We start from the raw sequence: 68395 nt of genomic DNA on the forward strand, positions 1-68395 counted from the left end.
GCACCCTTTAGCGTCAATATGACACGCACAGAGCTTTGTTCGGTTATGAGTAGGTTTAGGTCTGGTGTAGGGTTAGACCGCTAGGAGGCGCCTTCTGGCCCATTTCTATCTGCGTCTCATATTGACGCTAAAGGGTGCCATGTGCGTTCGATGTCGACGAAATGTCAAAAGCGTCAATATATGACGCCCTAGGATGAGAACGGGCTGAGATATCTGTCGTCTAACTTGGAGCGTCTGGGGGTCTCTTGCTACGAGTCACCGCCTTGATTAACTCTTCATACACTCTGTCGTCTTGAGAGGAGCACTCAGAGGCGACACTCTCAAACTGCATGTCAGCAGAAGAAAGAGAACCAACGTCCTTAGCCAGATCTGAAGAAGCACCAGAGAGTGCTCCAGAAGCGGGCACGAGGACGTCACGATCTGGCTAGAGGACAAAGTAAAGGAAAGGACCCGCTTCCTGTCCCTCAGCCAGATCGACATGTAAGCCCCATTATCTTAACCAGGACGCACAGGCTCACCCGTCCTGAAAGAAAGCTAGCCTAGAGCGGAACACTATGATGGGAAACACTGTGAAACATGTGGATCATCCTCAGAGATGGGCCTGAGGCATGCATCTCGTAATGGATTCTCTCTGCATATTTTTTTATTTTGAAAAAAGGGAGAAGGCTGAATCCTTCCTTACAATTCTAACTCATGCTCACATTCCGATGACGTCATCGTCAGAGGTTATTTTAGCCAAATTCTTTGCGTGTTTGTCATACATGCTTCACAACCGGTTGAACAAAGAACACTTAAATGTTTGATTAGACTGCTGATTTCCTGTATCAACTAGTTCAGGCATTCCCCACAACCCCAACTTTCTTGCACGTGAGCTGCAGCTTTAGGACTTTAGATTGAGTGAGTGAATTTTCTGCATTCCTGCAAGGAAATAAGGAATAGGATGTCATGGTCAATTACCCTTTTGAGTTAAGATTAAAATAGGACAACATTCAGTTTGTCCTTCAGTTAACGTGAAGGAATGAAAGAACACTAAAATATCATGAGCACTAACACTGAATATTAGCGCTAAACAATTAGGTGATGATATAAAGGGAATCGATTGAACTTTTTCTATAATTGTTTCTATATATCCGTGCAGCTTTTAGTGGGCTTTTAAGTTATTGACACGTTAGAGTAATAAAGATACAGATGGGTCATGCTTGATATTCAAAAGAGTTATTAAAAGTGCAATATGTCATAAAAGAGAACTCAAATTCAGTACCTGCAGGCTGACAGGCAACTTTCTGTGCACGCACTCCGAGTCGAGAAGGGTCTGTCTGCAACCTGCAGTTCTACAAACCACGCCCCTGCAAACACCTACTATCCTACTATAAGTTACACTTTGTCATTGACTGAAGCAATCTTTTCAATCTTTTATATTTCTTTTGAGTCTTATGAAGTATGAAATAACAGTCATTAGTAAAAAATATATATATATACCTATATGCAATCAAGTACAGACCTATGGTAATTGTAGCTAAAAACCTAGCCTCAGCCCTAAACCTTTCCCTAACCCTACACATTCAATCAAATTAAAATATACTGTTGAGTTTCATAATTAAAGTACTTTAAAACCTTAATAAAACAAGAAGGGTGACTTGTGGCATCTGGTGATCTCTATGCTTTATTACTAGGTGGCGATAGTGAAGCGTAAAAAAGTGAGTAAAGTGAAGTAGAAAAAGAGCCGTCATTCCAGAGGGATGGGGCTCTGATGAGGCTGTTTCATTCATTCATAATTTTTAGGAGGCGACGAGGCGTGGTGTGTAACATTAGTACTGCAGATTGCAATCGGACACTTGTCCAAGATGGAGGGAAATAACGTTGAATACTTATATGTATAATGTGTATACTTTTGGCTTAACTCAGGTGCATGGCTAAACAGTCAAACACACACAAAAAATGACGAATAAGACCAGATAGATTTCAGCCTAAAAGAGATACTTCACTGAAAGACCAGTGCCCGGTTGCATAAAGCACCTTAAGTGTAATTTTCCCTTAAGTTCGCCCTTATGTTTCCCTTAAACCTAAGGGTGTTGCAGAAAAAAACCCTTAAGTGTTACTTAAGGGTTTCTTTAAGTGAAACGTCATAAACACTTAGAATTTCCCTTAAATGCTGTTTTTTCACTTAAATAATCCCTTAAAAAGCGTTAAGTGTTGCATAAAACCCCTTAACGGTCATTTCCCTAAGTATAACTTAAGGTTTGGAAATCGTAACCTTAAGAGTAACGCGGACAAAAATAAGCAGTAGCAGTTTTAACATTAAGTGACATGGCATCTGACGCACAGAAGCCAATGGCACATGTCACTATGCGTATTGGCACATCCGGTGGCACATCCGGTCTTCATTGGCATGTGCCATTGGATAGTGGCATGTGTCACTGACATTATTGGCATGTGCCAGTGGTGGATAGTGGCATGTGTCACTGCACTGACATCGCAACACACTGACACTGACATGTCACCTGACTGACACCGAGTCGCGGAACATGCCACCGTGTTGCGACACCTCCAGTAGTGACTAAAAGATTAATTAAACACCTATAGCCTACTGACGTAATTGTGGCACAAAATCCTAAATAAATAGCCTAATTTTGTGATTTTTAAAATATCAATTAAACGAATTAAAGTGCATTAATATTTTTTCAAACGTGTTATTTGTGTCACGTCTTTATTTGATTGGTACAGTATGTGTCACTGTATGTTTTGTAATACCAGTGCTACTTTACGATGTTTATCTCGCAAAGTCACAAACTGCCCATTCTAGGAAAGACACGAAAAAAATCTATCATGGGTTACTACGAATACAGTCGCGTCCGTTACTGTAAACCTTTATTTTTGCGTGATGCTGCAGAGACGCACGCCAGTAGGTGTCAGTATAAGTGAGTGTAACACTGGCCAGCGCATCTGTGGCTTTAGGCTAATATTTCAAAAATAATTGTATCGAATTATGTATGTAGGCTACACATTAACTTAGCGATATTATAAATCATATTTTTTGACAGCATAAAGCAAATTGTTATGCAAGTGGCATATGACGCAATCCATTGGCACATCTCACGTTTTAGTGACACATGCCAATATCCACTGGTGGTAGCCTACATGCCAGTTGGCCTGTGTCACTAAAACTGACATGTCTCTTTATCTTGTGGCACCTCCAGTAGTGACACCTGCAGCTGTCTGCCAGAGTATAATGTAGATTATGTAACATATGCACATAGTTAATTTGTACAACACAAATTATTTTATTTATTGAATAATTCCATAATGTTAAGGTAGGTCCTGTTTGTTGAATTTTCAAAATGCACTGAGCTGTTTTTTGCACTTGTATAGCCTAAATAGAGAATATAGCTAGTTTTTTACACTTTTTGGAAGGACTTGAAATATTAAAGCCACAGATAAGAATCTTGCGCTGGCCAGTGTTACACTCACTTATACTGACACCTACTGGCGTGCGTCTGTGCAGCATCACGCAAAAACAAAGGTTTACAGTAACGGACGCGACTGTATTCGTAGTAACCCATGATAGATTTTTTTTCGTGTCTTTCCTAGAATGGGCAGTTTGTGACTTTGCGAGATAAACATCATAAAGTAGCTCTGGTATTACAAAACATTCAGTGGCACATACCAATCAAATAAAGACGTGACACAAATAACACGTTTGAAAAAATCTTAATGCACTTTAATTCGTTTAATTGATATTTTAAAAATCACAAAATTAGACTAATTATTTAGGATTTTGTGCCACAATTACGTCAGTAGGCTATAGGTGTTTAATTAATCTTTTAGTCACTACTGGAGGTGTCGCAACACGGTGACATGTTCCGCGACTCGGTGTCAGTCAGGTGACATGTCAGTGTCAGTGTGTTGCGATGTCAGTGCAGTGACACATGCCACTATCCACCACTGGCACATGCCAATAATGTCAGTGACACATGCCACTATCCAATGGCACATGCCAATGAAGAACGGATGTGCCACCGGATGTGCCAATACGCATAGTGACATGTGCCATTGGCTTCTGTGCGTCAGATGCCATGTCACTTAATGTTAATACCGCCTCTCAAAATAAGACGACATGGCTGAATTTATGGAACCAGCTGAAGATCATTATGTGCCAAGAAGAATTTTTAGGGATAGGGAGAACCTTTTGGACCATCTTAGCGATGAAAAATTGTTGCAAGACTACCGATTTGATCGACGCGCAATATTTGCGCAATAAATCGCTAACAAACTAGAGAGCGACCTTGACCATGTCACACATCGCAACCACTCTTAACCTGCGGTGTTACAACTGCTAATAGCACTGTGGTTTTTTTTGCAACTGGGAGTTTTCAGTAGTGGGATGTTTTACACGTGCATAAATCAGCTACCATTCAATAAATGTAGGCTACAATTAGTGTGTATCGGATTTTCAGGTGATATTCTCAATTCATTCAGTTAACGGACGCTCTGAGGTAAAGTGTTCAGACTGCAGACAGCAACGATCATGTTTAATTGTACAGTACAGTCATAACATAACGTACAGACATTATCTTAATTCCATAATGTCCTTAAACATAACAATATGCTGGCCATAAACTGAGAAAGTGCGCGTCCGGTGTGTGATACAGTTGTAGACGCGACGCGGCGTGTTAAGTGTTTTGCGTATCTATGGCAACAACAGACTTTTATAACGTGAATCCAGGATCGCTGTCGTGAAACACTTAAATGTTTCCCTTACCTAAGAGAACCGTTTAAGAGATTATATGCAACACCCTTAAGTTATTCTCTTAGGTAAGGGGAAATCGCCCCTTAAGTATCATACTTAAGGGAAAAACTTAAGGTGCTTTATGCAACCGGGCACTGTTTCACATGTATTTTTGTCTATTTAAAAAAAAAAAAAAAATTGTATTTAAAAAAAAAAAAACCTTTTCCACACAGTTGTGACCACCCTGAATTTAGTTGGGTCACAGGATGGAATATTGGATTGTTTGTACATATGTCTTTCTTTCTTTTATTACCTATGTCTATTTCAGTTTACTTGTATATATAAGTTTTATTTTGTAGTGAGTTTACATTGGGCAGCTCAGCTGCATCTTCTGAATTCTGGTTGACAGTTGAGAGAGAGGAGTTGCCGTGACGACTGTGGTGCATCCTCAGAGCTCAGACAACAAAGAGGAGCTATAAGCAACCACTAACTATTGTCTCTCTCTCTCTCTTACTTTTAAGGTTAGTTATTAAATTCATAAATTTTCATATCAAATGTTTATTTACATGTTTTAATGTCTGTACATATGGTTAAGGTTTCTTGATTTATTTATTTACTTATTTATTGTGATTTGATTTAAGTATCTATATGTTATACGTAGCCTATTTCAATGTAACGTTATTTGTGAATCCTGTGATTCAAGGTGTCTTGATGACTCTGAAGTACATGTTGATTAAAAGACAACAAAGAGGACCTTTAAGCAACCACTAACTATTGTCTCTCTCTCTCTCATTTACTTTTAAGTAAAGTTTTTAAACTGCTTACAGTCCTCCCGACTGCCCGGGACCTGTAACACAGTATTCGCCATTTTATTTTGATACATTTAAATTGAGGTATTTCATATTTTGATTTTCAATTCATTTTCATGTATTTATGCCCATGTCTGGACTTTAAAGTCCCTGTAAAGGCAATTCAAAAAAAAAGTTCTAAACACATTATAAATGTTAGAAATGTATTGCTAAATCATATTACAAAGACTGTGCACTGTGAAGTACTGAATTGTGGAGTTAGACCGTTAAACAGTTTTTCACCGTTGCTGTGTTCCGGATTTTTTGGGCGGGGCTAAAACGGGGGCTCGATGACGCACTGAGGCCCCCTGAGCTATTGGACACGCCCCTACTTGATGACGCACTGGAGCCCCATTCACATCAGTTTGCAACTCAATCGCGAGTTACTGTCAGTACGATTATTTACTACATCCTACAGTTTGCTAGCTAGCTATGCCTTCGTCACGGAAATGCGTATTACCTGGATGCGATCACGTACAAAACAGATCGGTGTCCTTATTTAAATTTCCGAAAAACTATCATATCAACAAGAGGTGGATTAATTTTGTGAAGAGCCACATGATGGAGAGCTGAGGATCACCGCCAAAACCCGCCTCTGTAGTGATCATTTTACACGGGATAGTTTTATAAACTTTCGTCGCAGACAACTGGGATTCATTCACTGATAATCCGCTGTTACTGGTGAATGTGGCCGAACCGACTATCTCCCGCCTCGGCCTTCATCCTCCCGTCGCGCCGACAACTGGTGCCATCGTCGGCAGTGCGTGCCCACCAATGAGTGTAAGTTGCCTTGTGTGCTTATGTCAAAATTATAGTAGGTAGTCCAGGCTCGAACATGTATGGCTTTGTAAAACAAATTAAGCTGCTAGGAGTATCCTTTCCGGCTGTAGCGGTGACAGTTGAGTGTTGTTGTGAGTCGAGTCGACGGCAGCGAGCTTTCCCGCGAGTGGGCGTGGTTTCAGCGCAGCCAGCGGACACGCCCCCAGCGTTTGAGAGCAGAGACTACTGCTCATTTTTTCAAGATTTTGATCGCTTATTTGATGTACTTGCCGGCTTTTTTTATCATTAAAATTTGACTGGGTGGCTAATAACACATTTTTCTGTGGTGTGACAAACTCAGAACACATACTTAATTTTGACTTTACAGGGACTTTAAGATGATGGAACTGGAAGTGCTAAAAATGCTAAATCATTTCCCAGCTTTAGGACTCTTTCCTTCTATTTATTGTAAGTTGAGACAATGTTCAGAACTACTGTGAGGAAGCTCAAATATAAAAGAGTTTTGACTTTTCTGTCTACATACAAACATTATACTATATTATCCATCAGCCTTTGAAAAAAAAGAAATAATTTGTTATCCACGTAAGCACCCACATAAGAACAGAGCAAAGAACACACTAATGTGTCTAATGTACAAGTATAGAGGAGAGATAAAGAACAAATGAGACAGCACATTTAATTGACCTGACATGAGTTTAATCACTGTTGAGAGTGAAGAGTCCTCCATCATTAGGCTGATGATGAAACATTTTTTCACATTATCATACGTCATAGTTCATCAAGAGTGGAATCAACAGGAGCTTGGCACATACAGAAATACTCACATGAGTCAGAACAGTCACATGACCTGTGACCAATAGATGCACACATACATATGTCACAGTTCACACAGTCTTACTGCCGACTTTAAAGCATTAAGATTAATGTAACATTATTTTGTGTGTGTGTGTGTGTGTGTGTATGTGTTTGCACATGATCATATATAAGCATATGCAGATATGTGTGCAGTGCACGTGTTATGCCGAGTTCAGACTGCACGATTTTCAAAGTAGTCGGGTAACTGTTCTTTTCACACTGCATGACTATCCAGGGTAACATTCAGTTGCTGGTGTGTTCACACTGCACGATGCATCGCCGACAGGAGGTTTCACACTGCATGAATTTCATGAGGAAGAATCGCCGACAACTTCTGTCTGGTCCGCAAACTACGTTTCGCAACCAAACACACGCGAGAAGTGATAAGGAAGTAACGCAAAATCCTGCGTGCGTAAGACCGCAGTTCTCGCGCGAGTTTTAAATTGTTATTAAAAATGATAGCCTGCAAGAAGCTTGCGATCCAAATTACCTGTGCACTGATTTGCAGCGAAAAGGGGAAAAAGAAAAACATTATGCATGAGGAAATGGCTGGGAAGACAAGGGGAGCAAGGACTGTGTGTTCTGCAAAGAGAGTTTGGGGTAAATAAATAATTTTGCAATGTGCTGCTGTTGCTGCTGGTCAAGCAAATGTTTGTGCTTTGTTTCTGTTTGATATAATTGTAAATATATCTATTAAAATACTGATATTGTGGTCTATAACTCCTCCCCGAACTCCCCGCTGCTCTGTATCTTGCTCTCATTGGCTGTTGGTCATCGCCGATGTAGTTTTCAGTCAGAACACTTTCACACAGCAGGATTTTGAATCGCCGACAGGTCCAGATATTTAGCATGCCAAATATCTCACGGGCGTCGGCGACTCGTCGGTGATTCTCTCAGATCGCGTCTTTGCTCATTCACACTGTGTGATTGTCACTCGCGTGAACGAGCACCGATTTGCCTGTGATTTCGGGCATTTGTCGGCGATTTCTCAAAACCTGTCGGCGAGCCAAAATCGGGGCTAAAATCATGCAGTCTGAACTCGGCATTAGTGTAACTGGACAGAATGGGACGGCTTCAGGTCAGTCCATTTAAATTTCTTTTTTTTAACATAAAGGTTCAAGTTCTTTAAACTTAATATCAAATAAAATATAATAATAATAATTTGAGGGAAAAAAACAATTATCTACAGAAACATCATGTGCAAGAATGTACATTTTGGTTCTAAGGCAATAATCGTTCCTCCACAACACTAGTGCTGTCAATGCTGTGAGTTTATGTTCTGTGTTGATAAGCAACATCATTTTAACGTTGCCTCTCCGTTGCACCAACACATTCACTGAATGGCAGGAGCATTGCCTCATGGGACCTGTCGTTTTTTGAGACACTGAATAGCACCTTAAGAATTCCCTTCAACAGCGATTTTTCTTTTTTCCCAAGCAGGGAAAACTCATCATTGGGGGTATAGCAACTGAGAACGTTCCCTTGCGATGAGTCTAGTTTTCATTGAGATTACGTGAGTTTTTCAGCTTCATTGGTACTGCTCATGGGTTCATTTCCACGACTGGAGAGCGCACAGTTCCATACAGTCTCTTGTGTTAAGTGCATATAAAGCGCACAGGGTGAAGGTGGTTGTAGTCAGTTGTCACAGCTGTAACAGACATATTATGCAAGGCTTTATGACATCGTTTCCTGTTCACATTATGTTCACTGTTCACTTCTTCAGGAGGCGTTACTGGAAGAGTGAGAAAACCACTGGTTTCTTCAACAGGCAAATAATAGAATTATATATCCTATCAGGTTTCTCTCTCACACACACAAAAACAATTCAAACTCAAACAACTTCACATGGTTTCTGCAACTCGTGAGAAGGCCCAAATGAAATCTGCAGACTATTTTTTAACATTTTAAGAAAAAGATCTATAAAATTCTTCAGAATAGATATGGTATTTAATAAATGAACACACAAGGTGTGGGGGATCTTTGTAAATGACAACTGCACGCAGATTCCTTGTGGGCCTGCTCACGAATGAAGCACAACTGGGTCTCATTCACTACAAATTGTTTGGATTATTTTGAATTTGCACGCACAAGAGAACTTCTCATGAAAAATTAATGCCTAATTCACAACGTGCACACTCATGCGTACACAACCTCATTGTAATGTTAATGAATTTGGAATATTTTAAATGAGCGGCAGCCCAAGGTTAGTCGTTTGCATAAAACACGCCAAAACTCCATATAAAGGCGTTCCGATCAAAACCAGTTCAAACACAATAAACACCTTTAAGACATGCATATCTGTGTTGTTATACAGGGAAACCTTGCAGCCCAAACTATAATGCAGTTTTTCACTGTATGATGAAATAGATGAGATATCTATGTATAAAATTTAATCTTAACACAATTACAGTATAAGGCCACCCAGAGTATGCGATTTTTGTGTATGTGTGGTTTAAGTTGTTCCTAATTTTCCCCCCATAAATTTAGAAAAAATTGTAGTATAAATAAAGTTACTGGTGTTGTTTGTTAAAACGCTTGTTCGCAGATTTCATACACAAACTCGTGTGTGTGCAAGCTTAGTGAATGAGACCCACCGTCTTAAAACGTCTTTGTAGTCATAAACGCTTGTGTTGAATTGCTATGTCCGTCACAGCAGACATAAGCAATGGGCTACATATACTGTATTTAAGTAAGCTTATTGTTGAATAGGGCTACATATTTACTTTTGCACTTGGAAAGAAAATGGGTTTCGCCATAAAGCTAACAGAATAATTGTAAAATTACAAACACATAATTGTAAAAACATTTGAATGAGTTCAGGCTGGTATTTGAAGGCCTCACTCTCTCTCAAACACATACATCCCCACACACACGCACACACACACACACACACACACACACACACACACACACACACACACATACACACACACATTTTAGCTGAGGTACAGTGTGGTGTGGCATCAGCAGCCAAACTGTCCATGCTGTCCAGAGCGACATGCACACACACACTCAAGTTCAATAGCAGTTACTTAATTGTCTTATTGTCATTGTCTCTTCGTTTCAGTTATTTTTACATGACTATCACTGTCTTATCTGAACAACAGAGAGCCAACAAAACGTTTTTGTGTGTGAGTGTGTGTGTTTGTCCAGGGGTCCAGTCAAAGAGCGCAGGACAGCACTCCAGTGGGCAGAGCTTTCCCACACATAAGAGCAGCTGATCAGTGTCAAAGGTCAATATGACAGCACTTCCACAGTGGCTGAACATAAAGAGGCAAATCCAATGCAGGAAACCCATCTCCACAGGGTCTTTGATTGAAATAAATCAATCTCAATAGTTTTCTGGAGTCCGTTTCTCCTTGTTGTAGCATTTCATCCCTGTGCTCAGTCTCTCTGGAGTCTCTCTCACCTCTAGGGGAGACGTTACTTGCGTGTGTGTAGCGCCTCCTGGAACTTTGTACTAGTGTAGTGGATGTGGAAGCCTTTCTTACTGATCGTGTCATCAGAGTGGAAATGGATCAACACGGCATCGCCGGCAGAGTAAAGCTCCTCACGAGGCTAAACACAGGAGAGAGGGGTCAGTAGAAGAAATACAACAAGCTGTATAACATAAGAATAAGCTCATAGCACACACGGCTCGTACCCCAGATCCACAAAAGCGTCCGAGTTTGTGCGCTCCGGTGTCGTAACCATCGTAAAGTTCGATGTAGTCATACCCGCAATCGGCCTCCTCCTCTACCTCGAAGGTGGTGAAAGTGAGCTCGATGCCATAACCCGACTCTGCCGTTATGAGCCACTCGCAGTCGGTGTGGCCGGGGTAGTTATTATCCCCAAACTGAGCATGAGAATACAGGTTCTTCTGACGCACCTCTGCTTTCAGCCTCCCACCACACTCTACACACAAACACACATATATACTGTTAATAATGATCATCATTGATTCACCCCATCAGAAATGGTTCTGTTCACTTCCACTAATGTTTTTATACTAATGTCATAGTGTTGTAGGCTGTAATAGCTAACAAGTGTCTTTTCTCTTTTCTGTTGACTGTAATAAGCAACAGTAAGAGCTTAGCGGCTAGTCAAATGATAAAAGGCAACACTTCAGGGACTCTAATCAACATGTAATGCAAGATTGATACACTAGAGGGCTCTGTTAAACTGTAAGCATGAAATGAGAATTGCTTCTATGAACACTGATCCTGATCCAAGTGCTATACATGCAAATAATCAATGGTAGGTACCAGTGGAGTGAGTGGCCTGAAAGCCTTTCCGCTGCACTGAGGCGTCAGAGATGAATCGCAGGTACATCTTGTTGCCTGTGGAGATGAGCGGTTCTGGAATCTTACTGCCGCACAGACGGCTCAGGATGGGCGTCTTGTCCGAGTCACCGTCAAAGGCCTCCAGGTGATCATACGCGCATTCCTGGTGCTGCTCAATCTCAAACTCATTAAAAGACTAGAAACAGAAGGAGACAACACAGAAAAAATGAAGTCAGACACAATAATTCTAGCCGAACAACAGTGATAAAAGGTTTCTCTTCTTTAACCTCCTCAGCTAAAAGTTGAACACGTCTGGCATAAACATTTTTGGCTGTGACAACCCAATTGTTTACAGAGGGGTGCAGGGATGACATCAAAACCTCACCCCCTTGTTCCCTTAAGATTTTCCTATGAAAGAGTTGAAGGGTTTTTCAATTTATGAGTAAAATAAAGCCTAGGGTAAACATAACTTGACGATACTTTGTTTTGTTCTACAACGTAAATTACACACACCCATACCAAAAACATGAATTTTTAAGCAGTTATGTTTATTTATTAAATAAGTAACTAGAGAAGACAGTTTGGGGTGTGAGTGTGTGCAGTTTACGCTGTAGAACAAAACGTCAATTTTGTTTGACATCATTTTACTCATAAATTGAAAACCCCCATTATAAAACCCATTATAGGAATGGAAATCTCAACTTTCAGATAAAAGACACAATTGCCCTTTTTTTTATTCTAAATTATTCATGCACATTAGCAGGACCATCCTAAAAAATATATTTTTAGTGTGATTTGAGCTAAAGATGCTAAATTTGAATAAAATGAATAAATGTTAAACAATACTTTAATTGCAGTCAGACTGTAACTGTTACTGAAATGATACAATACTGTACAAAAGTATTGCAAAATTAATACTTAAATTCAGCAAAGATGCAATAAATTGGTCAAAATTGACAGTAAAGATGACATTTACATTGTTACAAATATTTATATTTCAAATAAATGCTTTTCATTAAAGAATCCTGAAAAATACTTCACTAAGCAGCACAACTTTTTTTTACATTGATAAATGTTTTTTGAGATTATTAGAATATTTCTGAAGGATCATGTGACACTGAAGACTGGAGTAATGGCTGCTGGAAATTCAGCTTTGACAAAACATGAATAAATTTTGTTTTAAAATATATCAAAATAGAAAACTGTTATTTTAAGTTGTTCAAATATTTCACACTATTAATGTTTACTGTAATTGTAATCAAATAAATGCCGCCTTGGTGAGCATAAGATACTTCTTTCAGCAAAATATTTAATAAACACATATACAATATATGAATGATTGGTGTTTCAATTCTACATCTGCAGAGCTTTCTGTAAGTGGAGGTTCTTGTTTTACATGGAAAATTGCTGCTTGAGGGTGTTGCCTAGATGGCCACTGAGTGGCCTGCCTTGACAAAACTTAAAACTGGGTTATGTATGTTGAACCATCCACAAATCCCTGAACCATTGCATGAGATTGAATTACATGTTTTAAAGTCATTGTACCTTTTGAGCTCACAACATTAGCATTACGTAAAAAGCCAGCTGTTGCCGCTACACACAGAGACAGCAATGAAAGCAAAGCCGTGGTGATACAGTTACTCTACAAATTTATTATGAGAACTTCAAACGTTAATGTCGAAATGATATATTAATTCTAATGGACCCTAAAACGATCAATCCCCAAAAACACTTGTACCTCATCCAAACAAACAATAAAATTCTCCTTTTTCTGACTTCACTTGTGTTCTGAGAGATCAGGGCCATTTAGAATCACTTTAGGTCTAAAACGAAAGACTTAGAAGTCCGATCCAGACAGCAGTGGGAGACACTGAGGTCATCCTTTAAACCCCTGCCATAGCAGTCTGCTAACATATTTGCTTTCACACACTAGTATGTTAAAATCCTAACTGAACTGAAATATGAGCAAGAGGACACAACTGCTCAAGCCTTATTATTATGAATTATTAGATATATTGGGTTACTTTTATCTTGTGCTTGTTTGTGAGAGTGTGTATACGTCTACGTATTGGGGCAGAGACGTATTTGCATGGCCACGTGTTTGTTTAAGAGGAGATTATACATGTGTGCATTTTAATGTGAGCATGTGTGTGTGGGAATGTGTGTGATGTGAGATTGTCTTTAAACGTGAGAGGACCACAATAGGATTACATGTATGTTTGTGTCTCTGCTCAGGTCAATGAAATCTGTGTGCTTGTTTTCTGAGTGTAAAGGTTGAGGAGATGTTTGTTTATAATGTAAAGGTGTGTTTAACAGAAGCAAACGTATAGTATTATAGTATTACAGATGTATTATAAAATCTCACAATTTTGACCCGGTGGCCGGGTGTGGCGCTGATGTCCCACGTGCACTCCTTTCTGCTGGGGTACTTGTCAGGCCAGTTGGGACTGCTGATGGTTCCACTCGTGCTGTGGATCTTGTGCTCACACTCAGCTGATAAACAGGTATGGGGTGAAGAGGGTAAAGATCATTAGAAACGGTGATGCAACACAATAAATGATGTTTTATTAACAAAGTTCGGGAGGAGCACGTTCAAATAATCAAGTAATCAATCAACTCATCAAACAATTACCATGTCTACCCTATCAGCATGAGAGGAAGCATATATATATTCACTCTGTCAACTCATCTAACTTCCTTGACAGTTTTCAGCATCCCTCCACCACCCCGACTCCTCACTCTTGGCTTGTTCTTTCACAGCCAGGAATACGGGGGGAGTACTCTGGGTTCGGGCCGAATACCGAGCCCGGAGCCCTCTCCTCGGACAGCACGCCAAATACGCATTTATTCTATCTGACTTATTTGTAAGTGTGAACTCGTGAATAACATGTGAGTAATAAAGTTTACATAACAATGACCCATGAGTACTCCCAGGCAGAATATTGAGGGAACAGTTTTGGAATTCTGTGGAATGGATTTTAATAAACCTATCTTTGAAGCTTTCTGCTACATCATTTTAGTGTCAAAACCCATAATCTTTTAGCAGCACTGATTTACACTTTTAACATTTCCGGGGTTCTCAGAAGCGGAAGTCGTCATAGTTGGGTAAACTATAGTGGTGAATGGAAACTACAACAAATATATTTTGCATTCTCATTTGCTCCAAAAGCAAATTAAATATCCATGATAGTATTTCTATGACTTTCCAAAAGAGGAAAAAATCTATAATTTTAGAAGAAAGAAAGATGCCAAATTTGCTGTCAAATTTGCTCCCAAACACCCACAAAGCAGCGTTAACAAGTTTTTTATTTTATGTAATGCAAATATAACACAAAGTATAGTTATAAATGTATGTACATAATATTTTTAAATATAAAAAACTGCTAAATTTATAATGTTAGTAGTAGTTAACAAGGGTCGACTGTAAGTCAAAATGCTGTTATGTCACATAACAGTAAACAAAAAGCAATACAATTCTCATTTATGTGACTTCACTTGCTTTCTGACAGATGTCTGACATCACTTTTCTCCAAATGAAGAGTAGCAACTCAAACTTTGAACTTTGCCCTGGTTGTGAGGTGTGCACATCCCAGAAAAACTATTACAGAATGCTTAACCTTTAGTATGTTTACCTGGGCTCATAGGTTCACCTGAGACTTCCCTTTCTAATGAGCAAGAGTAAATATCTCTTACAGGAGACTAGCCTTCTTTAACCTATCCTCGACCATCCTCACTAGAAAATATTCAAAATATTCCTTTGAAATTTTTGGCAAACCGTGTCTGTGAGTGTGCTTATGTGTGTGCACAAGGTAAAGTGATTACAGCTAGATCCACGCCGTCAGTTAACCTGCTGTGACCCTGAGAAACCAGGTCAGAAAAACATTTTCACCAAAACCCTGCTGAGTGTGTATATGTGTGTTGGAGTGGGTGTTATCCAATACTGTATGAAAGAATGAGAACAATCCGACCTGCTGTGTCTTTCTCTGTATTCAAATAAGAGTGGGGACCGAAAGTTTGAGACCACTATTGAAAATTCTTTTATTTTACATGACACATTATGTAGATTGTGAAAAGTTGAATTGATGAATGTGCATGAGTATATTTGAGCCTTTTGTCTTTTTTGGCTCATATTTAGTTTAATGTATACTGTTCTTTTAATTTATTTATTCATTCTTTTCTGTTTTTTGTTTAACCTTTTTTATCACCATTTTTCGTAACTATTTTTTATTTTTATGTAAAGCACTTTGTGTATGAAATATTACTATATAAATGAACTTGCCTTGCCTTATGTCTCCCTTCTGCTTCAGTGACAGAACCACTTGAGCTGCATGAACTTTACAAATTTGTGTAAAACCTGATGATCATCTTATCAAGCATGATTTGAGAATGTTCCAAAATCTTGTGCTTCAATAGAAGCTGACAATTTGACCTTTTGTACAAAGGTGTTCACATAGTCAGTCACACAAATATGTTTATTTGAAGATGTTCTGAACTCTACTTGATTCTTCTTCACTTTATATCATAACTGTTTTTTTTTTTTTTCTAATCTAATGTGGCATTAGACTTTTGGACCCCACTGTATCATTTTCAGTATATCATATACAGTACCACTATCACACTACACACACACACACACACACACACACACACACACACACACGAGCACTAAGTCTGGATAAGCCTCTATTATTCCCTCTGATAATCAGGTCAGTGTGCATTAGTTAACAAAGGTATTTTCAGTATTTTGCCTCTGGTGTTCACACTCACACATGCACATGCACACACACACACACACACACACACACACACACACACACACACACACACACACACACACACACACACACACACTGTTGGTTTGTGCATCTGTTTGAATGTGTATACATAAGGTGACTTGAAAGGAGTTTGAGTGTGTTTCTAGGTCAAACTTTATAAGTGTGTTATATCATTCCATAGGCTATCTACGTTTTGCTCTCTCTCTACACATGACAAAATAATAAATTTTACAGTACCATAATTAAAGGCACAATATACCAGACAGCCCTCTTGACTTTGTTATGATAATATTCTTGTGTAAATGGTAATACACAAGTAATACTTGTATAAGCAACTAGTAAAGCTGGTCTAATGTTGCTACTTATAAGAGATGCACATCTTACGCACATACATGCACATGCACAAAGGAAAATGAAAACAGAAGCAGGATTAAGACTTTGAAGCTTTGTGAAACTCCAGATGTTTAAAATCAGAGTCAGTGATCTAGCCTTGAAGAGACAGTAAAGACTGAGTGAGTGTGTGTGTGTGTGTGTGTGTGTGTGTGTGTGTGTGTGTGTGTGTGTGTGTGTGTGTGTGTGTGTGTGTGTGTGTGTGTGTGTGTGTGTGTGTGTGTGCGTGCGTGCGTGAGTGCGTGCGTGTGTGTGTATTCCAGGATGCCGCTGGTTTAACTTCTTGACCCTGACTCTGGAGCTTAAAGGGTAATATCTCTATCCTCCTCTCCTCAGGTCTAACTGTTTTGCTTTTCAAAGAGAAACACACACACTGCTTTAAACTTTCCAAAGCCCACAAAAATGTTAAAAGGCCTGCAGGGCAGAGCTGCACTGGAGGTTGACAGTGCTTGTATGAAAGGCGAGGTTTAGTGGGAGACACTGTTTGACTATAACAGACCGTCTAAATGCTTCAACATGTGTGGAGATCTGGAGGACAACTGTTTCAACGTTTACTTTAATGCTTTAAGTTCAGTCACCTCATTTATTGTATTTAGAATGCAGCTCTAACTATTAATAGCACATTTGTTATTTTATTTACACTGCTTTATTATTAGATTATTTAATTATTAAATGGTTTTAAAAGTTTTGTCTGTCATCATTTTATCTGACCTCACTCTCACTGTATAAACAGGGTAGTTTTGCTTCTATGCCTTTAAGACATGGCCTCTTCGCATGTGAAATGATCATCCATGCTTTGTTGTGTACTCCAGTGTATCGGCTTCAGCATAGTTTTTATTTATACAATAACTACCCCATCATTCATAACAAAGTTACTTTAAAGCCTGCAAAGAATCCATGTTGAAATGTGCTACAACTGTTAAAGCTACAGTCCATATGTTTTCCTCTTTGTCGCCATCTCTGTTCGAAATCTGCAATTGCAGTTATTCGTGGAATTATCAACTTTACGTGGGTTGTGCCTCGGCACAGCACAGCGCGGATGAATCCAATGTTTTGAGGAGAATGTGTGACTGTTAGTCACCGCGCCGGTGTTGATACTGTCATTCGGAATCACAGATTCTACTTTTTGGAAGTATGACCAACATAAGAATTTTCAGCGGAAAATGTCATCTGAACAAGTAACATCCACTTTTGTTCTGACCAACTAAGGGAAAAAAAGCATTGCAGTAAATCATGCTGATTAAATCTAACGATCGCTCATTATATCACGTCAAACCGTGCAAATTATACTTTGTTCTCAAATTGTTAATGTTAACAACATCAGTCTTGCGTGACTTCATTTAATGCCTTTCCGATATTTATCCTTATTTTTGCATGGGCTCGGTTGCTGTCTCTTTTTTTCTGTAGCCACTTCTGTAGCCATTTTACAACGGGTGAATCTCCAATTGTCACTGGTGATTGTCGTTTGAACCTTTCTGGATCCGCCATCAAATTGATAAGTTTAATTATAATTATATCAAGTGCTGTGAGAAAAGGCTATAAATCTCCACCTCCAACATCCTCACACGCAATATAGCCAACTAGCCGAGACACCTTATTTATGTGTACAGATGTGACGCAATGATGCAAAGACATGCTCGAATTTCCCGCGGAAATCCACCAGTACCACTGGAATTAAAAACATTATTACAAGCTTACCGTTTTGAATTGAGCTAAGGCAAGCACATAGTTTTGAACACTGGCTGGTTATGTACTTGCTCAAAAAATTATTTCGGATAATTTTTAACCCAAAAAAGTTATGGAATGCAGCTTTAAGGTCAGATTGAAATTGAAATCAGACTCCTCATAATATGGCCCCATTGAAAAATATGAAAAACATTGGAATGTTTATAAGTGGAATCGTAATTGTAATTTATTTTAAAAGCCTGAATAGAGGCAAAAAGAAAAAATAAATAAACGGGCAGAAAACCAGCAGGAAAATTATTTAATCTGCGTCTTAAATGCTGAGAAGAATTATTTTTTTTTCTTTGTTGTTTGTGGGTTTTTGCTCGTCTTCAGCAGAATGTAGTATAAACCAACATGCTTACACATGCTAGATGTGACACTGCCAGATGACTACCCTTACTTATCCTCTTCTAGCCACTATTATTCTTTTGCGAGTGCCTGTACATACCTTCCTTGCAGTCGTGTTTGTTCTCATGCAGAATAAAGCCGTTGCGGCACTGGCACACATAGCTGCCAATAGTGTTGATACACTCATGCTGGCATCCACCGTTATCCTTTGAACATTCATCTTTATCTGTAACAGAAAAAGAAGAGAGTGACGAACAGTGAGATCCAACCAGATCCTTTTGATTTCTCATCTTATTTTTATGTCCTTTGAGACATTCTGAAATCTGCATGAGAGATGATGGCCTGCGATTGTTGAGAGAAATATAACTCTTCAGCGTAATAAATTCTGACATCAGGAGTTTGATTTAGATTTTTCTGTAAAGAGTAATTGCATTGAGTGATGAATAATAAATAAATGTCTATATTAGTTAAATAACCAAAGGAGATGGAAGAAAATCTTAAAAATAACAGGGAGATGAAAACTAAATATTGGGTAAATTCACAGTAATGTCACTTCTATCTGTGATATTTCAATACAGAAATCGGCATCTTATTTGCTAACCACCCAAAATCAATTTAACCACATGCTAAATGCACTGAAACAAGGCAGCACCATGTTTAAATTAAGCCACTGGCATTTTTTCTAGCACAAACACACCTTCATTCTATGTAAATTAGGCTCATTATAAATGCATATATTATAGATGTACCATTTTCTGATTTGCATAATTCCTTTAGTTAACTGGGCACAAAAACAACTCTCTTGCAAATAAACTGATATATAATTGTGCAAAAATGCCCCCTTTAAAACAGAAGACGGGAGAGAATCATACTGTATGTTGTTGAGGAAGTGCTAAGCGACTAAGAAAAACTGATGGCATATTTAGTCTGTGTATCTGATAGGTGTCAACTAAATGTGTCACTTAAAGGGTTAATTCACCCAAAAATGAAAATTCTGTCATCAATTGCTCACCCTTATGTCATTCCAAACCCTTAAGACTTTCGTTCATCTTCGGAACACAAATGAAGATCTTTTTAATGAAATCTGAGAGATTTTTGACCAATTTGACTCTTCAAAAAAATCCATTTAAAGATCATAAAATTAATCCATATGAATTGAGCGGTTTAGTCAAAATTTTCTGAAGAGACATGGTTAAGATGGATTCCTTTTACGATCTCTTTACGAACATTTTAATGCGACAAAGTGGTAGTTGCGTAGCTGTCAATGGAACGACAGGAATCTCTCAGATTTCATTTAAAATATCTTCATTTGTGTATCAAAGATTAACGAAAGTCTTAAGGGTTTGGAATGACATGAGAATGAGAAATTGGTGCATTTTTTTTTTTTTTTTCATTTATGGGTCAATGATTCCTTATGTTTTTTCCCGCCCATTGTGTATCTATACGCCACAGCGTCCCATGAGTCAAAAGCTGTTATTTCCATGGAAGTCTCAGGTTTAGCTAATTATCACACTTCAACCACTGCTCAAAACCACCAGCATAATCATCAAACCCAATGCATAACAGATGGAGAGAGAGCTAAAGAGACCCAAGTCTTTGTGGGTCACCACACATTTTTCATAATTAATGCTGTTTTCAAGCATGTATTTTGTCTTGAACATTTTCCTGTTGTTTTATTGTGCGAAGCAAGTATAGTTCCCTTTCTGGACAAAAGATCCTTATTTTTCCTATGAAATTAATACTTAATCATAAAATGCCATAGCGGAAGAGATAAGAGTGTGCTGTACTATATGTGTGTCTCACAAAAATCAACCCTACTCTAAAAAATAATTTTACAGGTCAAGCGTATCAGAATCTTGCTTTCTTTCCTGTGCATATACAAGAAATGAATCCCCTCTTTCACTGTTTCCAGTTCGGCGCTCTCGTTCGGCTCAGTACACACTCACACAGATCAGGAGCGTGAGGGAGAGCTCTAGGGACCTCCCTAAGCCTCGCGGCACTGGGCCAGCAAAAATCCAACCTCAGGGACTTCCAGACAATGAGAATGATGCTATTATAACTCATTGAGAATTGAGATTATTCTCTCTCCCACTCACACACATTACATATACAGTGGGACTCATTTGCCATGTGTTTGCCCAAAACATTCATTTGTGCATTCCATTTATACAGTACAAATCCACCAAGAAGAGCCAAATACAAACAGATGACTCATAAAGTGGCAGACCCTGCTTATGCTTCTTATTGTAATAAGCTGTGTAATTTTTCTAAACATGAAAATTAGCCAGTCAGAAAAATGTATATTTCTTATGCATTCGGGTTTATTAGATTGACTGGGTTTCAGAAAAGGTTGTATGGTTGGAAGTAGGCACGAGGGCAAAACGAATAAAATCCCTTACAGCACCTTTAACTATACATAGAATCTAAAATGAATCCTAATAAAATGTAAATAATAAACAAATTATTAAAATGTCAAAAAAGTGGGTTGATTTGAAAAAGGAGGGACACACATTAAAATGGGGGTTTCTTCAATAAGAAACTACACTTTTTAAACTTTAATGTTGCTATGCCCAACAAAGACGGATCTAGTTTGTTTATCTGGTTCATCTTCTTGAATCAGAAAATCTCTCTTTCTCTTTGTAACTTTGCCAACCAATTCGAGTCCTTTCATATCTTCTAGTTCTCATGGGTGTGAGATTATGAAATAATAATAAAAACAGGGATTCACTGCATGGGGGCGGAAATGAACACAACTGATATTCTTGTTTCATGAAGCTGACTGGACTATTCATCTATTATAAGCAGATATTAAAAGTATATTTGTACACAAACTCACATCTCATTTTCTCCTGTAAAGTCTATAATGCATTATAAGCATTATGAGATTATAATACTGTCATTTGAATCTTCTACATATATTACCTGCTTTATTTATAATTAGTTTGTTAGCTCTAGTCAAACAAACTGAATCATGTTAATAGTAGAGTACAAACGGATGCAAATAATATTTAACCATTTGTAAAAGTTGCACCATCTTCTTCTTATCATGCGTATTGCATGAACATGCATGTTCAACAAATGCTGCTGACCCAAAAGGCTGGGACATTTGTTGCCATAGAGACAGAGCCCAGTGTCCAATAACATGAATGGATTCTTAAAGGCACCTCAGACATGAGGGTAAATCCATTCCCAATCAGGGGAGAGAAGGCTGTACCTGAAACACGCCTTGACATGACCTGCTGGCCAATCATATCTGGCACATCATTATCAACGTCCTGGCAGGACAAAAATATAAAGAGTCTCTCTTTGCAGTGAGCAGGCCTGTCTGTGGAAAAGAATGCCCTGTTTCACACACATTTGAAGTTTTCATTTTACAAATTACATTGTCAGCGCACATTAAATGTCTAAGATTACAGACATTTCTAGATGTTACTCCAAAATGTCTACATTTCACGTTTACAAGTGGCAATCGAACATCCAAACAGGTCAGAAACACAATTATGCTAAAGTCCAGGTTTCAGTGTTTGGATTAATACTTTGGTACAGTCTGTTCCAACAACGAAATTTTCTAACCAAACCCAGAGAACTTCTCACGATACAGTCACATGAGAGAGAAGGCCTTTCAAAAGCTTTCGAAATTTACACTATGAAATTCATATATACAAGCGAGCTTGGATAGAGGTGTCAAAACATAGCTAAAGACTTCCAAATCTCAATTTCAAATGAAAAGCGCTGGCATGGTGGTCTTACCGGAGAAGAAATGAGCTTTGAAGCCTTTCTTGGAGACTGTGTTGTCTGATTTGAACTCGATTCGCATGTTGTTGTACTGGGAGGTGATGACCTCTGGAACCTCTGTTCCGCAGTATTTCCCATGAAGCTTTGAGTCAGATGACAAGCCGCTCCGCACCTCAACATAGTCATACTTACACACCTGCACATATAAAATAGAGAAATAATACACCGATAAACATCCATCCTTCTTTCTATCTACATAAAACATACGCACTCTGACACTGGCACACACACAGTCTCTCACCTCATTTCCCTCAAGTTCAAAGGCTTCAAACTGCATGGATATGCGGTACTGAGTGGGGGCAACCACTTGCCACACACAGTTCTTATTGGGAGGATATTCCTTAGGCCAACCTGGGGTGGTGATTGTGCCGTTCAGCTTAGTCAGCAAGCCACCACATGCAGCTGAAAGAGAAAAAGAGTGAGAACAAAGTTTTAAAAACACAAAAGTGAAATATTCTGTCTTCAGTTCTCTCGCAGTAAACAGACTAATAAGCATTTAATTAAATATAAACTAAAGCACAGGTCTTTGATGGTTTGTGTTATTTTAGTGTTGTTGCCGCAACACTTTGTACTTTTTAATGACAGAAATCATGTGGTAGTGAGTGTAGCCAAATTGCGGTTTGTTCTTGTTGTTTTCCTGTTGACTGCGGATGTTTTCCTGAACTGTTTAGTTTGGCATGAACATCCGCTGAGCATGTTTGAGTCAAGCAGACGGAAGCACCTGTGTGCAGTGCGTGGACACACAAACACACACTTTCTTACCTTCACAGCTTTTCTTGTCAGGGGCCAGTTCGTATCCAGGATCACAGGCACATTTGAAGCTTCCTAATGTGTTAACACATCTCTGTTCACAGCCGCCATTATCTGGCTTCAGACACTCGTCTTCCTCTGTTTTAATGACACACACAGAGTGACATCAGTTGAACAGACAAGGGCCAACAAATCAGCTTCTGATAGAGCTATTTTGTACATGTGTGTGTACCTTTGAAAAAGTTTGCAGCAAAGCCTGCTTTATTTACAGTCCCATCAGAGACAAATTTCATCCAGAGGGTGTTGGAGGTGGAACGGATATCTTCAGGTTTATCGTAGCCGCAGAATCGACCAATCAGAGGGCTGTTCTCAGACAAACCGTCTCTAACCTCAAGATAGTCATATGCACAGCTGTCATGTCGCTCGATCTGCACAAACACAGGGACAATACAGTATGTGTTAATGGTGACATATCATGAAAATCTGCATTTTGGGGGTTTTAAGTGCTATATTGGGTCCCAGTGCATCTACCAATCCAGAAACCGTGAAAAGTGACAACCCAGTAACTTTGTTTTGGTAAGCCTTTCTCTGCAAGCATGTCAAAAAATAAGCCGATCAGATTTCGCTCCCCTTCTGACATAGGAAGGGGATCTTATCAAAATATTACCGCCCCATAATCTGCACGTTTCCACCCACGGCCCGCCATTTGGTTTTTGCAAGAGACAAAAGTGTAACCAGTTCTAACGCAATGGCAAAAGTTTGAGCAAAGCATGCAAACTGTTCTGTCGTTGGCTGCCCAGACGAGCACAGAACACTTTTTAGAGTCCCAGCCTCAGATGAGACAAGAGAGCAGTGGATTAATTTAATTTTCAACAGAAATCCCCCAGAAACAGATGAATCAATGTAACTCTACAACAACTACATAAATGTATACACTAACCATTCAGAAACGTCCATGTGCGTCTAAAAGTTGCTTCCTGAGTCTCTCTGTAAGGCTGCACTCCGCTATTGGTTATTTCTGAGATTTCAGATGAGTGAAATTTGCACGTTTTGTTATTGTTTGTATCCGAAGCTCGTGTAAAGGATCGGTCATCTTCTGAATGGGGGCGGGGAGCAGCAACTCAACTTTGACAAGCTATAATGAATTATCTGGGGGGTATTTTGAGCTGAAATTTCACAGACACATTCTGGGCACAGGCACACCATAGATTTATATTACATCTTGTGAAAAGGGGCATAATATGCCACCTATAATGGCATTAGAGTTAATATGGCACCTTACAGTAGGTGTCAGTGCCTAGGAAACCAATCTAATAAAAACAGGATCTCAGGCGTCTCTGTGTATATAATATGCCAGGCTCTCAGGTCTTGTACACGTCCTGCTCTTTATACATAGACTGTATACGTGCAAAAGAAAGTGTGAATGTGTGTATGCAAAGGCAGAGAGTGTGTTTTTGTTTCCTCTGAACAATTCAACACCTTTGACCTACTGACACACACAATGGTGCGCATACATACTTAGGACTTGTAACAACATTCTGACATTTTAATGTAAATAATCAAGCATGCCTGTCTTTTGGCCTCACACATCTGCAGTCTTACAGGAAAAACACCTTGACAATGTCTATTTGTGTGTGTATATCATAAGCATAAACTAAACAGCCCACATGTCTCTCCTCTTTTCATCTCCTTCTCAGAATGAAAAGACAAAGGAAAAAGAGGAGAATGAAAGAAGAATGCTAAAGTGAAAATAGTACTTGACTGGAAATACATAAACAGAAAACAGCCAGAAAAGAGGAGACAACAACCTCACCTCAAAGACCTGAAAGCTCAAGCCCACGCTGTAGCCCTCGGACACTGTGATCCTCCACACACATTCCTTAGACGGACGGTAGTCATCTGGATAGTTTGGAGACTGAATCTGTCCAGAGTCCTTACTGATCTCCCCTCCGCATATTGCTACCGGACACAAAAAGAGATTGGGAAAATTATATTTTTCACTGTCTAAACAATATTATTTATTAGAATAATATTTTAATATTATTTATTTAAACAATTTGCAATGCTATTTCTTAAAATAATATTTGTTAATGTTATACCACATTCAATGTTATTGTTTTGTAATAGTAGTTTTAAAAAGATAAAAGCTGAACGCTTTTGTCATTTGAATTATTCAAATATTTTTATATTTATATATTTAACATGCAGTCAGCTACAAGCAATCTATTTGTAGGTTGATTTGACCAATGGAAGATGGCAGTCATTCGTTTTGCAATCCTGTTTTTGTGTCTCTAATGCCGCACACTTCACCGTTAAGACATTAAATTGCAATGAACAAGAAACTGCTTCATAATAGTTCACAATAGGGTGTCGCAATATACTGGTGTTGACGATAACCTTGATAAATAAAAAAATATATATACTGATATAATAGTAATACTACACATATGATGATATCACAAGAAATCCAGCACCATTTGGTTGACAGTCAATCCTAGTATTGCACTCATAACATCGCACCCATGCATTATGGATTCCATAAAAATACCAGGTGTTAGACAATTAAGTCTGCAACCAATCAACAGAAAGTTCTTTTGTACAATTTTGTACAAATGTCTCTCTAGCTGTCTACACTTGTATTTTGAGTGTGATTCATTAGTTAAAAAAAAAAACACAAAAGCATTTTTTTCTATGGATATCGCTATAATATTTTTTATCACAAATTCTTTTGGACAAAATAACCCTGTAGTGAAAATCTGATATTATGACAGCCCTAACACACACACACACCTTCATAGACTGCTGCGAATCCCTTTCCAACCCAGTTGCTGCTACTGCGGAACTCTATCCACATCCGACTGTCTGTGGAGACCAAAACTTCTGGGATTTTATCACCACAGAAACGACCTGCACAGATACACACACACACAATAAAATATAAATAATAGTTCCCTCATAAGCATGCATTGGTGATTCATATGATTGCTTAATAAATTCCAGATTATTCCTGGTGAGTCCACTAGTATGTATGTACCCAGCAACGCCGCTTTCCTCCAGTATCCATCACGAACCTCTATGTAGTCGTACCAGCACAGGCTGCTCTTGTAGAGGTCCATAGTGGTGAAGTTTAACACTATCTGAAATGGGCAGCACACATGCAGTTGTCAGATACGTCAAACTACACACGCTGGATCAAAGTTCTTTATCTACAACCTCATAGTGAAGACAATTACAGGGAAAAAAAGGATTGAAAATAGCAAATACAGATGACTGTGGAACAGTTCAGTGTAATGAACCTTTGTAAAGTCACACACTTAACACACAGAAGTGTCTTACCTTCTCCCCAGGTGTGACGGAGATCCTCCATACACAGTGTGTATATGACGGGTACCCATTAGGATATCCTGGAGATGATAAATTCCCCACCGAGTCCTGTAGTGTTTCACCACATGCTGGAAAGAAACCAACACAATAACATGATTAATGAGTGTACATACAGAAAAACTGTTTTGCATAACATTTCAGTATTTGAACATTTCCACTTGAATGCATAACTTCAATTAGACGTTAATTCAGTAGTCGCTCTGAAAGATTCAGTGAATGATTCATTAGATGGATTCAAACTGATCATCGAGTCTTTTTGACCAACTAATTAAAAGAACCGACTCGAATAATTCACTCATTAATCAGACGAGCGCCACCGCTAAATAGCAGTGCAGGAAACAGATACACACACACACAATGAAGAAACAAAGACCTATTGACGGTTCTAATGAGATCTCAGGAGCCAAACAGTGCAGGATAAGGATGCAGATTCCCTGTTCAAGAGAAGCCAAATCTTCTGCTAATATTTGCCAAATGTTCCTCCCAATTAGCGATGTAGCGGTTGGCCAAACATTAGTCTGAGAGGCCTCTGTTTTTCATCACAGCTCATTGGACAGTGACTGCATATGTAGGTGCTTTTGGGTGTCAATTTCCAGGAAGAATAAAGATGTAGTCACAAGTCACAGAACAATCCAGTGCACAGTCACACATTAGATAAGCTGTTATCTGTGACTAGGGTGGAGACAGTCACCCCTATTTCAGACTAAACTTTGACTGATAACCAGTAACAGCAGAGATATGAACGTTGGACTTACAACAATAGTTTTCAAAACTTTAAAAACTTTAATCGCAATTAAGCATACACCATTTATATTGTTTAACATGTTCATTTTGTCATCATTTGCTACATCTAGCAAAGTAAACCAACAGATTTAAGGGTGATTCTCAAAAAACAATTATTTTCTTCAAGCTTTTTCGAGGTAAATTCATATAATTCATAAATTAAAGCGCCCATGAAAAAAAAAAAAAAACATTCTTTTCTTTTCAGAAAAGAGTGTTTCACAGTGTATAGTATGTGTTCAGTGCAACAGCAAAGAGCTTGTTTACATTTTGGACAAGTCAATTTGCGATACTGAACAGGACCACATGGAGATGCCAAGGAAAAAAAAAACTAAACCAACTGCCTTGACCTGACTGCATCTACCTACAACAGTACACGGACAGAATTACTAAACACAGCAACATTCAAATGACAAATCAAAACATTATACTGAATGTGCATGGAAACAACGTGAATGTACTGAAATGTGTCTGTGCATAAATACAATGTGCGATCAGTGCGTTGAGAGCGCACATACCTGTACATGGTTTGTTTGTGCATCAATATAACGGACTCATGCGTGTTTAAGCCCTTGGTTAAGTATACTTCTTTTTTATGTGTACGCTAGCGTATGCGTACAGTAAAACGTATAACCTTTTAAGGTATTCTCCATTGGATTACGTGCACCAACGCAGGCGGTCCACACATGTATTCTAAAAAGTTTCATCTTTGTCCAGTGTCTGCGCTATTTTTCTCCAGAAGTTATGACCGATAAAATGTCTTTTTATTCTTTTAAACTAAAGTTGCGGCTATCTCATAATCCCTTCACACAAGCGCTTGTCAATGTGGGTGTCTGTTGCAGTTGCAGTCTCTGCTATTTTGTTGTTGTTTTTGTTGTTTCTTTACATTAGCTCTGTTTTGGACAAATTGTTTGAATGAGTTGGTTTACTGGATCATTTGACTGAAAACTTTATATGAGTGTAGCGGCTTAAAATGATCGTATCGCAAACAGAAGTAAAATCGGGTAAAAGGGTTAGAGTATAACTTTTCGCATACCAGGGTTACAGGTGCTTACCACCATTGTAGATGCTCAGTGTGATGATCTCCCGACTTCTAACATCATCTAACTGCATGGCATAAATTACGTTGATGATGCAATTTCATGTGCTTCAGTAATTTATTTGCATTTATTTGCATTCAATTATTTTAACGCATTAAGGATTTTAAATGAATGTGACAACCCTAATTTTTTTCTTTCTTCCATAAAACACAAAAGCAGATGTTAGGCAGAATATCCAAGCTGCTCTTTTCCATACAAAGAAAGTCAATGGTGATTTATACAGTCAAGAACCAAAAAGGACAAAAAAAAGCATCACAAAAATATAATTAGAGACTTGCATGAATTATTTGGGGACTTTTATTATGCTTTTTGTCCTTTTTGGAAAAAAATTCCCTTCACATACCTTGAACAGAAAAGAACAGTTCAGACATTCTACTTAATTTCTCATTTTATGTTTAAAAGAAAACTGCTCATTCAGGCAAAATGAAAGTGGGCTTTCAGTTCACAAATTTTGTCACAGACAGTTAACATGGTGGAAGGGAGAGAGCTTTGTCTTTGTATGTAAGTAGGCCATGCATCACGCATTTACACACACCCTCGCTAGTGCATGAACTCAAAACAATACAGCAGTAAAGTAACACACTCATATGCCACTCACATAGATACACACACACAGGCAGGCAGTTGAGCGAGAGAATCTTATGCTCTTTGTCCCTGAAATGTCAGGGTGGCCCTCTCCTCTTTTCTGAGCAAAAAGCTCACCCATCCATTCAACAAACCACCTGTCCCATGTAGAGTTGGAATTTTATGTCTCCAGTTCACCTATGCTGCATGTCTTTAGATTGTGGGGGAAATCGGAGCACCCGGGGAAACCCATGCCAACATGGGTAAACATGCAAACTCCACATAGAAAGGCCACCTAGTTCAGCTGGAACTTAAACAAGGGACCTTCTTGCTGTGAGGCATTTGTGCTACCCAATGAGACACATATGTGCATCATAAAACTGACAAAACAAATGATCACATGCAAGCTAACACACACACACACACACACACACACACACACACACATATAGCTGGAGACACTTCTCTGCTCATAAAGTGAGGTCATCTTTCTGCAGTTAACACCCTTGATCTTCCTTCATTTCAATTTTCACTTTCTCTCTCACATACACACTTACACACTGTAGGCCTACCTGGGCATCTGTACAACTTCTTAGCTTGCGAAATATCTCCTTTGCTGAGTCTAGTTCTTTGACCGATAGCAGGCCTGACGCCGTTCTCATCACGAGAGGGAAGAATTGTGTCCAAAAACATTCCTCTACGGAAGAGAAAGACAAAAGATGAATGCTTGGAAAGCTGTATATTAAATTATTGAGTGTGAAATTTCTTGTGTGTGACAGAAGTCTCACCTGGAGAAAGTGTTTCTGGCATAATGCATGATGCTGTCAAAATCATATGGCTCACCAAGAGAGTTGACATCCCCGGGTTCCATCTTAATAAAGTTATACTCCTGACCTGAGTGCACACAGATAAGACTCATTAAAGGATTAGTTCACTTTCAAATAAAAATTTCCTGATAATGTACTCACCCCCATGTCATCTAAGATGTCCATGTCTTTCTTTCTTCAGTTGAAAAGAAATTTAGGTTTTTGAGGAAAACATTCCAGGATTTTTCTCCATATAATGGACTTCAATGGCACCCAACGGTTTGAAGGTTCAAATGTCAGTCTCAATGCAGCTTCAAAGGCTCGACACGATCCCAGCCGAGAAATAAGGGTCTTATCTAGCGAAACGATTGGTAATTTTCTTAAAAAAAAAAAAAAAATTATATACTTTTTAACCACAAATGCCCATTGTGTACCATCTCTGAGATGCGCCACGCATTGCGTCATCACGTTGGAAAGGTCACCCGTCACGCCATCTGTCTGTGCACTCGGGTTCAAAAAGGTAGGGAAGGGCGAAAAACTCCCTCTCACTTTCTCAGAAAAATCCTGGAATGTTTTCTTCAAAACCCTTAATTTCTTTTCGACTGAAGAAAGAAAGACATGGATATCTTGGATGACATGGGGGTGAGTAAATTATCAGGATATTTTTTTTTAAAGTGAACTAATCCTTTAAAACAGATTTTTAGGCTCACAGGCTCAAACAGTGTGTTTAGGCTCGATATACAAACAGTTGAACTCTTGAATTGTTCTGTTCATACAACAACAACTCAAATAGCGTCTGTATGAACAAATAATTGAAGCCAAGCCCCATTTCCATTCTTGTGATAGCCGTGAAAAAAGCCTGTGACCACCGAGAGTGACTAAAATAAATACAAAAGATGGTATTTAAATTCTTAACATACAGTAACTGACACAATGTTATTAAAATGCAAGCCCAACATGCAAATTCATTCATCAAATCTTTATTTAAATGGATCGGTTTTGCTTGCTTGACGTGTGAGAACCATATATGTTTGTTCTCACGCGTCAAGCAACCACAGTTGAGCTTCCGTGTTTACTATATTTGATGAGCTTTATGTATTTGCATTGATCAATGTTTATGTGTGAATAAAAGCCTTAATTAAATTTGCTTAGTTAAATCACATAAAGCGATCTTGTCTCTTCAGAAGACATGGATTAATAAATTACTTTTACAATGTCTTTATGAATGTTTGAATAAATGAGAGCATGCAGATTTTGGTAATGGATGGACACAAAATTATGAGACAATATTAAAAACATCTTTGTTTTTCTAATTTCAGTCATATGCAGCCATATTGATCTAGCAGTTACCTGGTAGGATGCAAAGACTTGAGTCATGGGTCATGCAGTACCTGGCTGGATGTTGTCACGGATGATGGTCACATGATCATCACGGTCGGGTCGTGTGTGCTCGTGCCAAAAGCCAATTACGTGTCCAAGTTCGTGAACGACAATGCCAAACTTGTCACAGTTCTTCCCAATGGATATTGCCTGGGGTCCATTGCCACGGCGACCGACGTAAGAGCAACACCTTGAGAACCAAAACATAAAAAGTTAAAAGTCTGAAGATCTCTATTAAATGTAAGCATCTTATTGGCTCACCCCACTCTTGAATAACTCAGATTCTGGTTATGTCACAGGAGTGTCATACAGTATAGTGCTACAATGATTGTAATGAGGGGGTGATGGGAGGTGAGCTGGGATAATGCTTAGTTGTTTGGGGTTATGTAGTTTACTGTGGGGTGAGCAGGGGATAGTGTGAAATGATGAGAGCTGATTAACAGAGATTAGGGTGAGTTGAGGTTAGCTTTCAGATTCTTGCTGTGTTGTTTCCTTAACGAGAAATAAGCACACATTGTTCACCTCTGACTGAATGCTACTGCCATGAATCGCAGGAGAGACAAAGAGGAACTAAAGAGAGATAGGTCCCAAAGTAAGTCCCATAAGACAGTCTAAAGCAGTGGTTTTGCTCCAGAAGCCAGATTTTAAGTTGGACATCAAGTAAGGAATTTTGGCCACTACAGTACCAAAACTGTCACCATGATGTTTATTTTTTGATGCAATATTTTGAGAAAAAAAATTACGATATACAGTATATGATTGTGTCTGCACAGCGCTATTCAACTTGCACTGTATTATGTGTGCAGCATTAAGCAGGCGAGAATATTTGGCACATTAAGGTGAATTGTTTCACTTGCTGGTGTTTGTACAAGCCTGCAAATCCGATTATTATTAACAGCAATATTTCCAGCGGCCTCACACCCCTGCTGACTGTGTGTGTGTGTGTGTCTGTGTGTGTGTGTGTGTGTGTGTGTGTGTTGTGGTCAGCTATGTTTGTATATGCTGACCAGCTCTGTATGCTGTTCTTTTTAATTCTTTTTTTTTTTTGTAGTTTTTTTCTGAATAACAATAGTATGTTGGCAAGACTCAAGAAAGATGTATTTATGCTGTATGAAAGTGAAGACTGAGGGTGCTACAATGTTGTAATTTGATGTATCCTTCAAGTGGAGTCAGAAATATTGTAATTACGAGTTCCAGGCACATGAATGGCCAAGCAAATTCGTATTTAAAACTAGGAAACACAGAATTCTAGATGATACACGTGTTGAGACATTGGAAGAGGCGTGTCGATTTGAAAACAATGGGTGGGATCTAATACTTTCAAAGCTAGCTTGCTATTGCTAGCATCTCCGAAATTGCCTACCCCACTTTTAAGATGCGTTATTTGTGATACGTATATAAAGTGATCAGCACTATAGTGGGAGGGAAGGGTCTCGAAGAAATCCTAAAACAGTCTAAATACCAGGTCGTGAGCTTAGAATTATAAGGTTCTATCTCCACTTTTGGTCGAAATTGAGTTTTTGGCATAATCTGATCCATTAGGTGTTTATTAATGCCTGTGGGGTGTTATTTTTGTAAAAAAATATTTTGTTAGTAGTTAGTAATAAAATAAAAAGGTTCCATCTCAGTTTTGCCAGCTGGGATGTAAAAACTTTGATGCTCAATATCTCGGAACTACCCTAAACGGAGATAGAAACTTATAATTCTAAGCTCACGAGGTGGAAAAAGGGTCAAAAAACCTGTGAATGAATCCAGATTGAATCTCAATAGTCTACCATTAAGAATGTCTCAGACACAAACAAAGCAGTAATCTCGATTCCAGTCGCTCACTATTTATAACTTGGATTAGAACACCTTAATCCCTCATTTCATAGCCAATGAAAGTGTGGAGTAGACACACACACTATGTTCAAACTAATAAAAGGAAACAGACTCAAAATAAAACACACAGAATGGAATATTGAACCAAAACAACAATAAAAATGTGTCTGTAATTTTCTGTAATGCTGCTTTGGAACCATTTGTATTATATAAAAGATAGTGCTATACAAACAAATTCAATTGACCTGATCTAAATTTAAAATTTTAACTAGTGACTTGCTTACAATCTACACACAGGTATGCAACCTACAAATATCCAACCTTGTAAAATCTTGTCTTTATATTTAATCCATATTTGTGCAAAGGAGTCAGTCAGTAAGCATGTCAACACCTTCTCAACATAAATACATGGGCACAAGCTACATGCCAAATGCTTAAAAAGCACATACAGACACGTAGAAGGTTAACGCTCCGTGCTTGTGTTGGTCTGTCAGCAGGTTTATAGTTGAATGACGTCTGCTGATTATAAGAGATATGACTGCACTGAGATGGATAATATTATGTAATGCTCTCTCTACCTCTCTCCCCTCCGCTAATCTAGTCTTGTCCTTCTGTCAATGGTCATTCTGTCTATTTCTCTGTAATCTGTCTGGATCTGCCTCATTATTTCACTTCACCTTACATCAACATAATTTCACAGACATTTCATATCCTCAGTTTCTATTCATAATAACTGATATGACATTCATAGACTGATAACACTTCTATAAGTGGTTAAAAACCTTCTTATCAGGTGTTGTGTCATTAAACAATGTTCCATGTGATCAAATAATCAATTAAAAGCAAAGTTTTCAGATACGAACAATCGCCAACAATATATTTATCTAGACTTATGTGATTTCCGACTTCCCTTCTCTCTCTCTCTTCCTTGTTAACACACTGTTAGGATTCCATTCCTAAGAACAATGGATGGTTTGCTCACCGTGGTAACGGGAGAGGAAGGAAAGCCAGGCCGACTGTAGTCGTCTCAGCCGACTCTCACTCCCTCGTTCTCGCAAACACACACATACCTTTGTTTCAAACACACATTACAGGATACACTCATAACAATGAGAGCTGAGTATCTGAGTGTTCCTTAATGAACACTGAGTTTCATTTAACCTTTTTACTTTCAATACATGTCAACTATAAACAGCCTGCAGAAGTCAAGAATCAAAACTCTAAACTAGATTTCATATACTACCAAAGGACCGGTGCCAGAGATGGTAGCCAACCTTGTAGTGTTTCATACATTGAAGAAAATAGGGTTTAGAGCTCTACACTGGTCTCTTCTGGTTTCAAACCAGGAACTTTAAAGTCAGCATGAAATAAATATACATCCTATCTAATGCATGCTATTGATATTATTGTAAACAACTCGTCCAAATGCAGATTTAATTTTTTGAACAAAAATTTAAATTTGCATTTTTTTTATTAAAATACATCTAGACCTTCCAGTAAAACCTCAGACTTCTCTCTGGTGACGTATGCCGGATTTCTCCAGTCATTTAGTCCACTTAAACTAGGGCTAGGCAATATGGCCAAAAAAAATTCATATCAGTGAATTATTATTTTTTCAAGTTTAAAGTCAAATTGAAAGTTGTAGAAAAACCAGACAATAAATTGTGTTTTTATCATCAGAACATGACAAACACTTGCCAAGCAGGTCACCATTTCACAAATGAATATTACATGTGTTTGTCTCTTAGAAATGCACATTTGACAGTAGCTTGAGTTGAGTGACACTAGCAGTAGCTTTAGTTAGGATGCAGCAGTAAATTTATGTTCATTAATAAAAAGGTAACATCTGTACAAATTCTAACATTTTTATAGGGTACAATTTGGTCTTCCATAGTATTTAGACGAAATCTACGCATTGCACCTGACTAGCATGGTAAAAAGTAACTATATTATTTCTATGGTATTTGTTATGTAAAACAGTAGCCTAAAGACATTTAGTATAATACAAATACACAAAAATGCTATAGCTTAATAACAAACAAAAAACTGTTATTATGTTCAATAACTCCTTTGATACATTTAATGTCTATTTTAATAATATAAAAAAAAAACTATACGAATATCCCACATTTCTGCCACAATATCACGGTTTCAGTTACTTCAGTAAATCATGGTAAATGTTAGCGACTTGTGGATTGAAAAGCCTTCCAAATGTATCTCAACGTTTCTCCTAACTGTAACTGTATCTAACTGTATCTCAATGGTTCTCTTGTTTTTCACATCAATGTTGGTGAGAATGTCAGTGAAAATGAATGTCAGTTTCAACTGGCTTTTAATTAGTTTAAATCATAAATCATTTGATTTGTGGCTTCTTCTCACTGGATATTGCAGCTTTGTTTAGTGGCTGCATGATTGAGGCGGTCAGCGAGTAAATGCATTCGCTCTAAGCTAACACTGCGGTGTGTTTTGTGCAGAGCTGATAAATGTTCCAAGTGGCGCACAGTGCAAACGAGCAGCTCTATTTCATCCCGCTTTTGCCGCTTTTGCCATTTAAAGGGATAGTTCACTTTGAAATAAAATTTTGGTATGTTTTAGCTTACCTCAAGGGCATCCAAGATGTAGGTGTCTTTTTTTCCGCAGTAGTTTCAATTTTGATATTTTTAGGTCAAACCGTTTTTGTCTGTCAGTCATATAATGCAGGTCTATGGTCACCCCCTCAAAGAGCATGCACAGAGTCCAAATTTAAACAATTCCCCATCGTCCAAATTAAACAATTCCCCATTGTAAGTACACATTGATAGACCTGCATTATATGACTGACAGACAATAACGGTTTGACCTAAAAATATCAAAATTGAAACTACTGCGGAAAAAAAGACACCTACATCTTGGATGCCCTTGAGGTAAGCTAAAACATACCAAAATTTTATTTCAAAGTGAACTATCCCTTTAATGTTTCTCATACGCAACAGAAATGGCAGCGCTTATCAGTCAGGCAAATGGCACCAGTGCGAATGTCGCAACAACACGGATGCGCAGCATTTTTTGCCTAGTGCATAAACATTATATCAAACACTTATCGAACTTTTGTTATAATTTTACCTCTCCCCGTTTTTACAGTCGTCTGCAAGCTCATATTCAGATCTTTCTCCATCCAATCAACAACCGATGAATAGAACCAAGTCCCAGCCCTACATTTTTTTTCTTTTTCGATAATCCGTCTTAGACGTGCGACACAACACGGAAGAAAAGATCGGTCACTACTTCCATTACATCACAACTTTAAAGTGAAGGTTTTCAAAACAACAAATTAGTCTAGCTGATGACATTTAAAACTAGTTTACACAAATCTATTCACTTGAAAATAATCAACAAAGCTGTAAACACTAGAATCACCCAATGCGGTCATGTGCGTTCAGTTGACAGACATTATGTTAAGACATTCAATAAGTCTCACTGCATAAAATGTATTGATTTAATTTGTATCAAATGTACGAATTGATTGATTATGACTTGTGATCAATAATTCAAACGTAGCTTCTAGCTTGTTATGTCAAAAAATGCTGAATTAAATTACTTTGTATGTAAATTACTCTGGATGTTTGATTGTGCAAGGGTTATGTAGTAACATTATCAGTTACATTATCATTTGGCTCTAAAGTCAGTGGAAACGCAGGCTGGAGAGAAATTCCACTAGCCGACCACTGACTGAACGTTCAGCAATGTTAATGAGTATATTGGTGCCAAAAACACAAGGACACAGTATAAATGTGTGCACTACTATTCTAAAATGTATTCTGATTATAGTGAAAACAGAAACACGAACCCGCAGGGTCTGTAGGTGAAGACGATGTAGCTCTCCTCGTCAGTTTTCTCAATGAAGGTGACACACGTTTGTTTCTCCCAGTGTCTCATTGCTTGTTTTAACATGGCCCTCTGACTTCCTGAGGAACACACATAGAAATCATTTGTAAACTACACACATTCATATGCTGATGTTAAACAAACACATTTACCGGTGAAGTTGCCTCCTATGACGTAAGGGATGACTCCTCCGGGCCAGATCTTCTCAGCTCGAGATGTGGCAGCACGTGGCGCTCGAGATTTCACAACTCTGCCGCCGTTTACACTCCTCCCTCCAGCCTTGGAGCTCGACACATCTTTACTGCTGTTCACTGGCCACGACTCTGCACCATAGAGAGAGTAGATTGAATGATAGAAAACACCTAACAGTAGGTTTGTGTACTTTTGCACCCATTCCTTTTTTCTTTTTCTCAAGAATTTAATTTGAGAACCCACTGCTTTAAAATGGAAGACTTCAGTGTCAATCGATTGACTCGCATAAATAATTCTATGATCATAAATATAGTTTCTCAAAATATCTTTATAAACTGGCATGCCTAAAAAAGATGACATTGATTAATTGAATTCTAATTCATAAAATTATATATATGTTTTTACATTTATATTTTTACCCTAAACCTGATCATATTTAAACCATATAAAAATTGCCTTTCGTGTAGCACTTCAACACATTAAGCTTAGAGTTCCCACCTGTGGTCCTTTCCGATCACGTCCCTTTGCTTTTTTACTGTGTTTTATATTAATAAAGACATTTATATGAAAAAAGATCTTATCTGGCCGTTAGGTGTTTTGTGTATCGAAAAATTGTTTAGGTATAGAAGTCAGGTTATGCGGGTTATGTGGCTTTTCAAATTGAAAATCATACCCTGACATGTCACAATGAAAAAATTAAACCCATACCCAATATGTAATTTTCATAAAGACAAAATTCTTTATGAAAGGTTGAAAGTATTGATGAGAAATTCGATTATTTTCCGTGAACTGCTTCTTTCGGAAAGCTTGTTTTAATGAACCAGTTAAAAAAATCAATTCACCAGTTCGTTTACGTAATAACACGATGAAGTCACGTATATCCAATTCTATTATTAATGCACCCAATAATGATGTGAAACGTGGATTTTTTACATGTCTAAAGCATATAAAATGAAGATAACTAGTCTTAATTAACTGACCTTTTTACATAAACCATGAGAAGCCATAAAAATACCTCTTAATTTCACCCCCTCATTAAAGTCAATTTATTAGCTCACACATGTTCGTTGTATTAGCAGCTCACCGGTTTATCCTGGACATGTCCAAGTTCAAACTGTTTCCTCAGTTCCATGTACTGGTGACTTGAGAACAGTTGTAACCAAAAACCGACTCTTGACTCGAGAGAGAACTGCTATCAGTGTACTACTTTTGACTCGAGAACTACTGCCATCAGATCACTGCTATATTTCCAGTACATTTTATTTGTTATACTTTATGCTTTTCATGCAAAAGACATTCCAGACAGTCCTCAGATCAGTGTACAGTTGGACTAACTGGAGTGCAGAATGAGTTGGGAAAAAAAACGGCATCATAGGATCATATACTCTTGAATATCTGGCTCGTTTTGACTGTCAGGCAAGTCCAAAAGTGTTTCAAATTACAAACATAGGTTCTATAATTCTCAAACTGCATCAAAACGCATGGACTATGCAAATACTAAACAATAAAAATCTGTATTAATTAAATGACACAGCATCTCTGAAATATTGTGGAATGAATGAATTCAGTGTTTCTTACGGGTGAATAATTTCATGAGAATTAAATTTGGCAATACAAAGGCTGTGTGTTCAAATTTAAACAAATATGCTGTTAGGTAATGGAGTAACAACTAATATTTTCATCCATACTGTGACATACGTTAAAATGAAACAGATTAACAGAAAAGACAAAAATGTAGGCTGGGGACTAATTTCCAACTATCTGTAGTTGTTTGGATGGAGGCAGATCTGAATGCGAGCTTGAGGACGAATTTAAGAAAGGGACGGGATTAAAGCGGACAAAATGATTGGAGAAGTCTGGCATACGTCACAAGAAAGAAGCCTGTCATTTCAAGAGTTCAATAATCAATTGTTCACAATAAAATCAATAAGATGCATTTATAAAATATTGTAAATAAATTTTGATGCTAATTTCTAAAGGTCTTGTTGATGGCGCTGTGGGGTAAATAAGACAAAAACATTTCCAGTGTTTCATTTTTGTCTATGTTTAAAGGGTGAACTTACCAAAACCTAACCGTCGTATTCTGTCAAGCAACAGATATAACGAACCTCTCTTCTTACTGGGATTATGCTCTCCTAGACCACCTGAGAGAAAGAAACATACAAGGGAGTTATTTGAAGAATGCTGAAAGAGGGATTTCATAATGTTATGAGAACATTGTGTGGGTGTTGTTGTTAAGCACTGAGTAAACGCAACTGCTTATGCTGCCTTCACATGCTCTCGGAATTATCAAAAATATGATAATTAACCCTCTCAAGTAATTTTTTACTACTGGGGATCTCTGGGATAATTTTGATGTTCAAGTTGCTGAGTTGGGCAGCTGCTGTGACTGGTTTTCTTTGTTAGTTTTTTTTCCACAACAGCTACATCGCCTTGTCTTGTCATTGAAGTAGTGCATATTTACATTATATGAAAAATGTGTGATAAGTGTATTGTATGTTTAATAAGTGTTTTGTATGTTTTATACACAGCGAAAATAGTCTGTAATTGACCAAAATTCCTGAATTGTCAGCAATCTGACTATCTAGATAGCGCGGTGAATGTTTATATTGTTGTCAATGAATGGGATGCTGATTATCATTTTGGATTTAATAAGATTTTCCAAATAAATAGGCAAAAATAAATCTGGTGTCCCCCATGATTCCTGTTCTTTCCAACAACAAAGTACCTGAATGCGACAAGCTCGTAATCACAAGTGGGAAGTAGGAAATGTCCAATAGTCCAAAAGTTGCAAATTGCATTATAATGTACCATTATAATGTTACATGAACGCAGTCAGTTAGCCGAGAAACTTCCATCACTGTCTGTCTGCCATTATCACACCTATTTTATCCATTTATCCTCACCTCTCCTCAGGCTCCATTCGCCACCCTCTTCTCCTTCATTCAAAATCTCACCTACTCTGTTCTTTCACTCCCAGGGTTCTCACTGAACATCTCCATTCTCACATTTCTGTTCCTCTGCTATCTTCCTTTTGCATTTATTCCCTATCTCTCGCTCTCTCTCTCTCTCTGGAACTTCTCTGATGCGGACAGGAAAGTGAGGAACAAACAAAACTCTAAATCCAAGACACAGGAAAAGTCTGAGCTTTGGAATTAATGTGCGCACAATCTCACACACATTGTACTGGCAGGTATACAAGTGTGTGCTGCTGTCTACATGACAGCATCCTGATAAATCTGGAAATATCCAAGGAGGACCTGTCCTGACTGGTTTGAATATGCATCAGTTCCCCTGCTAATCATGGTCCTGATGCAATTTGCCCTTTTGCCCCGGTGGCACATCCTGTAACAACCCCACTCAGAACGGAAACGCGAAGCTGAATCCTTATCGTCTTTTTGGTCTCACTTCCGTCTTTGTGCTGCCAAAGACTTAGACAATGATAAAGGTAATGTTGCTGACAATGCCGCTACCAGCAAGGTAAAGTGCTCTTAGTCTGTGGGTAGTCATTACTCATACCAATGATTGTATCATGTTTTAGACACACTGACAGTTTACCTTAACATGCCATTGGGAAAGACGTGCACACACACACATGACTGGTCAGTTTAGATAACAGCAAGGAAGGATTTTGTTAACAATTATTCTAACTTACAAAGAAACACACACACACTTCTGCACTTTTCTCATTACATAAGGAGTAAAAGACAAAGACCTTGCTATGCAAACACACACAGTTGTTTGCTGATGGTGCAGTGGAGTTGAGACAGGAGCATTTATCAAGTCTAATCACTTGAAGCTATAAACTCCCCAATAACTCCTCAATATCCCCACACATTCTTCAACTTCAATATGACTTTAATGACTTTAAATCACCCACAGCCCACAACACAATCATGGACATCTATTCCATCCTTATGACAGCTCAGCATCTCAGACTGATCAAGACATTATCCTAAATCCACAATCCACAGAGGCTACTGACTGAGTGTGCCTGTTTCTATGTGCTACCCGGCAGTTGAAACTGCACAGAGGCCAGCGCTACATCAGAGAATTTAACGCCTGGAGGAAGGTCTGACATCAGGATGAAAAAAGCTCACTAGAGGCTTCAAGGACTGAGTCAGACAGAAGCGCAAACCTTGAACTTGACTGTAGAAGGAGTCATTGTTATTGTTCTGCACCAGAAACCATCCACAACCCTTAGCAGCTGCTGACTGCAGCTTTAACCTTGTCTACTGTACATCTGCTACTGAACTCAGCTGAAAAAACATGTCCATCAGAATCTTAAACAAAACTGAGGACGTCTCAGTCAGTTGTGCACGCAGTAAGGGCTCAGAACGATTTACAGACCGAGTCAGATTCAAACTGCTAAATCGCAAGTGTTTCACAAATATTAAAAAAAAAACTGGCTCATAAGAGTAACTTCTTTGCAATTTGGCCAATTTTAAACTTTTGTTGAGTATGGAGCCCTGTGATATCTGATGTGTCTTACCAGATGTGTGTCCCTGTCTCCCATGTGACTGCTGCGAAAGCTCTATTGTCCCATCGATCTGAAACATTTTCAAGTCCTCTTCATCCAAGGCAATATCTCCCCAAAATACAGCTGGAAAAAAGAAACAGAGAAGGATATTATTAGCGGACACAAACACACACTCTGGCAGCATCATAGATTGATGGTCTAAGTGCTGGCAGACACGATTACGACTCAGATCAGTGTGGCCTAAGCTATTGACTGATGCTAATTTAAGGTTTGCTGCATATGCAATTGATCGACAAGTTAACATGAGAGTAAACATCTTGGGTTATCAATTTTCCCATCACTCTCGCACCCTCAAATGCTGATTAAAAATTAGCAGGGGAGAGTCAGGGAACACATACATACTTCCTGTTGGGATCTTACCAACCCTGTTCATATAATGTCTGCATCACGCTTGTCCCAAGATTCCTAATGTTCAACTACAGTCATGACTCATGACATCATACATCCTTAAATTAGCCTGTCGCCAAGGAAGTCATCGAGATGGCCATGAAAAAGGAGATAATACGCCATTTGTGTGTGCGAGTAGTTTTGGCAGGCCATTCACTCCTCAACCTTGATATAAAACAATAAACAATGAGGACCATGCTTTAAGCTATCTTGATTGTTCCATATTGGAATATTCTTTTCCTTTGTGCATGCATGTGTGTGAGCATATGCGTATGTACACGTAACTGTGAACTGCACTACTTGTTTGTGAGTGTATGTGCACGTGTGTATACAAGCATCCATCCCTCCCCCATCAATTCCCTGGACACTGTTCAGCCTGAATCGGTGATTGTGTTCCGTATCACATTCATATAAAGCTTGGAGTCTCCTGTGGATCACACCCTTCATAGAGAACTAATATTAGCACTGATCTAACCCCACTCCACTTATCTGTGGGACTCTCTGCTACAGTCTAAAACACAGCACCTTAAAATAAATTCAAATATAAAAAAAGAGAACATCTTACAGAGAAAATTTGCAGGAAATGATATAGTTGTTATAATTATACAGAAAATTCCAAGAAAAGCGTTAATTTTGTATATTTAAAGATGCAATTTGCAAAGTTGACTTTTTACAGTAAATCACTGTGTGGTCTTGAATTGTTTTTTCCACATCACACACAGGTATTTGTCACAAGTATACAAATCTAGCCCCTAGACAGCTAAGCATATTTCAGTTTCTGCTGAATAAATTTATATTTAAAAGCTAGCATGAGGTCTCTCTGCAGTTTTCATAACAGCCTTGACAGTGAGACAAGACAGCGTGAAATATGTCTCCATGTTAAGGCAAAGTGCCTTCGACTTGACCGCAGAGGAAAAGGCTTTGTGTTGAATTTGTACATTGATTTGGCAAGTCTGGGAGTGAAGCCCAGTAATGCCTCAGCAATCATGTATTCGTTTAACATCAATGAGTCTTTGACAGCACATCTTAACTTAGCACCAGTCAATAACTTCAGCCGTGATGATCGATAGACACAGAGCAGAGGCTGTCTACTTAACAATCAAACCCTAGGGGGGGAATCAAATGGTTTTTGACTAACATGTAATCATCACAGTCACATGGGATTGTTAATTGTATAGTGTCTCTTTCATTGAAAGTTAAATGTTAAAAGCCGAATCAAACTCATAGATTAACAGTTTTGCATCTGCTCAAATGGGAACAAAGTGTCATCCGGGGTGGGTGGGGGGAGGGGGATAAGTTTTGGCGAATATTAAATGCTAATCTCAATTCCAAGGATATCGTAGCGCAGTGGGAGGTGTGCTTTAATCTGGGTGCAGTGATATCCGCAGATAAAATTGTGAATTAAAAATGGGAGATTATCCTGGAGGTCACACTACAGTTCCAAATGAGATACACCAGGTTATCCTGGAAACATCCAAGTTATTCTCACTGTTTCCTATGAATGATTTAAGAGTTGAAGGAGAGTAGCCTATATCTGTAACTAACTGTGCATCCACTTTGAGTGAACTTGTCTCAGCAAGAACATAGACACTGAGAAATATTTTTTGCATTGCAAAAGTGATACATTCAGTTAACCACTTAGTTTCTCAGATAAAAGCTTTGTTATAAGCGGTGCTCTTCACACAATGCAGCATAATTATCCAATATTGTGGATATAAATATACTTACATTTAATAAATAAAACATTGGTAAAAACATGGATAAAAAACATTCAATATAATTAAAATTGTCTTATTTTATATAATATTTATGTGCTACACTAAAACTAGTGTAGGATTCACTTTGAAACAGTTTTCACTCAGAAATTGCTAGTAAACTGCACAAATAATTACAAGGAAACAAGAAGTAACACATTTAATTAAATGTAGAAACGTAGAAAGACTAAAATAATTTGAGTTTGTAATTATTTATATATTTATTTATATAAAATAAAATAAGTTCTTGTAAAATATACAATTTACAATTATGTTGGCATTACAGGAAATGCACTAGCATGGTTTAAATCATACTTATCTGACCGTTATCAGTTTGTAGCAGTAAATGATGAGATGTCTCATCGATCACAGGTTAAGTATGGCGTACCACAAGGCTCAGTATTAGGACCGCTGCTGTTCACTCTGTACATGCTACCCTTAGGAGATATCATTAGGAAACATGGAATTAGCTTTCACTGTTATGCTGACGATACTCAGCTCTATATTTCTTCAAAACCTAACGAAACTTATCAATTCACAAAATTAACGGAATGCATAGCGGATATAAAAAATTGGATGACTTGTAATTTCCTACTTCTAAATTCTGAAAAAACAGAGTTTCTAATTATTGGACAAAAAACTTCCTCACGTAATAATCTAGAATACTGTCTAACACTTGATGGCTGCTCTGTTAAGTCTTCGTCGTCGGTTAGGAACCTGGGTGTGCTCTTTGATACCAATCTTTCATTTGAAAGTCACGTGTCTAGTATCTGTAAAACTGCATTTTTCCATCTTAAAAATATATCTAAATTACGTCATATGCTCTCATTGACAAATGCGGAACAATTAGTTCATGCGTTCATGACCTCAAGGCTAGATTATTGTAATGCTCTACTGGGTGGTTGCCCTGCACGCTTAATAAACAAACTACAGCTGGTCCAAAACGCAGCAGCTCGAGTTCTTACCAGAACCAGGAAGTATGACCATATTAGCCCGGTTCTGTCAAAACTGCACTGGCTCCCTATTAAACATCGCATCAATTTTAAAATATTGCTGATTACTTACAAAGCACTGAATGGTTTAGCTCCGCAGTACTTGAGCGAGCTCTTAACGCATTATAGTCCGTCACGTCTATTACGATCTCAAAATTCCGGCCAGTTGATTATACCTAGAATATCAAAATCGACTGCTGGCGGTAGATCCTTTTCCTATTTAGCACCAAAACTCTGGAACAGTCTTCCTACCATTGTCCGGGAAGCAGACACACTCTGTCAGTTCAAAGCCAGATTAAAGACACATCTCTTTGACCTAGCTTTCACATAATACATTATAGACTTCTATAATTTAATGTTATGCTGCATAGATTAGGTCAGCCGGAACCGGGAACACTTCCCAAAAATCCTGATGTACTCGTTACATCACGAGAAGAATGGCATCTACGCTAATTTTAGTGTCTGTGTTTATCCCAAGGTTTTTCCTGCAGCCTGCCGGATCCAGGCCGTATCCAGATCTGACGAAGGACCTTCACCTGGACCGATGACAACGCAGTGCTGAAGTGCCAACTAGTCTCTCCCTATGGAGGATCCCACTACCACTCTACAGATAAGGCGTTGTCGGGGAAATTCGTCTTGCGGTCCTACCCCAAAGCAACAAATAAAATTCCTTATCAAAATTTATAAGGAAAAACAAGTATTTTGTTTAGGCTTGGCTTGTAGGGAATTCCAAACCTCCGTATATTCAAACGCACATAACTATAGAACCCATTCTAAATGCGCATGTGACCGCCATCAGCGTTTCTCACAGGTTCGCGTTTAAAGTCTGTGTAGAGAGAATGGTGTCGTCTTAGCGGCCCCTAATTTAATAACAAATGATCATTGCGACGGAACCAAATCAATTAAAACTAACTTTAGATGGAAATAACTTAACTCTGCTGTAAAGCCGAAACAATCTCTGTTACCTTAAATTATACGCTTATCTCTGTAAAGCTGCTTTGAGACAATCTACATTGTTAAAAGCGCTATATAAATGAAGATGACTTGACTTGACTTGACAATAATCTTTATTAAGAATTTCCTAAAATTATTTCACAGTATTTTTTATGTATAATATCTTATAACTTCAAGCTTTGTTAGGATCAATTGTAAGTTTTTTAAATGCAAAAAACATGCTGTGTGTGAATGGCTCCTTAGAAGGCAACTGTCTATGATATCAAGACAGCTCATTAGGCTTTAGAACAGAGCTGACGACTGTATACTTGAATGAATAATGGCCACTGATCACCGTCTCTTGTAGTCACTTCAGTTTTGACAGACTGTTTTTATGTACACAGTGACAGCAGATGTTGTGGAGAATCCTGGAGGGAGGCTCTGATGAACACACACTATGGGCTCAGAAAGTCTGACCATATGTTGATGCTTCATTACTGTGATGTAAGTTTAATACCAAGAATCCCTTCCTCATTAAACCCACAGAAATACAGCTGAGACTGATGAATGAGTATCATGGGAGCTGAAGGATGAGTGGGGTGTTTCTGTTTGTCAGTGACACGCGTAATATCAGAGAGACATGACGCAAAGCATTTTGGGTGACAGCCCAAAAAGCATTCCTGCGAGCTTGATCACAGGAAGAATCAGGGACAGACAGACACACTCAAACAAAAACACAATTCCAATAACCGCTTGATGTCACCTTGCATCCTCACAATGTTAAAAACAGACGTCTTGCTTTTGTCAGAACAATGACATTTCATTGGATATACATGACACCTTACTAACTGAAAAAGCAAAATTTTAAAAGATTTTCACTGGTCCTGAGACTAAACTCAGCTAGCTGAGTTATAATCATCAAGGGCCCGTTTACACCTGGTATTAAAATCTGTCTCTGCGAATCTGTGATGAGATCACAAGTGGTCATCTGAGGCACATTGCAGTTAACACCTGGCAGTGACATGCATCTCAAATGTGTCTCTTGTGGTTGGAGGGAAGGGTCACAGATTTTGAGACTACATTAATCACTCACTACGTCAATGTGTTACTGCATGTTTATAAGGTGCAAAAAAGAAATAAAAGCACAAAACGTCCACACATTTGTGTCCAAATATATATTTATGCAAAAACAGTGTGTGATACAATGGTGGCCAAAGATGCCTGCATGTGTATGGCAGTGGTGCTTTAAAGAGTATTAATTTAAAGATCTTAAAGTCTTATCCATGTTGTAGGGTTGTCACGGTACCAAAATGTCAGTAGTCAGTACCAATACCGGTAAAATTTCACGGTTCTCTGTACCAATTTTGGTACCAGAGCAAAAACTGCTGAATTAAGCAATACTTTAAAATTTCGTCCCATTTTTTGTCTCATCCGTTAACTATCACCGTCAAACATTGCAGTTTCCAATTCAATCATGCATTATAATACTGTTGCCAATTCAGAAACTTTGCAGTGTTTGCATGAAAAACTAAACTTGTATTCAGATTGTGATTGGGTAATAAACAGTAAGCAGGAGAAGAGCCCTCCTTTTATAATCACTGAAGCTGTCAATCTCTAAAGCAATTTTACAAAGATGTATCCTTCACTGTCTTTGATATCCCACAATCCTGTGCTTTCTAATCTGTGCCAGTTGAGCTAAAAAATAGAGATGTTGACTAAAAATGTGTGGTTGGTGGTCAGTTTGTGTATAAATGTACGTTTTTGACCAACATTTTCCACCGTTGATGTAATTTCAAGCGAGATATTACTATTGTAGTAATTAAAAATTTGCTTAGTTTTCACCTCAGCTCTCTCTATTTTGCTATAGATCATTAAACCATTACGCTGCCTCTGAAGTCTGTCCGAAATCAGTTTTCGTGAGAAACCTTCATGTGCAAGCGCTGCCTGCCAAGTCATTGCCTGATGGGGTAGCAAGTCAAAAGGTTTTCAGATTCAGCCAACATAGCATGAAACGCATAGCCTGGCAAGCCAGACCTACATCAAGATGTTAGGTCTGGCAACTCACCATAGACGGCTCAATCCGAGGGGTGGGATAAACGGCTGTCTTTCAAATTCACTCTGCACGCAGTAGGACAGCTCTTCAACCAACTAGAGCGTTTTCCCAACAGCGGAGCTAACGTTAGTTGATAGATTCAACTTTTGAATCTGGCCGGCAAAACTACGAACACATCTTCCTTTTTTAAGAATGACTTAAGTGCCGTCCTATGTTCTTTTCTCAAAGAAAAGCTTAACTCCAAGTCCTCCGGAGTCGCGGCCAAAGCCGATTCGAAAGACTGTTCGCCAGCAGCAGCTCTTCTTTGTTTTCACGTAGCAGGGAACCGTCGCAACTCTGTCGTCATTATGTTAAGCCCACCCCGCCTACTCTATACACGATATGATTGGCCTGACCCAATTTAGGTTTTTACAGATCCGAAAGTCAACGGAGAGTTGCTAGACTACCCTGGCTGCAAAATACATTTTGCTGCCGCTAGGGTGCGTCTAGATTTCTAGGCTATGAAACACATACCCTGCCTTTAAAATTAAAGTTAGAATTGAAAGAATAAAAAATAAAAATCTTTTTTACTACCTTGTGTAATGGACACTTTCTGCAAATGCAAACAGGGGTAAATAATGAATTTGTGTATGTGTTTTTCTTAAAATAAATTGCCAAGTATCATGTCTTTGTATAATGGAGAAAACAAAAATCAATGTCATACAGAACCACAAACACTATTTAAATAAATTATTCACTTTTCTAAAAACATCCACCATACTTTTTTCTATATATAATATTTTTTCTTTCTGCAAACGTAGAGATTTTTGCTTTTGAGCTATAATTCAGAATGTGCAAGTTTAGATGTTCATGGTCTTACAGAGTCTTATCCAGTGCTTATATTTTTTTTTTCGAGATTACTGGCTGGTTTTAGGAACAGAACGTACCATAACAATACCCTTTTACCATAATGTTGGAAATTTGCCAAAAAAAAATAAGATTTGTACTGTATGTCATACTCGGTTAAGTAAGTTTTATGGTCGAAATGGTGAATAACAACATGGCTTATAAGTGCAATGATTTGATTGAATATTTGCATATTCTGGAGCCAATTTACAGTATATCTGTATTTATCAATGACTACTTGTGATTGTCCAAACCTGATGTTAATACTGGTCTGGGAGAGACCACTTAAACAACAGCAATCACTGTCCTTACACTCTCAGAAAAAAAACACTGTCAGACAGACAAACTTCAGTCAGTGCCACTGTCGGAGCATCAAAGAACCTTTTCACACGTCAGTATGTGTAAAGCCGGTATTGTTTAATTAGCGAAACACATTCTAGGAGGAAGTGTGTTGGATTGCTGACTCATTATTCCCTGCTCCAAAACAAACAGTCCATGGCGAAAAAGAGTGCTGACGCTGGGATATTTGGGAATTTTCGGAAGCTGGCTGTCCGGTCAGAGTGCTCCTGGAAAATCCTCTTTTATTAAACTCGACTCCACTGACCATCTCCATTTCACACATATACAACAACTCATCTACTCTGATTATGACAAGCTGATTTCAGAGAAAAGTCAAAGTAAATGCAGTCAAAGAGTCAAGAGCACTCTCATGAGGTCTTGAATGCTTTGAATTTTAATGTGAGTGTGTCGAGACATGTGAAGGCAGGCTGCTGTCATGTGTGATGTGCTTTACATTCAAGTAATACTCAGTCAATTTGTCAGTGCAATCAAATTCAGTATATTTGTCCACACAACTCTATACATAAACTTTTGCATTGCAGACACTTACAATACAACAGCAAGTGAAAGTTTTTTTCTCTTGTCACTCACTATCGCTGCTTTGCTGTGTGCACAGTTTTATGAAAAAAACCCTCTTTTGTAAGAGGCATGAATGAAGGTGCGTGTGTGTATGAGAGAGAGAGAGAGAGACAGAGAGAGAGAGAGAGATTCGTCTCAAGCTAAGTGGCAGGATGCAGGCTACCAGGAAGAGATAAGTGCCTGAATGAAGTGGGCTCCCACATTCGCCACACACACGCGCACATACACACACAGTGAGGGAAATCAGCATACAAAGAGATGGAAATGTGTTTAGTGCACTCTAATGGCATGAGATAAGCACACGGCCAAATATTCACATTCTGTTTTCCCAAGAACAACAGCAGCAAGATGATCAACCACACAAAGTCCTTTCCACTGTACATACACACACATACAAGGTCATAAGCAATATGTAAACAGATGCCCATGAATCTGACACGTATGTAGATGTGGAATTTCACCCAGCTGCACCATGTACTGTAATATAAAATAATCACAGTTACACAGACTCAAAGATTAAATGAGAGAGCAGACTCCTGTCAGACTGACACGAGTCCCTCCCGCACATTCATCTGACCAGCTGTTCCAGTACTACAGTGTCTGTATGCAGAGTCCAAAATAAATACCAAGTACCAAATGTGGATAAAAATGTGGCTTTGGTTAGTAAATGAAACAGAGTTACTCAAAGTGGCTTTATAAGGGGTTACACTGTAAAAAGTTTATTTGTAAAAATGGTTGTACTCGCTCATGTCAAATCAAGACAAATATATTTGTATAGCGCTTTTCATAATACAAAAAATCAGCTTTACAAAAAAATCATGTTTATAATATCTTAATATTTTCATGCCTTAAATGGATAATTCACACAAAAATCTGTCATCATTTACTCACCCTCAAGTTGTTCCATCCAAACTTGTATGAATTTCTTTCTTCTGATGAACACAAAATAAGGTATTTTGAAGAATATGGGTAACTAAAAATTTTCATGGAAGTGAATGGGGTCCATCAACTGTTTGGTTACTGACATTCTTCAAAATATCTTCTTTTGTGTTCAGCAGAAGAAATCAATTCATACAAGTTTGGAACAACTTGAGGGTGAGTAAATGATGACAGAATTTCCATTTTTGGGCGAACTAGCCCTTTAAAGTCACATTTAGCAGATTAGAACTGGGCGATGCTATAGTTTACATTTTGCAACAATACAAGCAATCAAGCAGTTGAGATATGCTGTATGTATAGTATATATTGCTATGACGCATCTTCTAAAAGAGTACTGAATCTTCTGATCAAAACAGATGCGAAGAAGACGCAGAAACAAGCAATCTCATATGTAATCATTATGTAAAATAACACGATCATCAACATTAAAGAGCATATAAATCAGAACTGCCTAATGTCACTGAATGAAATGTCGACCCAGGATGAGTTACAGGACTGTGCAAGCATTAGGAGTGTTGATGGACTTAATTTACTCTATCTATGTTTAGATCATCTTTCTGAATCCCATCTTGACAAAAACTTTCTCAGCTTTTTGCTCAAAATGTTGCTCTTTTTAATGAAACTTAAGGTCCGCGGAAACTTAAGGTAAACTGTCCGCGGTGCCCAGCAATGGCTCAGGACCGTGTTCAAAATCCTGCCGCACCACAGAGCGCCATTTACATAGTTTTATATTAAATTTACATTTATGTGTCTCAAATCGTAGTTAATGTATACAGACTTCACCCTGTGCTGCAATATACATTTAGTTTTATATTTATTTACAGAAATCAGAAAATTGCTGATGTTATCGGATTTTCAGGTGAGAGCTGTCCTAGAGGTGGTGGCGGCGCGGCGCTGAGCTGCGCATCCGGTGTGCGACCCCCTTTATACTTAACTTATTCGAGTGTTGATAAAAAAAAGAATGCATGAAGCGAATAAAACGTGTTTTTTTTAAAGCAGAAGATCTGTTCTTTCTTTTGATATATTATATGTTTAGATATTGATATTCATACAAAAAATAATCCAGGGGTCATGACATTTTTGTGAAAATGATCAAAAACACTGGCGGTGGCTGGCAACTTTTATTTTTAAAACGCTGGCAGGGAAAGAGTCAAAGACAAGCAACTGTCTCCTAAAGAAAATATCTGCCATGATGTGCATCTTTTAAAAACTTTTACCTCAGTTATGTCTTTTTCACCAAAACTCTTTGCATTAAGTTAGCAACACTATTATATTCAGATTTTTTATTTATTATTCTTCATGTTTTTGTGACAGATAAAACCAGCTAAACAGCATAATTTGCTATATTCATTACATTTTCTGAAACTACTCGCCATTGTCAGGACAGGTATAGTAAAAGTTTTTTTTCGTATGTGTGAAGACATCATTACTGGAAGTAGTTCTCAGCCATTAGACAGCATAATTCTGTTGTTCACTACTAAACTTGAGGACTATAAACTACAACTCCACAAAATCAAGCACTGCCCTCTATGAAACTAATGGAAAACATGAATGTGTAGCCAATGAAGATATAGTGAGGAATGAAGTGCAAAAAGTATCTGAGAGGAGCTGCAAACATTACAAGTGAACAATATAAAGGAGAACAAAAGGGTAATATTATAGTATAGAGTTTTAGTGGGTGTTGTGTACTTTGATGGGCGATCCATTACTACAGCTTTTTGTATACCATCCATCATGTATGTAAATGTACCCCTATCATATTCTATTTTGCACTTGTATTACTCTTTACTTACTATATTACTTTATTTACCTGACTTCATTTATTTTCTGTATTATATATTTCACTACTAGTATTGTGTAAACACTTTGGCAATATCCTAAATGCTGACAATAATGTCAATAAAGCTTTGTTGGCTCGATATGAAAACGCACATCAGGTTTTTTTTTTTCAGGGTTTTTTTTTGCATGTTTGCCCCTTAAGCTAAGCCTGTCCGCATACACTCCCAGTATACTCCCTCGGGTTTGTTTATGTTTCTCTTGCCTAAACAAGGAGGCGTGGGCTAAATTTGCATAATCAGAAAAGATTGGTTATTCTGTGGCAACAGTGTCGTTAGGTTTACAATGTCTTAAGATAACAGAAACAGATAACATCACCTAATGACTGTATAATGTAACTAGCCCTTTAGTGACCTATTGAAACCAATTGAGCTCCTGGTTTCTGTAAACACGAACCAAAGTCCTAAACAATGCACTTACCTCATTAATGGACCTAATAGCCTTCTGTTATGTCAACCAAAACAAACCATTACCAGAAACTCATGAAGGTGATACACCTTGAACATACAGAAGAACATTTCGACGTGTTTCAGGTTTTGCAACCCTTTGGCTGAAATTTCTAAATATGTACAATGAACAGCTGCAATACTGAACCAACAAAACTTGCCTTACCAAATAGGGCTGCATTATATTGGAACAATTTCAACAGATGACCTAAATAGCTCTATTTTGGAAAGAATTAATCATTCTAGAATGTAAATTGTGGAAAGTGAATCTGCTTAAAAAATTATAAACACATTACAAGCATTGATAAATACAATAGAACAAAGATACAAATGAAATAAACAGTGATTTATGTTTTTCAGGTAAGTCTAACAGTATTCAGGTACAGAAATTGAATAATCAAATTTAAAAATAACATTGCTTAGTCTTTCAAGTAAAATTAGGGCTGCCCTCGACTAAAGATTTTTATAGTCGACAATTAGTCGTTTATTTAAGCGATTAGTCGACTAATCTCACATGTATTAATAAGCCAAATCATAATAATGAGCCTTTAATTGCCTATACAAAGCCTAATCAGCGCTCAAGCTCACACATAAAGCTTGCCACAGTGCACCGGCACAAGTATAGTGATTATGAATGTGTCGTGAAAAAACATCAAGGAAATTGCTTTTTTTAAATAATTTAATCATTTTAATAATTTATAGATAAACTCGTGTTTTCTGTGTTTTTGGTGGCAGTGATGAAGTTGAAGATGCTGACTCGTAACTCCTAACCTAACCCTAACCCTAATCTCTGCAGTAGTGCACGCACCTATTTGCACGTTTCATAACATAATCTGAGAATATTTGTTTTCCATTTGGATCGGTTCATTTAAAAATAGAAATTTCAAGCTTTCGATAGATGTATTTCTCATGTCTGTGAGGAAGTTCACACTGAGTTTCGGTTTATTTCTTGACGCGCTCAAGTTCACAGAGACCGAGGCTACAGAAAGCGCATCCTGATTGTTTTCTATATTTTACGTTTAGTTATTGTGAGTGCACACAAAAAAAAATATGTCAGTTTCGAATGACGTATTAGGCTACTCTTGATGCAAGACCAAAAATGAAAGCATATTTTAAGTTAAATGAAAAGTGATCGAGTCGGTGCCTACATGTTATGCAAGCATGATAATAGCTTCAACACTCACTTGAATATGTGCCTAATAATAGCGCACATTTATATAGGTTAACATTAAAGCCAGAAGTCCTGTAAAGTTGCTACTACTTACATGTTTCAAATGATAAACCATATTTGGGATCTGTGTTTTTCTGCACATACTGTAATTACCCCAAGGAACCGCCGTTAACAATCTGTCCCTCGCAGACTGGTCGACTAAGCCTCTTCTAGTCAACTAACCATTAGTCGTCTATTAAGTGGAAGCCCTAAGTAAAAATATATTCAATTATTGTTAAAGCTATTTAAAAGTCATTTTCTTTTTGTATTTTGTTGTATAATTAAAATTAATGGCAGACAGCAGCAGGAATTTTATACGGCTGTCACTTTAAAGGTCCCGTATTATGCCCCTTTTCACAAGATGTAAAATAAGTCTCTGATGTCCCCAGAGTGTGTATGTGAAGTTTCAGCTCAAAATACCCAACAGATAATTTTTTACAGCATGTTTAAATTGTCATTTTTTGGGGCTCAGAAAAACGCGCTGTTTTAGTGTGTGCCCTTTAAATGCAAATAAGCTGCTGCTGGACGACACAGGGGGCGGAGCTTCATGAGCTCGCGCACAGTCTCTCAGGACAATTTCATCTCACGGAATGATGATAATATCAGAAACTCTCAGTAACGGTGTTCATTTCGAGTCGGACAATAATGCCTACAGAGTCAGAGTGCTGTATAGAGATGAAACAGGTATAGTTTAGTAGTTTAATTACGGTTATTATAACGTATTTGTCATCTGCTTGTATGTATCCATTATTTATTAATAGCCTACAAGTCTGCTGTCTGAATGATGATCAAACATACTGATGAGTTTAATAAAGTTTATTGTACATCACACAAAAGATGAAGCGTCAGTTTTACTTCAGAAAAGCTCTGTAAGAGCTGAGTAAACACAGTAAGTTATTAGAAGTGCGCAAGTACATTCACGAATTTCGGTAGAGTTGAGGGAGCATTCCTGTGGGCGGAGGTTAGTCAAAAAACGGTTTTAATGACGTCATTAAAGAAGGAAGTAGAGGGATGTAGTCCAAACGGGCCGTTCGATGTAGTCGACTTCTGTTAAATAAAATATCTCGCTAGGCATTGAACTTTGAGCTTTAGAATTTTACAGATATTATTTATACTCTAACAACAACATTACACACTAACTAAAGTTTGAAACATGGGATCACGAAGAACGGGACCTTTAAGAGATAAAGCACAGATCCAATATAATGATACGCATCCGTTTTCTTTCTGAATTGTTTACGTTCACGTGAGCCACAAACGACTGTGCTAATAACTATCCGAAGCAGGCATCTTGACATCATGTTGCATGCATGCGTCCACTCAAGCACAAACAGATGCGAAAGAGAACGGAATTCAGTGTCCGCATGCTTTGTGCTCGGCTCTGTATGTACACACAGAAAACAGCGAGTGGGTTTCGAATTTGCGTCTTCTTGCACTCAAATGATTTAAAGTCGCTTGAATGTTTAAACTGACAGTACCTAAAACACGTGATAAAAAAAGTGATAAAAAATTATAAACTTTCGCTCTATGATTGTTAAACATTTTTGCATTCATGCATTTCGAACTGTGGGGCCTGGTCCGTATGGATCACATATCAACGACGATCCCTATACTTGACATTGCACTTCCTGCAATGTGACTATCACTGATGTGCACATCACAATATCGACGCTAAAAGGATATATCGTGCAGCCCTAACACAAAACCCTTTCAAATAGTAATTTAGGGAGTGAATTATGTCTTAATTTATACTGTATCTACAAGTGCCAAAACATGGATTTTATTGGTATGGTTAGGCCTAGTCTACACAAACGAGAAAAAGATATTTAAGCAAAAGTGTGTGTGTGTGTGCCTGTAAGCCTGTACACAATTAAGCTAAATCTGGGTCCATTCATCTGAAAGGCACAGAAGCTCCCCCCATTGACACCTTATATTTAATTAGCATGGCTATTTCTGCTAACACACCAACACAGCACAGATATGCTAATGCAAGGCTACACTGCGAACGCGTAGGTAAAATGCTCCATCAGCTAAGAGAGTGGCGAGAGCTGGATCGAACACGCTCAATGACCTGGACAGTTTTTGGATAGTCAGCATTTCACCTGGTATGATGCAAAGATCTTTAAGCACTGTAACTCAAACTTTTCCACTAATGCATTTCATGACTGTAGCAACTACATATAAAGTTGCGGTTTATGAATTACAACTGTTAAAACTTTCATTTTAATATAAACATCATGATGTTTTAGAGCACTGTTTTATCTTGGGGCCATTGTCAAAAGTAGACTCAATATTAATGGTAGCTTGTGATAGCACATTAACCATATGAGACCCTGGACCACAAAACCAGTCACATGGGTAAATTTTTCGAAATTGAGATTTATACATCACATGAAAGCTGAATAAATAAGCTTTCCTTTGATGTACTGTTTGTTAAGATAGTAGGACAATATTTGGCCGATTTGAAAATCTGGAATCTGAGGGTGCAAAAAAATCGAAACATTGAGAAAATCACCTTTAAAGTTGTTAATTTATGTTCGCGATTGAGCTACATTCGCTCACAAAAATAAATATTTGATATATTTACGGTAGGAAATTTACAAAATATCTTCATGGAACATGATCTTTACTTAATACCCAAATGATTTTTGTCATAAAAGAAAAAACAATAATTTTGACCCATACAATGTTGTTGGCTATTGCCACAAATATACCCGTGCTTGTGGCTGGTTTTGTGATCCAGGGTCACATATATGAAATATTATCCTGAGTAGGACATTCACTCATCTTGAGTGTACACTGGTATTTATAAGGGAGCCAGCTGGGTACATGTTCATGCATATTGTACAGGCTGTCGTTCACTAGTACTAACAACATGAATTAAGATCGCCTGAATATGTGACGTAAATCTGACAGAATCTCTGTGTAATAGAGATTAAAAGTGTTTTTCTAAGTCTATTTATTTATGCATGTGCTTAAAGGTTGTGTGATGATGTTGTCCACCCTTTCCCTGTAGTACTGCTATCAAAGAGCCTGTCAAATTTCTGGGCTGAATATTTCACAGTTTGGAAAAACCGAGGTCCTCCCTAAACTGCCAAACAGTCATACTCCTACATGCATACACCCAAACATAGACACATTAATCCAAACAAACATACACACTGCAAGCATACAAACACTCTTGCAAACCCAAGCTTTTAGTCATTCTAAGTAATCCATATTACTTGTGTGTACAGTACAGTACAGTATGCATGCCCTCTGCGTGTACATGCATCTGTCTCATGAAGGCCTGGAAACAATGCCGACACATTGCAGCGGAGAAAAAAATGTTCAGATTTATAGTTCCTGAGTAAACATGATATATACACAAAGGAAAACGAGAAAGAGAATGTGGAGAGGGAGATTTGCGAGTGAATCTGTGTGTTTGCATTGGAGAGGGAAGAGAACAGAGCAATTTTACAAAATGTGACTGCAGACAGTGCATTTAAACATCTGCTCTGTCTTAGGCTGAGTTTACTTATACACATCCAAAAGAGAACAGGGTGAAAAACAAATCATATTAATTGCCTTCTGATAATCTGTAGGAATATGTGTCAACATAAAGATACAAATACATAAACATGCCACCCCTGACTCTATATACATACATATCCTACACACTGTCCCTGTAATCTTGTGAGTCTGTAATCTTTGTTTAATCCTCCATTAAAATATCTATAGATGTCAATCCCACTAAATCTATAATCATTACACTATATAAATGTAAAATGCAATAATAACATTATTAAACACATATAAAAGCCACGGATTACTTTTATGTAGGCTACTCGTTCTTTTTTCTTACTAAACACAAATATTTATTGCAATAACAGGAGGTCAGTCAATAAGCTTTGCCTGCCAGCTGTCAGCATGATAAATACAGGTTCGGATGGACTGAGTGAACTCAGTTTCACATTCGCTAGATTGATACAATAATTCAATAAAATATATTGTAAATCGTGCACCCGCGCACATACCTGCACGGACAAACGTGCGCACGGATAGCACGGGTTTATGACAGAGAAGCGCACGTGGCCTCGCGAGCCGCGGGATCATCCCGGGAGAAACCGAATTAAAGCGGGCTAGATAATATCAGCGGAGGAGGAGGGCTCGTGAGAGATATTTCTACGTCAAAAGAAAAGAAAAGAAAAGAAAAGAAAAGAAAAGAAAAGAAAAGAAAAGAAAAGAAAAGAAAAGAAAAGAAAAGAAAAGAAAAGAAAAGAAAAGAAAAGAAAAGAAAAAAGAAATAAAAAGAGGCGTCGCTGACGGACTCTGTGAAACGCGCGTCTCCGCGTAAAGAAAAAAACATTAAAGTTTGGGAATAACATGCACAGCGCCTCATACGTTTATCACCATGCAGCATCGCATCAAGCGCAAATAGGTGTGCTTTATCCTTTTATCAGCTCACAAAAAGTGTGAACACATCAAAAGCTATAGGACAAATTGCATTAAAAAGCGTCTTACCGGCTTTGCAGGGATCCTTGTAGTCTATCGTCTCTGTTTTCTCCTCTTCATAATAATCATAACTGTCATCATAATCTAAACAGCTGTGCACGGACACTTTGCCCCAAAAAGTCAAGCCGGCCAGCAGTAGTGTGATCCAATTCATTTTACTGGTCAGTGCAGGGTGAATGTAGTCCATCTGAAGTTTGAATGAGCGCGGATCAAAGTGGAGTGTCTCGTAAGAGTCCGGTAGTGGTGAATTTAGCGCTACACGCGCCGTGTGGACATCATCGTGTTCATTATCATCATTGGTCCGGTTCGACAGACGGGGCAGGGCCGTCAGTGTCGCGGCATCTCAGCTGGACGGCAGATACCAGCTCACTTTTCTTTTCTCTTGCAGTCAGCTTTACTGAAGAGGGAGAGCTGCAATGAAGGTCAGTCTTTAAATGAAATGAAGTAAAGTCACTGGAGACAGAGGGTGAGACATGCTATAGCCTACATTTAAATTATTATTTAAATGAGGATGTTTAGCCTAACATATTTAAATTAAACTGAGCAGTTTACACACTATCCCCGTACAGTAGGCTAGCTAAAAAAAAACTCGATAGATAGATAGATAGATAGATAGATAGATAGATAGATAGATAGATAGATAGATAGATAGATAGATAGATAGATAGATAGATAGATAGATAGACAGACAGATAGATAGATCTATTTTACACATTATCAGAAACTTAAAGAACAGACATACATTTTCGTGCATTATAACCACAGGAAACTATCTGGTTTACTTTAACAATGGCAACCGATTTCACCCAAAACGAGCCGGTAGCTGTAAAAGTCACACGTTCACTAAAATTTGAGCAATAATCCGGCAAATGAACTGTTTTTTTCCGTCGCCTATACAAAACTTCAGGATGTAACGCAAGTTCCATGTAGGTGAGATCGTATTTAAAAACTGTTATTATACAATAGTTGCTTTATTAGGAGGTGACCGTAAAAGCGGCTGTGGTGTGACATTTAACAAACCTATTTAACTCCCCTCATAAAGTAGGTCTCTCTTTCTCTCTCTCTCTCTCTCTCTCTCTCACACACACACACACACACACACACACACACTCAAGTCTCTGAACTAAAAGCAGTTTCTCAATGTGTAATTTGCTGCGTGAAGCTGCTTTAATTTGGTCAGTGTACTGACCTCAAAATAGCTGCAGCCAGCTGAAACAAGGAAGCCAAGAAATAGTATAGGCTACTAGAGGAAATAAGTGAGCAAGTTATATATGATATATTTCTTTCTTTTAACACATCTTTAGCAGAATGTATAAACTTCTCTGACTTATATGAAGTGACTGTCAAAACGCCGAAAGGACTCCTGAAGACGGCTTTGAACTCGTTTATCCATTCTCAGGTCCTGACTAATACAATTTGCCGGCGATAACCCTGGGGCCTTCAGGTAGGCACTCTTCTGCCGCCTATATTTACCTTAGGAGAGTTAACGGCGAAGCCGGTCCGATTTAAGCGCAATCTTCATATCTGACAGACCAGTGCGTAAGTAGCCTATATGGAGGAGCGCGAAGAGACTCGAACATTTACCGCGCGCTACTTTACAAACATAAAGAATAGACGCGCCGTAGTTTAACACTGTGGCGTCAAACCTTGTTAAAATATGAGAGAGACGGAGCTTACCTCAGAGAATGCCCTCAGGGTCTAGTGTTTTACAGCCTCAAAGCGCAGGCTCATCCTGAGTACTGCCCTCATATTCCCCCTCTCTCTCTCTCTCTTTCTCTCTCTCCCTCCCTCTCTCTCTCTGGAAACACTTCTCCCACAGCCATTGGAATATTAGAGTGAGCTTGCTGACTGGTACCGCTTATTCCAAACGTGCCCATTTCCCTGGAGATTAACGCGTCTCTCTCCTTCTCTCTCTCCTGACACACACATACACACAGATTAGTTCCCCCCCACCCTTCCTCACTCACGGCAAGGTAACTGTGTGTTGACGTCACGCCATCAATCCATCAAGCCATGCCTCATTTGGCAAAAAACTCATGCACTGCACGACAAGAGTGTTTGTAAACGAGCTTTTCTGTGGTTAAAATGACTACAGCATGCATGATTGGCTGCTAACAGGCCATTTGTGCATCCTGATAAGAAGAGAGTATAGCAAACAACGCAGTGCAAAGATGTATTGGACAGGAGGGGAATCTCCTGATAAATGGAACAGGGAACATACTCTAAAGCTTTCTCAGTATGTTTCAGTGTATGCGAGTGTGTGTGTGTGTGTGTGTGTGTGTGTGTGTGTGTGTGTGTGTGTGTGTGTAGATACGGTTTTGCCTATATTGTGGGGACCAGAGTTACAAAATAGTAAAATGCATAAAGGTTTAGAGTTAGGAGATAAAAAATATAATTAGATCCACCTAAACAACATTTAATTTTAATTAATAGAAGAAGAAGAAAAATAACATACACAATTGAATACAAATATCAAAATCAGATTATATAAATGAAAACACATTATTAAAAAATATAAATGTCATAAAAAGTAAGAATCAGTTTCTAAAATATTAAAGGAGATAGCCTATATGATATGATCGGTTTGCAATCATGCAGAGTATTTCTGGAGGACTGAAATATATTACAGTATGAAAGATAAGGATAAATTACATCTATATGATGTTTTATTAACAAAGTTTGGGAGGAACACGTTGAAACGATCTATCCGATCAGCACGAGAAAAGGCCAATATATATACACAGTCGACTCACCTATGTTCCTCGACAGTTTTCTGCATGGTTCTTATCCCAGCCAGGGATGCAGGGGGAGTACTCTGGGTTTGGGCCAAATTCCAAGCTCGGATCCCTCCCCTTGCCAGCACTCCAAATACGCATACTCTTTTACTCTATCCGTTTATTTGTAAGTGTGAAGTGAAGTTTTGTCCGTAATTAGGCTACCAATAGATTGTAAAAGTTTGTGTATGGGTTTGGCTATAGTGAATTTTTGAAAATGTCCTCACAAATATAGTGAAGTATGTTGAAAACCATCTTGTGAGGACATCTGAGGTGGTCTTCATTATTTGAAATGCTCATAAATCAGGCAAGAAAAACATATGTCACGACAGTGATGCACTAAAAACGGAAAAATCTTTCCATTGTGTTTTTTAAAAGTTTTGCGTCCAGACAACAACGTTGTCAAAATTATCAGCGAAAACGACTAAAAACGCTATATTATGCATGCCACGCCAGTAGTTGGCGATGTCACTTTGTAAAGAAACACTACGTGCCTATAAACTGAACATGTAATACGCATGCGCGTGATGTCACTGTTTTCGCAAATTCACATTTTCTGTAGTTTACACCTGACTATAACAATATCGGGTTAGGCACTTTGAAACCCCGTTTTCAAAATTTTGCATTTGCAGGTCCCCAAAACGCTGTTGTTGTGTAAATGAACGACCAAATCGCATAAAAAGTTTTTTGTTTTTACTTGAAAACGGTGTAGTGTAAATGCCCCCTTAAATCAACAGGGGTCCATTCTTTGTACCCCGCTTAATACATCTGAGATGATTTGACAGATAAGACATTTTCCATTAAAATGAATAACCTAATTAAAGGTGGCCAATCAACTCAGGCTTTTAAAAAATGTGGTACTATTTTAATCCTTATGGAAATCACCACATCTGACTAAATACACAACTTAGAATAATCATATGTGACCAGATAAGGTGTAAAAATATATATATATATATTCACTGATTTGGAGATTCCACTCCATAGAATCCACACATACAGGAAACAAGGTAAATGTGTCACATACTTAAACCTAAAATGTTTGAACTGCTCTACTGGAATCTCAACGCATGCGTTGTTATTACAGTTCTTACACAGTACTTCAGCACTAATCAGAGGTCTATTCCAGGACTTTAATGGATGACATCTAATCTACAGTAACCTCAGCAGAATTCTATTGTTCATTGGGATGGAGACATAAGTGAGAAAAATAATTAAATAAAGAGGTTATTAGCATGGAACTATCAGATTGACTAACAAAAAAAATGGACTAAAAACGTGAGTTTATATAATAAATTAGACAACGTTCATACTCGCAAGTTGCTAATAAAAACGCTCTAAGTAGTAGTACATATAAATAAACAGAGCAACAGTTTTAGGAGCAATCGCAAATTAAGTTACAAAATAGTTATACGATAAAGAGATGAATGCATGTTAACTAAACTAAAAAATATTTTCTAATCTGTGAAACGCTTTGTAAACTCTTCTTTATTTTAAAGCAAAATCACATTAACAAGAATCAGCCATGCTGATATATGGTCATTACACACACTTCCCAACAATATTGTTTTTATACAACAACTAGCCTATATCTTGAACATTGGGGGATCAAACAATTTTGGGTCTGGAGTCACAAATGTAATGGTCCTTTTTGGTTCTTAATGTAATAAAGGCCCAAATTTTAACCTTTGGCATTTGGCACAAATTTTCACGTTTTCAAGCCCTCATAGAACACAGAGCTGTAAAGGCCATGACATACCAAGCCATTGGTCAGCTGTCGGCCAATGTCCAGCCATTGAGCATCTGTCAACTCAGTTTTTGCTGTGTGTTCCACATAATCAGAACTAGTCGGAGCATTGTGTGTGGCTTTTAGGCCGATTGGGCATGTTAAATCGATGTCGGAGCCGTTGGTGGAAGACCACTCTGATTGGCAGTTCAGCTTAGCGAACCAGTGCACAAGAAGTGGACGAAAGCAAGCAAATGCTCAAGTCAAAAGGGCACACACAGAAGGCTTTTCTATACATCTTCATCCTACCTGAGCATTCCAATAAATTAATAGGCTATTTTCATGACATAATGGCCGCCTAGAAGGAAGAAAGTGAAAACCAACTGATCAACAAGGTCTGTCACAATTCCTTGATTAAAGTTGAGTGCTTAATTAAAAAAAAAATCAACAAATTAGTTCAATCAAATAAACTTTTATGAGTATTTAAAACTTTCTTTTTCTTTTGAGTTCACCAAACTGACACATCTTAAGTAATCTGAATTGTTAAATTGTTTTGAGTTTTATGAACTTGTTTCTTTTCATTTAGACAAACTTTGCTAGTTAAAACTAAGTATAGCAAACATCTTCATTGAAAGACTGGGTGATTTATGAAGTACTGTCTTATGTCGTGTAATACTTGGGGGAGCTGTATGCATTTTGATGAAAAAATGAGACACATTCAAGTGTTGTACAATGCAATGGGAATACATGCATGTGAGCGTGAGGCACAAATTAACATGAGGCCAGCCCTTTCCAGTAATGCAGTGGTTCCCAAACTGGGGTACGTGTACCCCTGGAGGTACATGGGGTGACAGAGCGAGTGCATGAGCAAAATTCTCAGTTTTGCCATTCATTTAATTCTGCCCCAATTTTGTAAAATCATTAAAACCGAGCTTGCATTTATAAAGGACAAAATGCTGCCTCTAATGTAAAAACAGGAAAATCATAGTGCCGTAAGGTCAAATACAAGACATCCAATCAAATATTTTGCGGTCAAAACTGACTGCATCGACACAAGCAGCATGCATATGATGCTGCCTCAAAGCGTGATGTAAACAATGATTTGTTTTTTTCAAGCCATCTCAGGGTATTTTCATAACAATAAAGTATAAGAACAGTGCAGTGTTAATTGACAGCCTTTATTACAGTGCAGAAATTATAAAAAAGTTTTTTTCTGTGATAAAAATTATTATTTTTTACATAAAAATCCATGAGGGCTTAATGCACTTGTAGTGCATAAACCAATCATAAAATTGTCATTAGGACAATAAGGAAAAAAATACTATAGAATTTTTTGTTACATTGTGAAGCAGTATTACCCTGGTAATCCAGAGTTCTTGCGAGAGCACAAGTTGAATTTGCTCAGCGAGTTACTCTGGTGTCAAGTAATGATGCTCATTAAATATGCCCCTCGATCTGAGCTGCACCAATCACATCGGGTTATCTGATATAGGCGGCCCAGAGTCGAGCTAAACAGATGATGACAGCGCTGTGACGTCGAAGTCATTAGTAAACATTGCAAGATGGCTATGGATGAATACCAGTTGTTTGAAACGGCTTTGGCCGCTACAATGAACGAGTTAGACTTGGCTTTTTATCTAAAACAGGAACAGAAGACGGCGCTCAAATCGTTCCTTTGCAAGAAGGACGTTTTTGCTGTTTTGCCGACCGGATACGGTAAGAGTATAATCTACCAGTTAGCTCCGCTGGTAGCTAAGCACATGGGGCTTATTGTTGTGATTGGTCGTAGTGTTATCCAGTTGCGTGCAGTGAGATTTTCAAATGCATGCTTGGTGCCGCCCCTCGAGCTGGGCGATTTTCATTAGTCGACGCCAGACCATTAATCTTTTAGATTTAGCAGTAGCCTATAGGGCTATTTGATTTATTAGCCAGATAAAAGTAAGGGATAAGAAAAAATAAAAACCTGTCAATTAGACATAGGTCAGAAAAAAATGGTATTACACTTGACATTTCTGTCCCCCTCACTGAAATGTTGGCTACGCCCCTGGGGGTCCCCAATCCTGTTCCTAAAGATTTACCTTCCTGCAAAGTTCAGATCCAACCCTGATCAAAGACAACTGAAGCAGCTAATTAAGATCTTCAGGAGCACTTAATAAATACAGACACAGACAGCTGTGTTGGATGATAACGTTCATCTGGAAACGTGCGCCATTGCAACAGGTACTGTAAATCATTCATAAACCTATGCCAACACAGGAGAATACATCAATATGTTTCTGAATATGCAAACTGCAGCTCGTGATTTCAAAATAAAAGCTTGCATGTTTTGATGTCCACATGTTCTTGTTCAAGAAATGACAGTTGGCTCCAGCATTTCTATTTTAAAGAAGTGGCCAAATATTAAAGATTAAGAGGACATTTGAATTAAATGTTATTTGACCAGTGTTAAACAACGATTTGTTCATGCTGTAAAGTGTAACAACAACAATCAGTGGCACACTCTGCAGGCATTTGTTATAATAAGTAATGTACACAATGTTTTTTTTATATTATATTATGTATTTACACAGTGTTTTTAAATTGCCTCATAGTAATTATATATGTATTTTAAGTCATTTTAAAGGCTATTTGTTCACCTATATCTATTTTTATTACCTCAAAATAAATATTATCCGATTACTCAATTAATTGTTAAAATAACTGACTGATTACTCTATTACCAAAATAATTAATCACATTAGTGACAGCCCTATTCAAAATGATTTGTTTACGGTTTGTATATCCACAGTCCCAGTTCCGGTGTCCGGTGTATTAAATGCATCATAATAGTGTAACAGAGTGAACTTTCTTTTAAAAATTATTTTCACAAAAGATAACAGCATTTGGGTTTGGAATGACATAAGTAAATTATTACTATTATTACTTATTTAAAAAATATGAGAAGCACAGACCTGACACGAACATACTGTATCAAGAAGACACTTTGGGGTTTCTTGTCCAAAAAGAGAGCCTTAAGGAATAGAGAAAAAGAAAGACAGACAGTTACAGTTTTTTTCAATCGCTAACAAGCGCTTACCCATACTTAAGATACTTTTTCTAAACTCTTAACACAGACTCACACCTACAAAACACAATTGGCCAAATGGTTAATTGTCTTCTCAAAAACACATTTTGTTAAATATATACTAACTCTTCATTTCAAAACAGAAAACATGTTTCTCTGCGCACACACTAACTTTACCAAAACACTGGAAATCTGACTCAAAATAAGATTATTCTGTCAAAGAATAACACTTGTTTTCACTTCACAAGGTACATGCACTCAATCAAAGTACACCAGGTTTCAAAATCCTGGCTATTGTTGACATTACTAAAACTGCATAGACTTTTATGTTTCAGTTTTACAGGTATTTGCATGCAAAACGTGCAATCCACCATTTTACACTAAATTCTTGGTTGGGAACTGTCCACATGTACAGTACTGTTCACATTCATAAGCATTCCAGTAAAAAGCAAATCAGTTTTTATTCCTTTACTGTTTACTACAGGAGGTACAGTAGAAACACGGTTTGATAGAACAGAAAAAGTTTTACAGTATTGCTTACAGTGAACAAAATTTCCATGAAACACACAAGAGCATTCTGAACAAAAAAACAACAGCAAAAAAACCCATAAAATTACTGTATCTAATCTCTGCGATCTTCAGGGTTAGGCCACATGTTTTCATCAAGATCACATCTGATATCATCCAAGGTGATGCACCTGGGATAAAACTGCTTGGTATGTCGGATCCACCCTTGGAGCCAGCATCCATGGCTTCAAGGAGGGACATCTGGTCATGTGGCTGATGGCCATAAACCTTCCACCTCCACATTACATTTTGTCCAGGTTGATGCCTTTTGGCCAGATTGAATCCTGCCTCATCTATGTATATGAATTCATGAGGGGCCTGTTGGCCTCCAATTCCATAACTCTCAAAACAAAGTTTATGTAAATCATGTCATTTACTGTATACCATACTGTACTGTAACCTATTGCTGTGTAGGTTACCTACTTGCAAAGTGCAAAGCTTATAGAACTGGACATTGAATTGAATATACACTATACCTGGACATATTGTTGTAGCTCCTTGACTCTCTCACTGATATATTGTTTTTGAACTGATATCATTGCAGAAGCAGAGGTTTTTATAAACTTTCATATTGTGAAATATTACAGTAGTACAATTTGAAATAACTGATTTCTGTTTAAAAATATGTATGTCATGTAATAAATTGTGTAAAATTTATTCATGTGATGAAAAGCTGAATTTTCAGCATCATTACCCCAGGAAGAAAAGCTTGTTTCTTCATGACATTGTTCAAAAGCAACACATTTTGCTAGCAATCAAAAATCACATTTTGCTAAAATCATGAAATTTACAAAAATGGTAAAAGTTTCATGTAAATGGTAAATAAATAAATGCAGTCCATACTGTATCTAAGGTTTGGAATATTGTTTTTGCTATTGTGGGATGTTGTGTGTTAACATTTGTAAATACTACAAAAACAATCCATCATTTTGTTGGGAGGTATAGCTTGTCTGTTAAGAAAATGTAAGCATTGTGGAAATATGTTCACTGACTGCATATTGTGTGAAAACGACAAGAAATGTGTGAATGGTATGGCCACAAAAGGCTGATGCTGTGCTAATTGTGTTTAGAGTTTTGAAAATGTGACAACTGATTGGACAAACGCTTGTTAGCGACTGAAAAAAACTGTAATTAACTAGAATTTATTGAAATGATTTTGAACTATTTACTAATTATATTTGTATTGTAGTAATTAAATGACTGTCCTAAGTCCTAAACACAACCTAAAAACACACTTAAGTTATAAAAATTATACTTTATTGTATTTGAAATATATTCACTTTTTCAATAGTACAAAGCAAATATACTAACAAAAAAAATCTTACTATCTTTAAATATATTAAAAGTATATTAGAATCATGCTTTTACCTGTTTTCACATTACAACTTTTAACACACTTTAAAATAATTGCACGTTAGTATATTTTCTAAAAATATATTTTGGGTATGTTTGAACTGTGTGCTGGAAATTAGCATTGCAAATACATCATAGTATACATTACAATAGTATTTTGTACAATGTATAGCTGTTTTATTTGTCTATTAATGTACATTTGTTATTGAAGACAAAGTAGTAGTAGTATTTGGAATAAGCCCTAATGTATTACAGTTTTTTTCAATCGCTAACAAGCGCTTACCCATACTTAAGATACTTTTTCTAAACTCTTAACACAGACTCACACCTACAAAACACAATTGGCCAAATGGTTAATTGTCTTCTCAAAAACACATTT

General features: G+C 37.9%; 1 protein-coding gene across 4 annotated transcripts; it reads right to left on the reverse strand.

The window, feature by feature from the left end:
• Positions 1 to 8861: 8861 nt before the first annotated feature.
• On the reverse strand, positions 8862 to 60303 carry tll1 (tolloid-like 1). 4 transcript variants are annotated; one of them, XM_081360526.1, is made up of 22 exons: positions 60210 to 60303; positions 58542 to 58943; positions 41638 to 41748; positions 39209 to 39289; positions 37106 to 37276; positions 36916 to 37033; positions 31280 to 31458; positions 29871 to 29976; positions 29655 to 29779; positions 26591 to 26706; positions 26289 to 26391; positions 26045 to 26161; positions 25068 to 25213; positions 23487 to 23682; positions 23267 to 23392; positions 22746 to 22906; positions 22460 to 22640; positions 18810 to 18935; positions 13837 to 13964; positions 11454 to 11667; positions 10853 to 11103; positions 8862 to 10767 (listed from the first exon to the last, which is right to left on the reverse strand). In XM_081360526.1, the coding sequence occupies exons 2-22, from the start codon at positions 58717 to 58719 to the stop codon at positions 10633 to 10635; spliced, it is 3069 nt and encodes a 1022-aa protein (XP_081216652.1). In that variant the 5' UTR covers positions 58720 to 58943; positions 60210 to 60303; the 3' UTR covers positions 8862 to 10632. The 4 variants fall into 4 exon arrangements, with proteins under 4 accessions (XP_081216652.1, XP_081216653.1, XP_081216650.1 ...); XM_081360527.1 differs by having other exon boundaries at positions 58542 to 58960; positions 60210 to 60276; XM_081360524.1 differs by having other exon boundaries at positions 8869 to 10767; positions 22460 to 22906.
• Between the last annotated feature and the right edge of the window lie 8092 nt (positions 60304 to 68395).

This window comes from Scardinius erythrophthalmus (assembly GCF_964197995.2).
Source record: "Scardinius erythrophthalmus genome assembly, chromosome: 3".
Lineage (NCBI taxonomy): Eukaryota > Metazoa > Chordata > Actinopteri > Cypriniformes > Leuciscidae > Scardinius > Scardinius erythrophthalmus.

Bases quoted from the DNA above. Each gene is read 5' to 3' on its own strand.
- tll1 (XM_081360524.1), bottom strand. From the start codon at position 58,719: ATGGACTACATTCACCCTGCACTGACCAGTAAAATGAATTGGATCACA. The intron at 37,277-39,208 runs GTAAGTTCACCC...TCTATGGTGCAG, and splicing joins AATACGACGGTTAGGTTTTG to AGTCGTGGCCAGTGAACAGC. The intron at 10,768-10,852 runs GTACGAGCCGTG...TCCTGTGTTTAG, and splicing joins GACGCTTTTGTGGATCTGGG to CCTCGTGAGGAGCTTTACTC.